This window comes from Acomys minous (assembly GCF_964271855.1).
Source record: "Acomys minous genome assembly, chromosome: 6".
Taxonomy (NCBI): Eukaryota; Metazoa; Chordata; class Mammalia; order Rodentia; family Muridae; genus Acomys; species Acomys minous.
Genome location: NC_140487.1, coordinates 98,810,105 through 98,881,627, shown reverse-complemented (window position 1 = coordinate 98,881,627; position 71,523 = coordinate 98,810,105). Strand labels below are relative to the sequence as shown.

At 47.0% G+C, this 71,523-nt stretch overlaps 1 protein-coding gene across 2 annotated transcripts; it reads right to left on the bottom strand.

The window, feature by feature from the left end:
• Window positions 1-22,150: 22,150 nt before the first annotated feature.
• Window positions 22,151-66,422, bottom strand: TRIT1 (tRNA isopentenyltransferase 1). 2 transcript variants are annotated; one of them, XM_084786842.1, is made up of 11 exons: window positions 66,167-66,419; window positions 39,957-40,097; window positions 34,304-34,402; window positions 33,443-33,588; window positions 30,942-31,084; window positions 28,941-29,052; window positions 28,493-28,605; window positions 28,207-28,284; window positions 25,111-25,220; window positions 24,504-24,621; window positions 22,151-22,973 (listed from the first exon to the last, which is right to left on the bottom strand). In XM_084786842.1, exons 1-11 carry the CDS (start codon window positions 66,338-66,340, stop codon window positions 22,804-22,806), a joined length of 1,404 nt encoding a protein of 467 aa, XP_084642968.1. In that variant the 5' UTR covers window positions 66,341-66,419; the 3' UTR covers window positions 22,151-22,803. The 2 variants fall into 2 exon arrangements, with proteins under 2 accessions (XP_084642968.1, XP_084642969.1); XM_084786843.1 differs by lacking the exons at window positions 28,493-28,605; window positions 28,941-29,052 and having other exon boundaries at window positions 66,167-66,422.
• Between the last annotated feature and the right edge of the window lie 5,101 nt (window positions 66,423-71,523).

The window sequence follows — 71,523 nt, the reverse complement described above, 5'->3', positions numbered from 1 at the left end:
CCTCAGCCCCACCATGTGTTAGCAGCTGGACAGGGACAAGTCACTTAACCGCTGTACTTTATTTCTCTCTTGTTTGTAACTTAGGTTACTTGGACGCTTAGATGGATTTGCCCAGACCTCTCTCAGATTCAAGTCTTGGGGACACGAAGAGCTTGGGCCTCTCTCTGGCTGTGACTGTGACAGTGCTATCAAGGGAGAGAATGTTAAATGTGATGGTTGGTCACACAAAGACAGAGCTTCATAACAAGTCTTCAGGGGTGTCACATGGAGCCCAAGAATAAGGGGACAACCAGGCATTAAAGAGTGAGAACCAGGATTTAAAAAAAAAAGTTTTTCATTTATTTTAAAATATTCATTTCATTAATATTTATATTATTGTGTGTGTATTAGCACTCTGTTGGGGATGTGAAAGTCTGCAGACAAGAGGGAGTCAGTCCTCTCTTTCCACCACATGGGGCCCTGGTGCCAAACAGGTCATCAAGCCTGGTGGCAAGCATCTTTATCCGCTGAACCAAATCACTAACCGAAGAGCCAGGATCTTAACTGGGCGTGGTGGCGCACGCCTTTCATCCCAGCACACGGGAGGCAGAGGCAGGTGGATCTCTGTGAGTTCGAGGCCAGCCTGATCTACAAAGCAAGTCCAGGACAATCAAGGCGACACAGAGAAACCCTGTCTCGAAAAAAACGAAAATCAAAACAAACAAACACAAAGAGCCAGGATCTTAAAAGTCATCGGGCAGCCAGTGGGCTCCTGTATCTCTCTGGTCCTCACTGTCTCCCGCTGGCGCTTCCCTGAAACTGCCACTCTTCTCTCCTCTCTCCTCAGCAGATCCTCTTTGTCTCTGTACAGCCAAACACAGCTCCGAGTACTCAGGTCAGGTGAGTAGGAGGAATGGACTGAGCGTGTCCCCAAAGGTTCACGTGCTTAGAGTTCCGCCCAGGGTAGCAGAGTTGAGGAGAGAGCGGGAGCCAGGTGATTAAGTCATCAGGAGGCCTGCCCTTGGAAGGAAACAAGCCAGGGTAGTTCTTTGGAGGGGAGTGTTACAGACTGGGGCCTCTTGACCCTCTGTCTTCCTGAGATCTCTCCTGAACACTTATCACCTTGGCACTGTCCTCTAACTGAGCCTTCATCAGAAGAAAGCAGAAGCTGCCACCACATTCTCCTCGAGCCTCCAGGAATTTACTGACACAAACCTCTTTTCTTTAGAAGTTATTCAACTTCAGGTATTATGTTATAGTAACAGCAAAGGAGTGACTACAAACTGGCACCTCTGAATCCCAGCAATGGGAGAGGAAACTGTCGGACAGTTTGGGTTATGTGTCAAGAGCCCACCCGCTATGGCTAGAAACTCTAGGAAGGAGCATCAGGCGGGCAGGCATCCTGAAGGAATCTACTCTTGTGGTGATCTGGAATGCTTGTCAAGAGACCCAGCACTTTGACCGGCTTCCTCCAAAGGCTGAGATTTTCATTCATCCCTTCAGGCATAATGCTACCTAAACAGCATCAGATCATACTGCTCAGTTCTGGTTGGTACTGGGGACTTTGTTCCTAGACTGACAGTCTCAAGAACTTGTCTCTGGTGTAACCAGACCTCCGAGATCCCAGCGCTTTTGGGGAGAGTGATTTCAGGAGGGTGAGCATCTCCAGGAAGTGGCTGTGATAACACATTGCCCCGGTAGCCTTTACCTTTGCTGGCTGATTTGGGGACAAAACTGGGCAGCTGACTGAAGAGACTTAGGCCACATGTAGGGAACACAGCTTCGCTGGGGCTCCTGCACAAGGGACAACAGGGCTGCTAGGAGGCCACAGCTGGTTACTCCTGTGTCCTAGCTGTCATCACTCAGCAGTTCTTGTGTGGGGGTGGGGGTGGGGGGAACACACCAGGAGGCAACCTCAAATGTTGACTTCCTCAAGGCTGTCTACCTTGATTTTGACACAGGATCTTTCATTGGCCTAGAATTAGGATAGGCTGATGGGTCAACAAGCTTGAAGGTTTGGCCCATTTTTACTCCACTGCACTAGGATTACAGGTGTGTGGCATGCCTGGATGTGCTGGGAACTGAACCCAGGCCCTCATGTCAGCCCTGGCAAGTAGTTTACTAACACTGCCATCTCCCTAGCCCCTGGGAACATCCTTTGTTTTTTGTTTTTTGGGTTTTGTTTTTGTTTTTGTTTTTTTTGTTTTGTTTTGTTTGTTTGTTTGTTGTTGTTGTTGTTGTTTGGTTTTTCAAGGCAGGGTTTCTCTCTGTAACAGCTCTGCCTGTCCTAGTGCTCACTCTGTAGACCAGGCTGGCCTCGAACTCACAAGAGATCCACCTGCCTCTGCCCCCTAAGTGCTGAGATTAAAGGCATGCGCCACCACCATCCGCCTCATCCTCTTTTTTTCAATGATTTGTTTATTCTTATGTCATGTGCATTGGTATTCTGCCTGCATGTGTGTCTGTATGAAGGTGTCGGACTTCTTGGAACTGGAGTTACAGAAGAGGAAGAGGAATTATATCAGAGCTAAGGCAAACCCTATGTGAGCGGCCATGTGGGTGCTGGGAATTGATCCTGAGTCCTCGGGAGAGGAACTGCTGTTCTTAACCACTGAGCCACCTCTCCAGCCCAGGGACGTCCTCCTAATGTTGATGTTGCCCCTCTCCGTATCTGTTTCCAGCCAGTCTCTTCCAGAACCAACTCCTGTCCCTGTTCCCAGCATGAGCTACCCTGATGCAGCCTCCCTGTGACAAGGAAGAACCAGACACCCCCAGCGGCCTCGTTAGTCTACCAGCTCATGAACTCTGGCCCCTGCCCTCCCTCAGGGACATTACTTTGGGTGCTGAAAGCCTCTTTTCCATATAGCCTTGGCATTCACAACAACAAATCATGTGGATGTCCATATTGAAGCCTAGTGTTGAAAATGTAAATATTTTCTTTCTTTCTTTCTTTCTTTCTTTCTTTCTTTCTTTCTTTCTTTCTTTCTTTCATGTGTGTGTGTGTGTGGTTTTTCAAGACAGGGTTTCTCTGTGTAGCTCTGGCTGTCCTAGAACTTGTTCTGTAGACCAGGCTGGCCTCAAACTCACAGAGATCCACCTGCCTCTGCCTCCCGAGTGCTGGGATTAAAAGTGTGTGCCACCACCACCCAGCTGTTTCTTATATTTCTTGCGGTAAAAATCCTTTGAGGTAGGAGCTGGCAAGATGGCTCAGCAGTTAAGAGCAGTTGTTTGAGACTGAGGTTTGGTTCCCAGCATCCTCATTATGGCTCACAACCATTTGTAACTTCAGTTCCAGGGAATCTGACCCCCTCGTCTTTTTTCCTTTTTTCTTTCTTTCTTTCTTTTTTTTTTTTTTTGGTTTTTGTTTGTTTGTTTGTTTGTTTTTTGTTTTTCGAGACAGGGTCTCTCTGTGTTGCCTTGGCTGTGCTGGACTCACTCTGTAGTCCAAGCTGGCCTCGAACTCACAGAGATCCACCTCTGCCTCCCTAGTGCTGGGATTAAAGGCGTGCGCCACCACGCCCGGCCCTGACCTCCTCTTCTGAACTCTGGGCATCAGGTATGCACACGGTGCACATACATGCAGGCAAAACATTCATGCACATAAAATAAATCTAAAAAAGAAAAGCTACAACACCACCCACCCATCATTTTTTGTTGTTTCTGTGTTGCAGATTGAACCTAGAGTCTTGGGCATGCCAGACAAGCCCTTTCCAGATGAACTAAACTCCCAGCTCCCCAGTATGAACTTGCAACGGCAGCGTGGACGTCTCTGGCTGATTAGGTAGGAGAGGGTTACATATGAGGAAGTATAGAAAAGAAAAAAAAACCCCACAAATATTAGTATTTCAAGGTGTTTTTTTCCTACACACATAGTCAAATGATTGTGAATGCGATGTCCCAGGGCCTCTGGTTAGGGGTGACAGGCTTCCCAGAGTTCAAGAGCTGTGTAGAGCAGGAAATTGCCGATTCACCTGTGTGCAGTGGGAGTGTTCATAAGCAGGTCTGTGCAGAGGAAGCCATGCGTGAGGCGGGTCTGAAAGGGACGGGCAAAAAATTTCCAGGGAAACAGGGGTGTGGAGAAAGCATTCCAGAGGCATCAAGAAGGCTGAAAGAACCCAGAACAAAGTAGGAAACGCTAATTTGTGCCAAGCACTGCTTAAGTATGCTCTCAATGGCGACTTAATTGTCACAGCCTCTGAGGGCTACAGGATGAGAAAGGAAGGTTCAGTGAGGATGCATACGTTACTGGCCCAAGGCCTCTGGAGTGCTGTGAGTCTAGCCTGAGGGGTGTGGCTAGTAGGTACACCAGCCTGAAGCCCAGAAGAGGTTTTAGGATAATGTGAGAGTTTTAGGATAATGTGAGAGGAGTCCCCATAACCGCCCACACCCTGATCCTCAGAACCTGTGAGTGCCTTCTGTGAAAAAAGAGACCTACAGATATGACTAAATTAATGACCCTGAAATGGGGTGACCTTTTAGGTTTTCTGAGTGGGCCAGAGACAATCACAAGGTTCCTTAAGAGTCAGACTGTCAGAAAGAGTGGGAAGGGGAGGGGGAGGGGAAAGGGGAGGGGGAGGGGAGGGGGAGGGGAGGGGAAAGGGAAGAGGAGGAGAGGGGAAGAGGGGAAGGGGAGGGGAGGGGAAAGGGGGGAGGGGGAGGGGGAGGGGAGGGAGGGGGAGGGGAAGAGGGGGAGGGGAAGAGAGGGAGGGGGAGGGGGAGGGGGAGGGGAGGGGAAAGGGAAGAGGAGGAGAGGGGAAGAGGGGAAGGGGAGGGGAGGGGAAAGGGGGGAGGGGGAGGGGGGAGGGGAGGGAGGGGAGGGGAAGAGGGGAAGGGGAGAAGAGGGGGAGGGGGAGGGGAGGGGGAGGGCAGGTGTGTTCCGGCAGAAGCAGAACCGATACAGGTGTAGAATATAGGTGGCCTCCAGGGGCTGGAAAGGATAAGGAAGAGAGTCCACCCTGAGGCCTCTAAAAGGAACAAGCCCCTGAACTCTTGGTCTTAGTCTCGTAACTCATTTGAGGTTTCTAAATACCATAAATATACAACAGAAGTCCATATGTATCGAGCCACCAGGTAGAAAAGTGATGTGGATGGTGAAGCTCCTGTGGCTTTTTTTTTTTTTTTTTTTTTTAGTGGTTTCTCTGTGTAACAGCCCTGGCTGTCCTGGGCTCAATTTGTAGACCAGGCTGGTCTTGAATTCACAGAGATCCACCTGCCTCTGCCTCCCGAGTGCTGGGATTAAAGGCGTGCGCCATCATGCCTGGCTTTAAAAAAAAAAAAATTTTTTTTTTAATGTTAATGCGACACGGTGTCTCACTTATGTACTCTTGGAACTCTTTCTGTAGAACAGGCTGGCCTTAAATTCATAGAGCTCTGCTGACCTCTGCCTTCCAAAGCACAGGAGTTCAAGATGCTACCATACCTGGCTTCTTGTGGCCTTGTAGTTATAAATGGCTGGGGTTTGGCTGATGGGACAGGGAGTGAGACCACTGTAATCAGGACAGGGGCTCCTGGGAGATGGCTCAGCATGTAGAGGTGCCAGGTCAGACACTGGGTTTGATCCCGGGATCCGCACGGTGGTAAGAGAGAACCAACTCCTGCAAGCAGCGTTCCTGCAGATGTGCACACAGGCGAACACACATAAATAAATACATAAACATTACATTGTAACAAGTAAGAACTGGGGAGAGTGAGCTGTGGCTAATCCATGGTCCTCTGGCCAGCCAGGAGAGCCTGGAACCCAGACGAAGTCTCCTTTTTATTGGGTTCTGTGCTACAGAAGCCACAGTTGCTGCAGAGCACTTAAGGCCCTGCCCCGCCCCTCTTACACCTGCCCGCTTGTATCTCCAGCAGTCTCTGACCCGTTAGGACACCCAGAGGCCAGGGTTTAAAGCAGCTGAGCTTTGATGAGCTGCTTTGGGTGAGCTCCATTGGCTGGCTCCTGAGGGTCACCTGGCCCTTGGCTCTACTTCAGGATACTGTTGGTGTTCGAGGCTGTTATACGCCAAACACACCTGTGGACAGCTCTTGGGGGAGGGGCAGGGTGTGGGTGGGGGTGTGGGTGGGGTCGGTAGCAGCAGCTTTCCTCAGCGGAGTACGGCTGGTTGCAGTGTACATTCCAACCCTGAGCACAAGTGCACGGGGTAAAAGCCATTTATCCTTTATAATAAAAAGAGCCTGTCCAGCCTGCCAAACAGGTGGGAGGTGAGGCCTGAAAGCAGAGCGGGCGACTTAGGGAGAACCCTTGGCCTAAGAGAAGGCCCAGGGGGCCCAGGGACAGCTTTGACTGGGTGGGCAAGGCAAGGGAAGGGGACCACTAATATTTTCATTAACCCATGGGGTTACTCAAAAGATGGGTGTTTATTTGGTTATTTGGTGTGTGTGTGTGTGTGTGTGTGTGTGTGTCCACGTGTGCATGGGTATATCCTCAACTGAAGTGCCATGCATGGGAGGTCAGGGGACAGCTCTGAGGACTTAGTTCTTTCCTTCCACCACGTGGGTCCCCGGATACTGAACTCAAGTCATCGAGCTTGGTGACAAAAGTCTTTGCCTGTTAGCCATCTTGTCGGTCCCTGGTTGATTTGTAAGATAGAATCTCACTCTTTAGCCCAGGTCGGCCTAGAACTCACTATGTAACCTAAGCTGGCTGAAAACTCAACTGCAGTTCCCTTGCCTCAGCTCCTAGAGTCGGGGGGGGGGGGGGGGGCAGGGGGGGGGGAGCACCGGTGCAAGCTACCAAGCCTGTCAAAGGACGTCTGACTAAGGAATTTGTATTTTGTCTTCTGTCAAACACAACAAGGAAAGAGAAGCTAGGAAATCTGTGTCAAATCAATGTGTGACACACACCTTCTAGCGCTCGTGAAGAAGAGCCACAAGGGTCAGGAGTTCAAAGTCATCCTCAGCTACAAAGCAAGGTTGAGGTGAGCCTGGGCTACATGGGACACTAAAAAACAAAACAAGGAAACCAAATAAAGGTTAAAAAAATATCCACAAAACACCACCTAGGAGAAAATGTGTAAGTTGTATATGTAAAACAAACAAAAAGCATATATATATTCCAAATAGCTGGGTTACACCTGTAAATGCAAATTTGGATTCTACCTAGAAAGAGTTGAAATATCTATGGCCAATCTGAACATGGTTCATCTGAGAAGTAGGCGGGGTTGGGTCTGGTTAGTACTTGGAACCAAGAAAGAGGAACTGAAGAGTTTCCTCAGCAGTGAAGAACACTCGCAGAGGACCTGGGTTTGATTCTCAGCCCCACTTTTTGGATCACAACCAACTGTAACTCCAGGCCCAGGGGAGCTAGTGCCCTCTTCTGCCCTCCTCAGGCACTGGGTACACATGTGGTAACTCAGACATACATGCATATAAAACACTCATACACGTAAAATAATAAAGTAAATAATGCAAAAATAAAAGGGACTTATGATAAGATAACAAATGTACATTCACCCCGGGAGAACAATGGGCCTGAGCAGTGAAGGAAATATGTAGCCGCGTGTGACGTTGCACGCAGTGATCCCACCAACTCAGGGTGCAGAGGCAGGTGGATTTCTGTGAGTTCCAGGACAGCCATAGCTACACAATGAGGCACAGCCTCAAAGAAAGGAAAGAAGAAAAGAAAGAAAGGAAAGGGAGGAAGGAAGGAAGGAAAAAAGGAGGAGGGAAAGTAAACTCAGTTGCATTTAAGGTCTACTGTTATAGACCTACAAATCTAGAACAAAGGTAAGTCTGCCTTGGCAAGACTGTGGAAAGCAAGGGTAGCATCTCTCTCTCTCTCTCTCTCACACACACACACACACACACACACACACACACACACACACACACACACGAGGGCAACATGGCCACAAAGTACAGGAGCTACAAATGTGCCCACCCAGGAACAAGGTCAGCAACTGTGCATCTAGAACATGTTAGCAGTAAAGTGGGGTGTTTTCTAGAGCTATCTAGGGAACGCTCTGGCAGATGCTAGGCCTCAGGAGCTGCAGAAGCAGGAAGAACTTCAACAGGAAGCTCTTTATCTCACTCTCTCCTTGCTCGGGCTTCGCTCCCACAGCTGTTCCTTCCCCCCCCTTCTCTGTGGACTAGTCCTCTCTGTTTTGCAGGGCACCCGTTCATCCAACAAATATTTATTTTGTGTGTGTGCCCAAACATGGCTGTTCTCGTCTGTGTTCGAGTAGACCCGGCTTGGGCTAAGCTGCAGCCACCTTCCTGGGAGCAGTGGAAGTGGCTGAACCTGTTGGTCTTCCGCTGGTCTAATAAGTTAGGCGTTCGGGGGAGTGGAGTGGGGCACGCTGCTCATTGTTCTAAAGCAGCTCCGTAACTCTAATCCCTTTTTCTGCAGGAAAATCTGTCATCTCTGGGCAAGTCACCGAGTGTGACAAGATAAGGTAGGGACAGGGAGGGAGCCTCAAGGCACACACGCAGCCTTTTCCTTCCTTTCTTTCTTCCCCCCCCCCCACCCCCCAAGACAGGGTCTTTCTGTGTAAGCTTGGCTGTCCTGGACTCACTTTGTAAACCAGGCTGGTCTCGAACTCACAGAGATCCATCTGTCTCTGCCTCCCAGAGTACTGGGATTACAGGCGTGCGCCACCACCGCCCGGCTTTGTTTCTTTCTCTCTTTCCTTCTGTGGCCCAGGTTGGCCTGGAACTCATGGTGCTTCCCCTGCCTCAGCCTCCTAAGTTCTGAGCTTACAGGTGTGAACTATGAGAGACAAATTAATACTAGCCCATCCAATTGAGCTCCAGGCCTTGGTCCCAGCTAGGGTATCCTGCTCAACTCCCCTCCCTTCCTCTTTTTTCCCTCTCTTCCCTTCTCCTCCCCTCCCCTTTCCTCCCTCCTTTTCCCCTTTGTTTTTGTTTCGTTTTTTGGTCTTGTTTTTTCTTTGCTTGTTTGCTTGCTTTTGGAGACCAAGTCTCACTATGTAGTTCTGGCTGGCCTGAAACCTGCTATATGGACCTAGACCAAGCTAGCCCTGGTACTCACAGAGATCCACCTGCCTCTGCTGTCCAAGTACACATGCCACCATGTCTGGCCTCTCATTTATTTCTTGGTTTGTTTTAAATATTTATTAATTTATTATTATGCATACAGTGCTCTGCCTGCATGTACACCTGCAGGCCAGAAGAGGGCATCAGATCACATTGTAGATGGTTGTGAGCCTCCATGTGGTTGCTGAGAGTTGAACTCAGCACCTCTGGAAGAGCAGTCAGTGCGCTTAACCTCTGAGTCATCTCTCCAGCCCTCTTGGTTTGATTTTTTTTTTTTTAAAGGTAGGGTGTCGTGTTCAAAATTTCTGCCCTCCTGCCTGCCCTAGCCTCCCAAGTGCTGGGAATCCAGGAAGTGGCATGACGCCTGGCTTAGAGGCCCCACATCCTTAACCCATGAATTAGATGATATTTTTCCACTAGGCAAACAAACAAACTGAAAAGACTCTTGCACGCCTTGCATTGCAACTAAACTAATACACATTCCTTTCTAAAAACCAACCTGAATCTAGCCAGAAACACAGTTTGCCTCTTACAATCCTCCTGCATCCACACTGTGGTCACTGCTGTCATCTTTCTTTTTTTTTTTTTTAATTTTAATTTTATGTGTGTTGGTATTCTTGCCCGCACGAGTGTCTGTGTGAAGGTTCCGGGTCCTCTGGAAGAGCAGCCAATAATCCCCGATTCTCACCTTTCTATCCTTTGACCACACACCAAGGCCATCCTAGCTTTTCTTAGATTTTTTTTTTTTCAAATCTTAGCCATTTTTCTATGGGGTAGAAGGACATGTGAGTTCATGTTACATACTGACTCTATCTGCTGTGTTCATCCTAGCATTGGCTGCTTCCTCACAGGTGTTTTTTGTTTGTTTGTTTGTTTGTTTTTTAGGCAAGCCCTAATCGCCTCTTACTCCTCTATCTCCAATTAGTCCATTTGGAGGATTGCTGCGTCCAGCGTGTAATTATGTCTCATCTTTTGAACTCTCCTGGAAGTCAGTCAGGTGTCCCCTGCATTAGTTTCCGGCAGCAGACTTTTCCTGATGGTGGTAGCTTCTTAAAACCTTTGGGGGAGGTCGCTCGGTTTCGCAACTTAAAGAGTTCCTATCTGGGCTACACAGAGGGCAGGAGGCGAGCAGCCACCTTGCTTTGCCCTCTCTGGGGGAGCTTCCCAGATTTCAGTCTTGAAGCCAGACAGTGTGGGGAGGAAAAAAGAGATGAGTTGATGAGCCCAGTTCCACCTACAGACGGCATCAAGGAGCAGTGCAGACTTTTACGTCTTTCGTCTTTCACAAAAGGAATAGCTGTCGCCACCAGCTCCCATTTAACCTTGGGAAGTCTCAGAAACAAAGGAAAGTCTTTCTTAGACCCCCAAGCCTTTCTCCTCTTTGGGACTTAAGGACACTGCTGCCACCTTTCTTTTTCTCTCTTCAAGCCACTGAAGTGTGGCTTCTGTTTTCTAACCCTTGGCTGACCCTTTTCTAACTAAGGTCACAATTGATGTCCTTGTCACAAAAATCCGTATTATACCTGGTCCCTCTCCAGCCTCTGCCTTGCAGACTACTCCCCTGAAGCTCTCTGAGATGTTGTGTCTTTGGTCAAGGTCTCTGCGGACGGCTCCTCCCCTCCCTCTGGCCCCTGCTCCGGAGAGCTCATCTTCCATAGCTGCAGATGCAGGCAATCGTGATGACTCACAGACGTATCTCCAGATCGGGATGAGGACTAGCCCCAACCTGAATAGCCAGTCCCTTCCTTCCTTCTTTTTCAAAGACTCTTTTTCTTTTTTTCCTTTCTTTCTTCTGTGCTGGGAATTGAACCCAGGACCTTGCACACGCGAGTCGCTCTGCTAATGAGCCGCATTGCCGGCCTTACCTGAATTACCTACCCTTTAGCCTCTGGTGACCCTCTCGCCAAGCCGTGGTCCACAGAGCTTCAAGTCATCCCTCCCATAAACCCACCTGACAGGTGTCATCAGCTGACAGATGGCCTATAGTGTGCTCTGTGACCAGTTGATGCAGGTCCTATTCTACCTGGCTTGCCCCCACTGTGTCTTAGATGCCATTTCTTAGGGAAAGCCATCCCAGAGTCCTCTGCACAGGTCAGGTAAAGCCACAAGTGGTTCCTGACAGCCTCTCCTTAGCATTTATCACTGACATCCCCGCCCCCCCACCCAATGGCACAGAAAGCTGGAACTCTTTGAAGACAGGAACAGTCTTGTTCGCTGATGGCTAGCACCTACAAGGGTGAACAGCAAGCACTCATTAAGTCTGGTGAAAACACGATGCATTCCTAATTATAAAGCTTTTATCTGTTTATTAGGTTGGATTCCCAGAATTCTCGACTCACCTTCACGCTAGTTCGGTACAAATTAAGATGCGAAAGAAGAAAAATACAACCACTTTTGTTAAAGGTTTATTCAAAAGATCCAGAAAAGTGGTGCCGCACAGTACGAGGAGCGTACACGGACAGACACCCCACAGCAGCAGGCTGGGGCTCCAGCTATTGCTTTGAATCCCCTTGGTTCTGCCGTGGGTGACTGCCCGGCCAGCCTCTCAGGGACTGTTTCTCCACTTGCTGCTGTATGAATCACCTCACCTGAGTCAGTGATTCTCTACCACTGAACTGTATACTCGTTTCTTTTTGCTTGTCTGTTTGTTTTTAAACTTTGAAATAGATTCTCACTAAGTTGCTCCGTTGAAGTCGCGGTTGGCCTTGATCTCTTGCCTTAACCTCCCAATTGGGATTTCAGCCTTGAATCACAAGACCAAGCTACAACAGACATTTTTGATTCTATGAATACCATTCACGTGGAAGTTTCTAGCCCTCAACTCCTTTGGCTTGAGCACTGATGCCCAGGCAGAGGACATGGCTTCAGTAGTCTTTATTATGCCATCTCAACCTTGGACTCCAGCTTCATGCACCATTCCAAGGGTCTTGCAGAGACGGAGGCATCCATGGCAGGCAACATGTACTACCAAAGGCAGCATCCGGGATGCCTGGGCTTCCTACCATGTCAGCATCCGGGATGCCTGGGCTTGCTCAATGTACACTTCCATAGGGAGACCACTCACTCTTAGGTGACAGGCCATCCTGTTCGGTCCAGGTGGGAATAACAACACACACACACACACACACACACACACACACACACACACACACACACCTTTCAGTTTTAACCAGGGATGGACTTGGGACTCAGGACCTCATCTCTGCAGTGGATGCAAAGTGCAGGAGCTTCGTGGCTGTTTATTTGAGCAACACTGGTTTCCATGAAGGGAAAGTGCAGCAGGCGAACAGAGACAGAGCAGGCAGTGTCTGAGTCCTCGGTGGCAGTTGTCTGAAAGCCCAGCTGCATCAGCTGCCCTTGGGGAGTCGGGGGAACTCCGACGCTTGACTCTTCCTTGGATTCCAGGAGTCAATAAATCCTCCTTTATACCTAAATTCGGTGAAATTGGCCTTCAGTCCTTCACAAGTGAAATAACGCCAGCCCTGTTAGGTCACTTAAATGCTGAGTCTGTTTCTTCATTTTTACAAAGGGGTTTTGGGCAAGGGCTTGTGAGATAGGTTGTTCTGTACAAACACGGCTAAAGCTATATGCATTTATAGGAAGGGATTATTTCAGATATCTGATGGTGACAAGGCAGAGCCAGCTTACATGGGGTTTGAATCAGCTTAGGCCCAGTGCTGCTGGTAGAGGACAGGCCACATGCTCGCAGGCAGGAACTCTACAGTGGAGCTGTGCCACTGAGTGTAGCATCCTTCCCCTACTCCCAACCGCACACAACTTCTAGGAATGACTGCAAATCCGTTATATTCATTTGGTTTCCATGGGAACTGCCTCATCATTTTAGAAGCCCATCCTAGGCTGGTGGGCCTTATAGTACTACATCCAAGCTAGCCCAATGAATCTCTTCCGTGGACTTTTATTCTTCCTCTAGCCCCCAAACCCCACCCCCTGCCATATTTCTCAGGTAGCCCAGGCTTTTCTGGAACTTGGAAGCTTCAGGCTTCTGAGTGATAGGATTATAAATGCTGTAACTCACGACACCTGGCTCCTTTCTAAGATTTATTTGTATCAGAGGCCGGAGTGATGGCCCAGAGGTTAAGAGCACTGGCTGCTCTTCCAGAGGACTAGGGTTTCATTTCCAGCACCCACTTGGCAGTTTAACAACCGTCTGTAACTACAGTCCCAGGGGATCCTATGCCTTCTCCTGGTGTTTTCAAATGTGGCGCACATGCATACATGCAGGCAAAACATTCATACACATAAAATAAGTCTCTAAAAAGTCTGGGATGGGGGAGAGTCTTAAAAGTTATCATCTTGTGGCTGCCTGTTGGTGGTGCACACTTTTAATCCCAGCACTCGGGAGGCAGAGGCAGGCACATCACTGTGAGTTCGAAGCCAGCCTGGTCTACAAAGCGAGTCCAGGACAGCCAAGGCTACACAGAGAAGCCCCCCCCGTCTCAAAAAAGCCAAAAATAAAAAATAAAAAAATCATCTCAACCATTTGTAAGGATGATTCAAACCATTAAGCAGGTTGATTTTTGTGCAACCAGCGCCTGGAAAATTTTAGTTCTGCAAAAGCCAAATCCTCTACCATTAAACAATTCCCATTTGCCCCTTCCCTTGGGCCTTGGCAGCCATTAGGGTACTTCCTGTTTCTACACTCTAGACACCATGGGTGAAACTGTCTCCCTTCATCTTTTAGTGGCTACCTTACTTTCTTTAGCAGCACATGATCAAAGCTCACTCCTTATGTACCATGTGCCAATACTTGCCCCATAGGCCTGAGTATCTCACCGTACATATGCTCCTCATTCTTGCTTATCTGTCTTGTGAGCCGGGCGTGATGGTGGCGGCGCACGCCTGAAATCCCAGCACCCAGAAGGCAGAGGCAGAGGCAGGTAGATCGCTGTGAGTTCGAGGCCAGCCTGGTCTACAGAGTGAGAGTCCAGGACCATCAAGGCTACATAGAGAAACTCTGTTTTGAAAAACAAAAATAAAACCAGAAGAGCTAAATCCTACGGCAATTTTTAAAATAATACATATGTGATATTTGTGTGTGGTGTACATATATGAGTGTGTATAGTACATAGGCTCGTTTACCAGAGCTGGGTGTAGGATCTCTTCCTGTATTGCTCTCTACCTTATTCCCTTGAGACAAGGTCTCTCACTCAAACTGGCAGCTTGCTGTCTTGGCTAGGCTGGCTCCCAAATCCCACCTGTCTCTGCCCCTGCTTCCCCACCCCCACCCCCAGCTCTGGGTTATAGGCACAGGGAGCTATCCCATTTTTACGTGGGTACTGAGGGATCTAAACTCAGATCCTTATGCTTATACGGCAAGTCTTTACCCACTGAGCCATCTCCCCAGTCCACAGCTGTTGATAATCTCCAAAAAGAGATTTTTTTTTTTAATGTGGTTGAGTGTCAGCCTGTGAGTGTGTATGCATGCCTGGTGACGATGGAGGCCAGAGCGTGGGTCTCCTGAAGTCAGTTATGGACAGCTGTAAGATGTGGGTGCTGGGGAAGGGACAGCAAGAACAGCAAGCGCTTTAACCATGGAGCCATCTCTCCTGTTTTTAATTTCTTGCACAGTCGCTGGGCCATCTCATAGTCTCACCAATAACGTACAAGCTTCCGTTTCTCTGCCTCCTTGTCGTCACTTGTTATTGTCTTGACACCAGGAACCCTAACAAATAGGTGTGAGGTCTCTCTTGGTACCCAGGACTGTGGAGAGGCACGGCGTAGGTTGGTATTAGCAGGCCTGCTTCTGCCCAGTAGAGAAAGCCTGTTAGCAGGAAGGACGTAAGAGCTGGTGGGCAGAGGGCACCTCCGCGGCCATGGGCTAAATATTAAATAGTACAAGTTGTGTCTAAGGACTAGATGCTTTCCCAGCCTTGAATTTCTTGTGGCAGGGGGGGGCTTGACACAGGTCATGCTCAGTGGGACCCAAGCTGACAGCAAACTTGTGGCACTCCTCCTACCTCAGGATCCTGATCACTGGGATTAAAGGCATAAAGGACACAAGTGGTCTCTGCATGTGATGAGACATTCAGTGGCCTTGGTGATAAACTCGCCTTTGTACTTGAACTTGAATGGGCTTATTTAATTTGTAATCGTGAGTCTTCAATATAGTTTGCATTTTAGGAATTTTTTTTTCTTCTCTTGACCCCTTCTTAGACGTAGACGCGATGCAAGTAACTTGTGCATAAACAACCCCTACAGGACCGTGCTTAGAGAAGTGTCGTGAAGCAGTTCCGAGGCAGCCCGGTCTGGATTCAAATCTTATCTCGACAAATGGTGCCAGATGTTGACTAAATGGGCCAAGCATTTCATAACATATATCAAACCACTGTGTTATGTACCTTAAATATATAGTTTGGTCAATGATACCCCAACGAAACTAGAAAAATGAAAAGACGGGTTTAAAACGAAAAGGACTAAAAACCGAACACCTGGCTGTGCTGGCAGATCCCTATTCTCCTGGCCCTCGGGCAGCCAAAGCAGGATGTCCTAAGTTGACGGCTGGCCTCAGATACCTGCTGGATTCCAGCCTGAACTCTCGGACAAGCGCAGAGAGCCTCCCGCCACAGGTCTGTGCAGACGCCCTGCCCCCCTCCCCCAGGACTCTTTCTAGTACCCAGCTACTATTCGGATGTTGACTCTGCCAGCATTCTCTGCTTGTTCGTGCCTTTGTAAAGTGTTGATAACACAATGCCTGCTCTGTTTAAGGGAACACTATGAAGCGCACATGTGTCTGGCCTACAATGCCTGGCACAGTGAATGCTCAATGAAGGGTAGCCGTGCCTAGTGAGGCATGCCTTGCAGGATCCAGCCTGGATATCTACTGACTGCTCACTACTGTTCCAGGTTGGTCTTAAGATAAGGAGTCACACCCTGGCAGAATTTCCAGTCCGGTGGGAGCAAGACAGAGACACAGGTGGAATGTGTCACACCAGAGCAAGGACACTGAACAGACGGGAGCCGCCCCACCTCACTTCAGAGCCCAGCCTGCCCTCAGCTGTAAGGCCGAGCTAATAATAGCAGTGGCTCCTTGGGGCTGCTGTGAAGACTGAGTTAGACTGTGTAAAGAAACTTAGGGTGGTGCCTGGTGCCAGTGCTGTGTTAAGTCCTCCCTAGTGTGGTGTGTAAGCTGCTAGTGACCGCACAAAGAGGGAAAAACCATGCCAAGAGCCAAGGGAGCTTTTTTTCCTGAAACTTTTTATTTTTGAAGTGTGTGTGTGTGTGTGTGTGTGTGTGTGTGTGTGTGTGTGTGTGTGTGTGTGTATGTGTACACAGGCCCTCAGAAGCCAGGGGTGTGGCATCCCTCTGTAGCTGGAGTTGCATGCAGTTCTGAGCTGCCTGGTGTGGGTGCTGGGAACTGAACCCGCGTCATCTGCAAGAGCAGCCATTGCTCTGAACTGCTGAGCCATCTCCACATCCCAAAGGAGCTTATTCTCTAAGCGGTGGATGTAAGACTTCAGCCTCGTAGTGTGTGCAGGTGCTTACTAGGCAAAGAGTAGGGCCATGGCACTTCAAGTGACGTCAACAGACCTGTTTAAGCAAGCAAGCAATGGCACTGACCACCAAACACGGACAGTAACATGGAGGCCCCAATTTTGCCCTGAGAGTATTCAGTTTGCTAGGTCAAAATCTGCCCTGATCAGTACTGAGCACTGACACTGTACTATAAGTCAACATGCTAGGAGCATTCACAGGCTTCCTCCATAAAGCAGATGGATTTAATTCCTACCTACTATTTGCTGGACCCTGCAGTGACAGGTGAGTCACAAAAGGGTCTCACTTAATTCTTACAATGCCCCTTGGAATGGAGATAATGCCATTTTGTACATGAAGAGGCTACTTAACAATTTTCATAGAGAACAGATTAGGTAGAGTGTGTTCAGCTACAATAACAGTGGGTTTCCTCCCATGAAAAAACAAAACAAAACAAAAAACCCAAACAAACAAACAAACAAATGGTGATAAATGAAACACCAGAGCGCAGTTTCCATGCCCCCCTTGGCGGTTGACTAAGACTCAAGAACTTTACACATCCCTGTAATATTTTTATGCTTTAAGTTCTACCAGCCAGAAATTTTGTCATGCTCAACTTTTTGAGACATTTCAGAGGTCAGCTCTTGAAACACGTAATTTGATGAGAGAGAGAGAGAGAGAGACAGAGAGAGAGAGACAGAGAGAGAGAGAGAGACAGAGAGAGAGAGACAGAGAGAGAAAGAGCGCCAGCAAGTTAACAGAGGTGATTTCACTAAAAAGTTTGAATTTAGTGTTCTATGATACAGATTTTGTGAACTTCCCAAATCCACTCTCCTCCGTTTTTGGCATAGGACCTGGCTCATTTTTCAGCCTCTCTGGTGGGTAGGTATGGCTAGGAGTTAGTTCTAGCCAATGGACAGCAGGGGACCCTCTAGGGTCCCAGCCTTCAGGCCGACAGGAACATCTCCTGCCTCTTCTCTTTTCCTTCCTTTTGCCTGGGACAGGTGATGAGTGGCTTCTAGGACACAGATGAGGACAGTGCTCCCGAGGATGATGAAGCAACACGATACAAGGAACCCGTGTCCCTGGATGACCATCGGGAGCCGAGCCGCCCCACTGACCTGGTCTGCTCTCTTCAGAAAGGCTAACTCAGAACCAAGAGCTGTTACCTGAGAAAGAATGAACACCTTGTTCTTTAAGCCGCGGCACCGCTGAGTGTCTTTGTTACATCAGCCTAGCCTTTTACCTTAGCTAATACAACATGCCTCCTCCTTTGTGAGTATTTAGAATGGCTTTACAAATGACCAGTCAACATTGTAGAAAACTGCCGTGACATCCAAGTAGGTACTAATCAAACAATGAAATTCCTGCCTGTAGCTACCACCCCAAGGCTTCCTCGGCTTGTGCAAAGCCCATTTAATGGTTCAAACAGACCACTTATGTTAAGACTCACTTAGCTTCTATGCAGCTAACTCAATAAACATTTGACTATTTCTCCATGCTGAGGCCACAGTCACTGTATTCACAAAAGCGTATTTGTGTGTGTGTGTGTGTGTGTGTGTGTGTGTGTGTGTGTGTGTGTGTGTTTGCATGCCTGTTGTGTTGGCTTTTAATGTGTTGTGATTTTTTTTTTGGTTTTGTTGTGCTGTGGATCAAACCTGGGCCTAACAAACAATGGGCAGGTAATCCCATCAGCACATGGTACCCTACCCTTGCGTAGTTTGTATGTGCTGTTTTAAGTGGAAAACTCTTCATAGACTGTGGAAGGAGACTGTGTACAAATAATTATTGAGCATTACAAAGGGGTAAACTATGTGCATAGAGCAAATATGAAGTCTTCCTGCTTAGGAAGAGAGAAAATACATATTCTCAAGAGAAAGAAAATATGTATTTTTTAAATTTACACTTTATTAAGCCAGGCAGTGGTGGTACATGCCTTTAATCCCAGTACTTGGGAGGCAGAGAGGCCAGCCTGGTTTATAGAGTTCCAGGATAGCCAGGTTGGGAACACGCACAGACACAGACAGACACACACACACACACACACCCCCTTGTACCCTTGTGCATGCAGGAATATGCAGAGATCAGTTGTTGGATGTCCCTGTACCCTGAGTTGCAGATGGTGGTAAGCAACTATACAGATCCTGGGAACCACACCCAGGTTGTCTAAAAGGCCAGTAAGGGCTTTTAACTGCGGAGCCATCTCTCCACCCTCTCAAAGCCCTTCTTATCCACTCTTACTCACGTAAAACAGCGCAGCACTGAGGCTGGAGATGCGGCTCGGTCGTGGACTGCTTGACTATCCTGCATGGGAGATGTGATGAATCCCCAGCACTACAGGAAGTGGAAATGGGCCACAAGCCTATAATCCCATAATACCAGCAGGTGGGAGGTAGAGAACGGATGGTAGGTCAAGCTATGTTTTGCTACATAGCAAGTTCCAGGACAGCCTGGGCGATAATAGACCTTCCTTATCTTTTTAAAAAAATGTTTATGCCGGGTGTGGTGGCCCACCCCTGTAATCCCAGCCCTCGGGAGGCAGAGGCGGGCGGATCGCTGTGAGTTTGAGGCCAGCCTGGTCTACAAAGTGAGTCCAGGACAGCCAGGGCTACACAGAGAAACCTTGTCTCCAAAAGCCACAAATAAATAAATAAATAAAGTTGCGTTGCTCTTGCAGGGGACCCAAGTTCAGCTCCCAGCACGCACATGAGGTGGCTCTTGACTGCCTGGAACTCCAATTCCAGGGGCTCTGATGACTCTGGCCTCCCAGGAAATCTGCACCAAAGTGGGGATGCACACACACAAAATTGAAAAAGAACTCTTAATTTCTCCCTCTACTACTACTACTACTACAGGGAGGAGGGATGTGACTTTCACTGTGTGCTGGAATGCATCCACAGAGGCTCTCAGACAGCACTGCTGGTAGCAAACGGAATTGACCTGCGCAGAAGGACTCCGCTTGTCCAGGGATTAGCTAAAGCCAGATGGTGCAGGCTGAGCAAACAGCTCACGCTGGCCTCAACAGTCCTTCTCAGCTAGCCACAGAGATCTGCTCCCTGAGTGAAGAGACACCCCAGGTGTCCTTGGCTTTGCCACAACTTGCTCTGCGACTCTGGTACCCACATGCTTTGGTTTCAGCTTCCATTTGTACAAAGGCTGATAATTCTTTCCTGTCTGATGGAGACCAAGGGGCTGAAGATTATTCTCTTTCTCGGCCTGCTTTCACTAGAAAGCTATTCAGAGAGCGGCAGGGCCATGCCTGTCTAGAGTTCTGTCCGCTCCACGTTTTTAAATATTTTTTTTATCGCTGCTGCAGAATTCCTATTATAAGCAATGGGCTCAACTGTACTTCCATGAACTTAACAAGCACTTAATAAAACCATTAGACACTGATGGGTGGGGGAAGGCAGGTAAAAACATTCTCGCATTCCAACGGACATAGAAGCTGAGTTCAGAGAAGTCACCGCTCCATACTTCAGATGTACGGACTAAAGGCTTTTCGAGGCAGAATTAGTAAAACTTGTTTTTCTTGTCTGCTGACATTTTTAAAGCTTTAGAATATATTTAGCAACCTGAGCGAAGCATTTCAGAAAACTAAGGTTCCTCTCTAAATACAGCCCCGGCTCTACACAGCGCTTAACAGCTAGACTGACCCTGCTGGCCTCACCGCCAGCCCAGCCCTGCCTGGCTAGCCACGTTCCTCCTGGGCCTCTCACAGGGCTTAGAGAAGATACAGCACTTAAGTGCGTGACACTGTTTGGCTCACTGCTAAGCACTCACTTCTGATGTGGCCTCCCAGCCTGCTGACTCCTCAAGTAGGCACTGAACTGACTGGGGAACAAGATGGGGTGGCTGCGCCCCGTTAGCTGCTTCTCTGACCGGAGATTAAACTTATTCTGAAGTCAGTCAGTACTTTAACTAAGAGACCAAAAGTCTTTCACCCCAATTTCAGCACAGCATCCAGTGCACAGGTAACCACGAACTCTGAAAGGCTCCTTTGTTTCTATTTTGTGTATGCGAGGGGGAAGGGCATGCGTATGTGGTTGGAGGCCAGAGAGATGACCTTAGGTGTCATCACCTTGTTTTGCGTCGTGTGTGCGTGTGGGTGGACACCTGCGTGTGGAAGCACTCTCCACCTTCTACAAAACAATTACTGTTGTGTAGGTGTGTGTATGGTGGGCGAGTAGCCAGAGGGCAACTTCTGGGAGTCCGTTCTCTTCCCACACACCATGCTTGCGCATGCTATGCTCTTGGGCTAGTGGGTCAGAAAGCTTCTAGATGATTCTCTGTCCTCTGCTCTCATCTCTCAGGAGCTGTGGATTACAGATGCTCACACTGCGCCCATCTTTTTAAATAGGGACTTTTGCCGGCTGAGCCACCTCACCAATTCTCTGCCTTTCTTCTTAAAAACAGTGTCTCTCGCTGAACCTGAAGATTGCGGATCGGCTAAGCTGGCAGACAATGTGCTATAGGGATCTGTCCTTCTCTGCTATTCTCTGTGTCTCCCAGCGCTGGGGATCAGAACTCGGATCCTTGTCCTTCCAAAGCAAGTACTCTACCCATTGAGTCATTAACCTACCTCACGCCCATCTTTTTTGACAGTGCCTCTCTTTGCCTGCAAGCAGCCAGTGGGCCCAGAGAGCCTATTTCTGCCTCCCTAGCAATGACATTAGAGGCATATTGTGGGACTAGGGAGATGGCTCACCACGTGACACTCTTCCAGAGGGTCTGAGTTTGATTCTCAGCACCACACAGCAGTTCACAATCATCTAGAACCCCAGGCAAGCTCGTGGTTCATTACCACCGCCCGCCGTCGTCATCATCAGCATCAGCATCAGCATCAGCATCAGCAGCAGCAGGCTGCCACCATGCCAGGGCTTCTCTGTGGGCTCTGGGGATCTAACTCAGGTCTCATTCCCATGTGTCACATAACTTGTTTGTGGTTTGCTATTGTGTGGGGGTTATTTTGGTTTCAATGTATAGTCCAGGCTGGCTTGGAACACATGATTCTTCTTCTATAGCCTTCCAAGCACTGGGATTCTAAAAATTAAGGCCAGCAGAGAGGCTTCTTCCTTTTTTTTTTTTTTTTTAATTTTTATTTTGTTTTGTTTTTTTTTTTTTTTTTGTGGTATTGTTCTCTGTGTAGTCCTGGCTGGCCTTGAATTCAGAGATCTATCCGCCTCTGGCACCTGACTGCTGTGTGCCACTGTGCCCAGCTCAAGAGGCTCCCTTCCTGGACGGTTCCTTCCTCTCCCTTTACACTGAAATCTGCAGCTTCCATGACCTTCAGTACTGTGTCTACACTGGTTGATTACATAGATATTTCTAAGCTCCCCGAAAGCAGAATGACTCCCACCTCTGTGTCCCTGCTGGCCCACTCCAGGGTCCGTCACATAACAGACTTGCACCAAATGTTATCTGGGGCGTTAGGGCTTCCCACGTGTGAGCTCTCTAATGAAATGATGAAAAGAGTTTGGAAACAGTAGCAAAAACTGCCCAGCACTGAGACTGTGTAATGCTGACTTAAATTCGGAAGGCATCCCACAGATAACAAGCATCCAATCAAAGACCTTGGGGGATTGTTGAGGAACATGAGACTTCATACACAGCTACTTCACTGATGAACGCAGTTTGAGAAAAAAAAAACTATCAAACTGACAATGCAGCATGCTGTGTATAAATAGACTGCTTTTATAAATCTTTTTATTTACATTTCAAAAGAATATATAGATTCCTTCCCTAGAAGGATAGCACCGACAGCCATTATGCACAGAGGCAGCTCAGCAGACTCAGATTCTTTCCTTAGTCTTCAAGACCCAGGTCACAACCCCCTCAGCCTGACCCCTCTTCCGTGGCTTCTCAGAGCTAGCATAGCTTGCTTAATCATCTCTCTGGGCTGCTCCTTCCTGCCATTTTCAAGTCCAGAACTCCTGTCTGTGCCTTACAATACTTTAGTCATCTGCAAAAGCATCTGGAAATGAGATATTTTTAGCCAGCATCAGGGACAAGAACTCTCTTTTAAAGGACGTACTGAATCTTGGTATTCACCACTAAAAAAGATCCTCAAGTAGAAAATGTGCAATCTGTGCCTCTTTCTAAAATAAAACCTTTAAGGTTCAAAGAAAAAAAAAATCCCACCCTGAACTGCATCATTACCAGACACAACAGGCACACAGGGAGCTGAAAGGCCTGCTGTTTCCACTGCAGACCACACCACAGAATGAAAGAAGATGGCAGGGCCTCCTGCCCAGCGTCCCTCAGTGCAGGCGTGGGAGGCCAACACTCTCCTCCTCCTGGACTTGCTCTCCACATCTCTGCAGAGGCCACTGGGCACGCCTCTCAGACACTGGCCTTCCGCTCTTGCTCTTGCTGCCCTGGGGGTTCCTCCTTTCCAAGCTCTGGGTCACAGTCTAGGGAACTGCTTTGGCTTCCTAGGGCACTGACAGCATCTGAGTCCAACTTTCTTCTTTTCTTCAGTTGGTGTAAGTGAGATTTGGATTTTATATGTGCTGAAGAGACAAAGACCAAATAAACAAAAGAAGTCAGAGTTTTTGTTTTTTTTGTTTGTTTTTTTTGTTTTTTTAGAATTAAACAAAATAATCCAACAAAAAACATTTAAATATAACTATATAATCTTTTTCTTTAACAAATGTTAACATACATTTATCGTTATTTAAGACAGGGTCTTACTATGTAGCCCAGACTGACCTCAGACGTAGGCTCCTCCTGCCTTCGCTCCCAAGCGCATGACTCCTGGGCTATACACACACTGGCTGAGGCTCTGCTGGGCAGGCCTGCTACATGAGCCCACCCATCCCCTCACTCTCACCCACTGACTATTTCATAAAGACAGTTTTTACTATTATGCTTTTTTTTTTTTTTTACAAAGAAACCTCCTCTGAAAATACCTAACGAGAAGGATGACCAGGCTAATTTTTGAATTTATTTATTTACTTATTTGTGCACGCACGTGGGGTGGGAGACTTGTGAAACTGGAATTGGTTCTCTCTTTACCAGGGCGGTTTTGGGTATTAAACTCAGGTCATCAGGCTTAGCAGCAAGCTCCTTTACCCACTGAGCCTGGGCTAAATTCTTTTATACACATTCAAAGCATCAAAAATTAAAAAGGTTTGAAAATGTGAGTGTGGAAGAGTTCAGAAGCTGAGAAACTTTATGCAGAAAGAAGAGCCAGTTCTACTCTGGGCTCTGGGCTGCTCTCCACAGCAGCAGGGGACGGACCGAGGACTCGACAGATGGCACTATAGAACACTCACACAGCCAAGCTCACAAAGGCTCACAAATGTTGCTTCTCTAAGGCTCTCCCCAAAGGACAGTCGACAAATCGAACCACTAAGTTTCCTTTACAAAGCAATCAGACGCCCTCTTTCTCCTCCCCTTTCATGATTATACACCACCAACAATCAAGGCTTCTTCTGCCGGTTGGGCACACAGCCGTCCCCAGTCTCTGACAATGGGGTTCATTTTGCCAGAGATGCCAGTTAATAGACATAATCACTGTATGGGTGGATATGGAGAGAAATTGTCTACTCTGAGAATCCAAGCAAAGCCGTTCTCTGAGCAGGCTGCCTGCGGCTGGGACAGGCTAGCTCAGGCTAGCTCTCACAGCATTTCTTCCCATCTTTCATCACAGTTTCAGCCACTCACCAGTTCAACAAGTTGCCTTGGGAGGGCTGAAAACACCCCTTGGCCTCTGAGAACCCTGGGTGTGCGTGCTCCCTCCCACCTGAGCTTGTTTCCAACTAGCTTGCAGGAGCCTTTCTTTCTGTCTGACCCACGACTGAGTTCTAAAGAGGACGGCAGAGAAACTCCTGTTGCAGCTGCAGCTGGGGGTGGGGGGGTGCGATTGCCTTCTCCATGTCAGGGTAGGGAGCAACTCCTCAGTCTAGGAAAGGTTCTCAGGATCTGCCCTGTTACGAAGCTGACTGCAGCATCAACTATTAAAGGCTAAGTTTTAGGAAGTATGACCCCCACCCACCCAAACAGATTTCCCAGAACCGCTCACTCCGCCCCGACTCTACCTGCCCATTCCCGGTCCCCAATGATGATCCGGTCACAAAGGTCGCACATGTGGTAACTTCGCTTGTTCTCAGTTTCGCTGTGTGGCATGTTCATTGGAGTGGCTGTGGGCTTGTGGCCCTAAGAAAGCAAAGAGGAGGGGTACTCAGGTCAAAGAGACTGGGGGACAAGCCTCCTATATTAAGGGGAGTCGGATTTCCCCAAGATTCCTTCTTCATCCATAGAGAGCCGGTGGGCTGTTAACAGACTTTAGAAAAGAACCTTTCTAAATGTGAAGGTAAAAAAAACAAAACAAAACTCCAGAAACTTGTAGGCAGCCAGCCCTGCCTGCTTTATTCCATTGAAAGAGATTTGGCTCCTCAAAACAGCAGCAAAAGCTTCAGTAAAAGAAAGTAGTCTGCGCCAGGCCTGATGGCGCATGCCTGTAATCCCAGCACTCGGGAGGCAGAGGCAGGCAGGTCTCTGTGAGTTTGAGGCCAGCCTGGTCTACAAAGCGAGTCCAGGACAGCCAAGGCTATACAGAGAGACCCTGTCTTGGGGGGGGGGGGATAAAAAAAAAAAGAAAGATAGTAGTCTGCAAAGCTGAGGCCATGCCTCCTTAACACTCACCTGGATGAAACTTTGTATGATATTGAGAGCAGGTTCCAGAACTGATTCATCCCACTTGGAAACATCAGAGACTTCTAAGCCATACACTGGGGGGACACTGGGACCAGGTCCTAATGATGACAAAGGAAAGCTGTGAATGTATTCTGCTTCCACGATTCTTAAAACCCTCACAGGGACACAAGAGGGACATTCCGGCCATGCTATTCGTCCTACTGTAAATATAAGCCACAGTCCCAAGCCCCAGAAGCTTGACTTAGTGTGCAGCCAATATGCCTGACCATGCGAACAGGGACTCGGGTGTAGAACTCTGATCATAAGGAAATCAAAACAGAGTAATGGCTCTGGTGACCACTGTGGGGCTATTCTAATATAAAGACAGCACTTTATAGGCGGAATTAAGCTAAGAGTATTGAGTGAGTGACTGCTCTACATTTTTTAAACGATTATTTATTATGTATACAATGTTTTGCCTTTGTGTCTACCTGAATGCCAGAAGAGGGCATCAGAGCTCATTATAGATGGTTGTGAGCCATCATGTCGTTGCTGGGACTTGAACTCAGCCTCTCTAGGAAGAACAGTGTCTTGACCTCTAAGCCATCTCTCCAGCCACCTGCTCTAAATTTTATGTCATCTGAGAGTATAGGTTTCTGTGGGAAGACAGTTCACACTCCTTGACAGCACCCGGATAGCCACAGACATTAACCACTGTACTGCTGAGCTCAAGAACTAGCCTGGGGCTGACCTAGTCGAATCTCACCCTGCCCTCCATGCATTTCTTTTTAGGGGGAGGGTTGTCAGGCACTCATGTGGCTCAGGCTATCCTCAAACTCACTATGCATCTGGTTGGTCTTGGACCCCTGACCCGCCAGCCTCTCTACCTTCCAAGTGATGGGTTACAGCCAGACAGTACAATGCCAGCTCTTGAACACCTTCTTTTTTTTTTTTTAATTAATAATTTATTTAATTTTTATTTTAGCGTGAGGGTGTCAGAGCCATTGAAACTGGAATTACAGACAGTTGTAAGCTGCCATGTGGTGGCTGGGAATTGAACCCGGGTCCTTTGGAAGAACAGAAAGTGCTCTTAACCACTGAGCCATCTCTCCAGCCCCCTGAACACCTTCTTTTGAGAGCCATATCTAAAGGATGGTTGAAGCAACACTCTCTGGGAAGTACTTCTGAATGGCCATGAGTCTAGAGGGAAGAGGAACAGACATCACGCAGCTGGGCCAAGTACTTTAGCTTCAGTTGCCTCTGCATTCCACAGGCGCGCTAGACCGCCTTCCACAGCTAGCTGAAGTCGGTTACCTGAGGCAGGAAGCACTGTCCCGTGGACAAGAGACATCAAAGGCAGCGGGATGCCAACGGCTGGCAGGTGCTGGCCTTTTGAATGTGCCAACCACAAATAAGATTCTTCATACGCCAGACTGGCCTACACCTGCCGCCACATGGAAAGGTGAGACTAGGAGAGTGCAAGCGGCACCCACAGCACACCTGGCCTTAGTTAAGCTCTGCACCTGTTTCTAGGCCGCTCTACATTTTCCTTTCTCCTCTGAGTCCTTTGTTGGGCTTCTGTGCCCTGTCTAAGCACCTTTCAACAAGTTCTCGGCTCCCAGCTGCTATTTTTGGCTTGGGTCCAAGGCCAAGCTGGGGTGGGGAAGTCCCTCTGGCTCTCTGCCAGGCCATATCCCAGCAGACCAGCCCTGGCCAATCAAATGTGGCTCCTGACTTGGAGGGCAGCTGTGCCTTTCACTCTGGCACCAGGATTGTGCTTGAACAGAACGAGGTGCCATTACCCGCTCCTGCCTCAGGGACAGGGGTCACAGCGGCTTTACCACAAGAGGAAGTTCTCCATCATCACAGAAGCCTTTGTTTTAGACTTCCTGTCAGACTTGGGCAGTGAAGGTGCACTTGCACTCTGTGGTTCTGAACGCCAAGCTCAGCTGAGACTAAGATGGGACGCTTCTACTTATCAAGGCAGGCAAAGGGTGAGTCAAAGGAAGGGCCACCGTAGACCCAGGTGTACATGGTCAAAGGTAGCAGAGGGCAGGGGCAGGGCTTCTGCGGGCCTGATCTATAACTGAAAGCAGAAGTCTACTGGCAAAAAGTAAATTGGAAATGATTCAAAAGTGTATTTTAAGAGTATCCACAAGATAAAGCCAGAGTTTCACTACACTTAAATTAATCTCCTTTTAGCTCATAAGCACACAACTGGGGACCTGATGGCCAGCACGAATGGAATGCTGGCTAGCCCACGTATGGCTAAAGGAAACACGAGACCACACTTAAAGAGTCTGGCCTGTATTTGGGCTCTTTTGCCTACTAGCTGGAGGAGAGGGGAAGGCGACTTACTCAATTTTCACTAGGTCTTCATGTTTTTAGCTATAAAAACAATTACCCTTTCACCATGAAGCCCAATGCAACTATATAGCACCAAATTTAGTGCCAAAATCCCTCTTCCTTAAAAAGTTCTGTCTAAGCCGGGCAGTGGTGGCGCACACCTGTAACCCCAGCACTTGGGAGGCAAAGGCAGGTGGATCCCTGTGAGTTCGAGGCCAGCCTGGTCTACAGAGTGAGTTTCAGGACAGCCAGGGCTGATACATGGAGAAACCCTGTCTTGAACGCCACCGCACCCCCACCCCACCCTACACAAAAAATGTTCTGCCTAATTAAAGTTTCAGTTGAAGCAATTCAAGTTTCATATACCTGACCACAAAGATAACCAAGGAGAAACATCTTGATTTGCCCTTTTCATTAAAGATCAGCAGACTCAGAAGCCATTTTAAGTAGGAAAACTCCCTGCAGATTTATGCCTGCTCTTCAGGTACAGAACTGAAGTTGGAATCAGATCTGAACACCCAGCCTGCTCACGGGCTGCTAGTTTGCTGTTACCTCCTGCTTGTAGCCACCACCATCTGCTTAAGGAAGAAGGAAAACCCTTCAATGGAAACTCACACGTTTTTCTTTTATTTTTTCCCCCAAGACAACACTAGAAAATGAATAATCATCTATGCAAAAGACCCACCTTGGGTCCAAATTCTTAGGACAGATCAATATTCTGTCAAAAAGGATCCAGAAGATGAGAAGGGTGGGACTTACTGCTCAAAAAGCGATTTTTAACCCATCGGTTCTGTTTCCGGGCATATCTCTTAGTTACTTGTTTCAGGGCCTCAACACCTGGAACATACAGCAGACACAGGGTATCTCGGTGAGCACGTCCGTCTGTCAGGAGTCAGCCCCTCCCGGCCCAAGAGCAAAAGACCCCAGCACACGGTTGGACTTCACAGATAACAACAATCTTGGTTCTTAGCTGGGACTCTTCTAGCCTCAGCTCAGACTATCACCCAAGGACATCCAAGGCTAGGTGAGACGGAGGAGTTCACACCTTTCTTTAGAAGCTGGTTACTAGTCTCTGGTGTGCATTTTCCCTCAGTGATCAGGTACTCGTGAAATTCCTTGAAGCCAATTGACTGGAAGATACCATGTTGATAGTCCTGGCTGGGAACAGGAGAGCGTCAGCAGTGAGCCACAGCCTCTGAGAGCCAGCAGGGGCCTTGGAGGCTACCTCATTGATGAGCACAGTGAGCCCCTGAGCAGTTACTGACTGAAATTCTCCCCTTCCCCGCCCCACCAGCCCCAGGTTACTTCTTTAAAAAGTAATTCCTGGGACTGTCTGAAAGAAAAGCACATTTCCACTCCTTGGGTATAATAAACCTCCTTCAGCAAGCCTTGCCAAGGCCAAGGCCAAAGACTAGTAAGTAGATCCAAAGCCAGTATTATGCAACCATGGGCAAGTGATGGAGGGGAAGTCAGAACAGCAGCCAAATCCTCACCTATTTTCTGAAAGGTTCTTAAGATTATAGCGTCTGTGAAAATCTCTCAGTTCTTCCAAGAGTCCCGCAGCAAGCATGTCATCCACTCTCTTATCCAAGCGCTCATCTAGAACTTGAGTCAAAACAGCCCGTGAATAAGCAGCATGTGACAGGTACCTTCTATAGACTCGCACAGTGAACTGAGCAGGCTGCCACGAAGAAGGGATTTTAATCCAGCCATTCAGATATAAAAATTCATAGTGTACTTATTTGTGCTTTGGACTGTGCAAGTGCAAAGCAAAACAGAGTGCCTTTCTGTTATCAGAGCAGCACACGGCTGGGAGGGAGGGCAAGGGCTTCACTGTGTCGACCACATGTCCTCTGCTTTTCAAAGTGGCTGAGGGCCTCTGGTTGACTTGACTTTTTCTTGGTTTTTTTTTGTTGTTGTTGTTTTTGTTTGCTTGGTTGGTTGGTTTTGTGTGTGTGTTTTGTTTTTGTTTTGTTTTGTTTGTTTGTTTGTTTGACAAGGTCTCATTTTGTAGACCAGGCTGGCCTCAAACTCAGCAATTGCCTCTCCCTCCAAGTGCTGGGATTAAAGGTGTGTGCCACCACATCCAGTGGTTGACTTCTCCTGACCTATGTCATTTTTTTTTTTTAAACTCTAACTTCATGTTGTTTTCATTTCGGAATCCCCAGGTGACATTCTGGTGCATCTTGAACTCCCCAGACAAAGTATAAGCTCATCACCCAGGTCCAGCACCCAGACATAAGCTGCCATGAGTCAACACTGTTAGTTTATACTGAACTGTGTGGTGTTATGGTTTGACTGTTAAACATTTCATTATGGAAACGTTACATTTTTCCATAAACTTATGACTGAGAATGATTTGAGGACAAATTGTCCTTACAATTATGAGTGTCTGCTCTGTCTCCTTATTGTTGCTGCTGCTCAGCCTCTATTGACCACAGCTCTTTTTCTTACCTTGCTAAGACATCTTTACTGGGAACGGGTCAGTAACCAGGGAGGCTTTACTGTTTGTATGAAGCTCACTGCGAGCACTCTGTGTGTCATTTATTTATTTTGCAGTGCTGGGAATTGAACACAGAGTCTTGTATCCATCAGACAAGTGTTCTACTACTGAGCCAATACCCTCAACCCCACAGCTTTGTGCAATACTGGTTTATTGAATCCTTAATGGATGCTATGAGATATGTACTATTATTATCATTTCTATTTTATTGAAAGTTGGAATACATAAAGGTAAACTAATTGGTCTTAAGAACTCCCAGAGCTATGAGACAATGGAGCAAGTGTGTGAAGTGAAACAATGCCTTTCAGCCTGGCGACTCACCGCTGTATCGCAGTGCCTGTCCACACTGCCATTTTGTCTTCCTAACCCCCAGAGTATGCTCCCCATGTTTCTCTGCAGCCCCTCAGCACTCTGAGGAGCTCTCTCTAGGCCGGCACTGGACACCCTGGTGCAGTCCTGTCCATCATCCCACCGCCCGGGAGATCTGCAAGGGCAGAGACTCTCCTATTCTTCCCGAAAGCACAGCAAATACACACAACATGCGGCTCTTTATTGGATGCTCACTGTTTGCTGGGTGAGACGGTTCCCAGCACAGGGCATCGTGATACTTCAGGTTGGCCAGCCAATCATCACACCCACTTCTCAGGCCTGATCAGTGACCCAGCCTGCAGCCAGCCATGAGGTCAGACCTCCAGCCACAGGAAACTTCCTTCACTCTCACCTTCCAACCTTCTCCAAACAGCAGCCTCTGTTCATCCTGTGCGCCTCATCCTACCTACTCTGATATCTGAGAACCAGCATTCTCCTTCCTCTCTTTCCAGAAATACCTAAGGGAACAGCATGGAGCCCAAGGCAAAACATGGTGACGGACACAATGAACTTACTAGCTTACTCTAGTGTTCACTGTCAGCCACCAGTGCTTCGAAGCACTTGACACAGAAACCTAGTATTCCATATTTTACCTCAGATGACCTCTAGACCAAAGCATTACCTGCCTGGTCAGCATGAAGCCAAAGGATGCACGGGTTAGGGAACTTGAGAGGGCCTCCGAGCGGACCCCCGCCATCCTCTGCATGTTGACGGTGAAGGAATTCACTGTGAGAGATTCCTGTTTCTTCAAACACTTGCAAGCTCCTAAATTGTTTAAAAAAGGAGGTGAGGTGGGGAACCCATTAGGAAACATTCATTCTCAGGGAATAAAGAGAAAGACTATCTCACAGGAAGCCTCATTTTTCAACCTCATACATACATTTCTAATCCAAGAAATTCTAGCTTTACTCTAACCTCAAAGCTATTCAGAAAGGCACCTCAACTCTGCACTAGAAATAACACTATTCTTTCAAAAACACATTCTAGAATTAGTTAAACGGGTTCAGAAATAACAGGTTTCTTCTGTACAAACAGAAGGAGACTCACTTTCAAGTGAGCAGTACGAGCTTGTTTGGGACACTTTGTACAAGCCGACAAGTCTGGTCTCGCTGGAGTGCCTTTCCCACAGTACCAAAGCATGCCGCACATCCAGCTCCTCCACTCTTTTTAAATATGTCTAAAATTAATCAAGAACGCTCCTGGCTAATCCGGTACACTCTTCTGGAACAAAGACTATCAGAGACGGAGCCCACACACTCATTCCTGAGCCGTGGTCCACGTCTGTGCGCAGCCTGTGATATTACAGCACCAGGTAACTGAGCTCCCAAGCCACTCTCTCCCGCTGCGGCTTATCAGCTGGAAAGTGATCTTCCCCCTCCTGACCCACTTCTGTTTCCTGAAACTCTAACACCAGAGTGAGACCCCTTGTCGTTCAATATCCATGGCCACTCAGAGAACATCTATGAGGAAAAAAGAAAAAACAAAAAACCTAGCAGTACCTCACTTACCTATGGAAAGAATACAGATTCTGCCTAAGAGAGGTGATAAATGGTCCCCCTCTCCCCTACAGGAGTGACACTAGAGCTCTCGCTTGGAACCTAGTGGCCCTCAAGCAGCATAAAGAGATGTTGTAAGAAATAAAGATCTAGGCAGGGCATGGTGGCGCACACCTTTAATCCCAGCACTTGGGAGGCAGAGGCAGGCGGATCTCTGAGTTTGAGGCCAGCCTGGTCTACAGAGTGAATCTGAGATAGCCAAGGCTACACAGAGAGACCCTGTCTCGAAACCCCCCCCCCCAAAGAAAAGAAATAAAGATCTGAGGCAGGCTGTAGGGGCACAGGCCTTTAATCCCAGCACTCAGGAGGCAGAGGCAGGCAGATCTCTCAGTCTGAGACCAGCCTGGTCTACACAGCAAGTCCAGGAGAGCTAGGGCTACACAGAGAAAATCTGTCTTGAAAAACAAAACAAGGAAAGAAAGAAAGATCTGATTAGGAAAGGAGAGAAAACTAAAGACAGGCTCCAAAGTACAGCACACAGACTATATAAATTGACGATCACTGGAATGTCCCTGAGTTTTTAGGGGAAAATATGGAAAGGTCTGGATTGAGAAAAGCCATGTGGCGTCAGGCATGGTGACAGATGCCAGATTCCAAGCACTGTTGATACAGGCACAGGAAGACTGGGAGTTCAAAGTCACCCTGAGCCAAGCCAGATCCCATCTCAACAACAGAAAAACAAAACAAAGTATGCCTACTGAGCACAGATAGCATGTCCCTAGTATGTTCAATGAGGAAAGAAACAGTTATAATAGAACGTGACCCTCCAAGGATACCTCTGTGTGGAAAAATACCTTTCTCCTTTAAGATAAAATTTCATTGGAACAGGGCACAATGGGGTGGAGGTATTTTTAAATGGCTCTTCGATGGCAGAATAATGGAAAAGTATTAAGAAACACTGGTATTAAAAAAAAAATCTTTAGAACGGAATGCTTTATAAGCCCCCAACACCAAAGTTACCATAACAAGTGATAAATGTAGCTACCACATAGTAAACTCTTCCTCAGATGGTCTCCTGTGCCCAAGCTGGAGCCACTCCCAACACTGCAGAAAGTTTCAACTCCAAAACACTCTAAGAAAGCACGTGAGGCATCCATTCACCACCTCGCTCCCCTACAACAAAGTTCCCATGTGCAAAGGTAAACTGACCTATTGAGGCAGCTTATAAACCCCACCTCCCACTGGGAAAGCTACTAGGGCACAACCCAGCATTGCACAACCAATTACGAAACTCAAGTCACAATGTAAACGGATTGCATGCCAGAAAGATTTTATATGAAAACTGTTATACAAGCAAAGATCAAATAGAAAATGAAGCAAGATTACATAGGCCCCGGAGGGAAAACAATATGGTACTATGCCTTTAAAATGTAACAACAAAGTAGGGCACAACTGTTTACTGAGGGACCTGCACTGTACAGTAACTAGGGGCCTCCAATCACACTGAACTAGAACAACAAATAAATCTCCACTATTACCAAGCCCCTCTGTCACCCCGGTTAGGCAAACACTTTACCGCCTCCTGGCTCTAAAGGAACTCCGAGGCAATGGGCTCAGGCTTCCTTACCTGGCCAGTTTGCGTTTGTCATGCGGGTGGAGCTTGGCAGCCATTTCTGGGTCCACCTGGCTTAGCCGTTTATGGAGTTCATGACCATCTTCCTTTTCGAGCTCTACTTTCCGGTCAACTGCTTTCCCAGTGCCCTTATCCTGGGGCTAGCATATGAAGGGTTAGAATAAATTTAATCCAATGAGTCAATAAACATTGATATTATGAGTGGGCTGGGCATCTGGCTAAGCCTTGGAAAAAAGAACGGAGATGAATCTGAAGATCATACCATACAGTGAGGGACAGATCATAAACCAAAAATTCCAATACGCAGTGGTAAGTATGTAAGGCCACACACAATAACAAAGAGGACGGGTGGCTTACCTCGTAGGGAAGTACTTGGCTACCTGCTTGTTTATTTTCACTGGGCTACCACATCTATTTTAACATATCCAGGAATGCAGTCCACCCTCCCCAAGGATGACCAAAGAGTGAACCAGAGCTGGCGGCACAATGCCATTTGCAAAGTCTTGCCCTGCACAGCAGCACCTCCACAATAAAGGTCAGTGCTGGACATCGCTGACATATATACTGTGCTGACAGCCAGGGAATGCTGAGTCAGACAGACATACTGCTAACGTACAAGGATGCTAATTAATCCAAGAGCCTTTTTCCCACACACAACCCCTATACCCTTAGGCCAGCTTGGAGGAGTACACTTCACGTATGGAGGTGGCATTTGTTCAGAATATTAAGTAGGAAAATTATAGCTGCTGACTATAAGAAACAGGTTAGAGTCAACCTTCCTCCCACTAAAATTATTTGGCATGAAAAAAAATGAGGACTCATTTCTTTAGTGAGTTACTAGTGAGCTAGGCTTACCTTGGTATTCACAAGAACTTTCCAGAGCAGGGACTCAATGTAATAATTTGTTCCTCCCACAACAATGGGAATTTTGTCTCGAGCAAAAATATCTTCAATGTAAACATTAAGAAAGTTATTTAATATCAATAAAAGAATCCTGACTCATGTGGGAAGAAGAGAAAGAAGGCACAAAGGCCAGCAGCACGTGGACGCATACCTCGGGCTCCACCCTCCTCTGCTTATGTGCACATGAATACACAGGTGCACGTGCTCATACTAACAAGTATACACATCATACACATACACATATCAAAAAAGGAAACAAGGAAGGAAGGAAGGAAGAAGGAAGGAAAGCAGAGGGGCTGGAGAGATGGCTGGGTTCAAGGCCCATCACCCACATGTGGCTCTCAATCATCTGCAAATCCAGCCCAGGGGAAACAATGTCGTCGTCTTCTTCTTCTTCTTCTTCTTCTTCTTCTTCTTCTTCTTCTTCTTCTTCTTCTTCTTCTTCTTCTTCTCCTCCTCCTCCTCCTCCTCCTCCTCCTCCTCCTCCTCCTCCTCCTCCTCCTCCTCCTTGTTGGTTTTGTTTTTGGTTTTTTTTTGTGACACAGAGTTTCTTTGTGTAACCTTGGCTGTCCTAGACTCCCTTTGTAGACCAGGCTAGCCTTGAACTCACAGAGATCCACCTGCCTCTGTCTCCTGGATTGCTGGTATTACAGGTGTGTGTCACCACACCCAGCCCAAGGTCTTCTTCTGCCCTCCCCAGGCATCAGTCACATTTGTGGTGCTCAGATTTAATGCAACCAAAATAGTCACATAATACAAGACATAGAATAAAATGGTTAATAAAAAAAATTCAATCACATTTATTTGGAGTGCCTTCAATGCTCCCTGTAACTTCATAGAATCATTTTCAATTAGACCTGGTGGGACTTCCATAAACCAGACACACAGGTTATGGGTTAGGAGAGTGATCGCCTCGCATGAGGGAACTCTTGGTTTAATCCCAGCACCATATAAATTGGACTTGGTGGCACATCTCTGTAATCCCAGCACTCAGGAAGAGGAAGCAGGAAGATCAGAAGTTCTAGGCCAGCCTGGGATATTTGAGTCCCTGCCTCAAAAAAACAAACAAACTGAAACAAACCAAAACCAAAAAAACCAAGAGGGGACTAAAGAGATAGCGCAATGGTTAATAGTACTTGCTGTTCTTGCAGAAGACCCAAGTTTGGATCCTAACACCCACGTGACAGCTCACAACCACCTGTAACTCCAGCTCTAAGGGATCCGATGCCCTTGCCTGACCTTTACTAGAACCAAGGCATGCACTTAGTGCACAGACATACATGTAGGCAAGATGCTTACACACATAAAATAAGTCTTTAAATTTAAAAACAGAAACAAGAAAAACAACTAGACAGAAATGCACAATGGTAACTAGTTCTCGAAATGTCTAGGTGTTTCTGCTTCCAAGGAGGCTCACCAAGGTGAAACCGGTGTGTGTGACCTGTCTTTCTAAGTTAAAGCACGGTTCTGAGTCAGTCTGTCATCACTGAGTAGCAGTGCATACATAGTTCAGCCACGCGAGACCTCACCAGACTTCAATGTTCAGGGCATGTTACTAAACCTATCTGAGCTTCAGTTTTCTCACCTGCAAAATCCCCGAGTGTTTAGAAACATTAACTGTTTCTGTGTGTATAAAGCCTCTGCTGTAATGCCTGAAAGCCAGTGAGCACTCAATTTACTGCAGCAAGTATTGTTCTTTTATTTCTGCTTCTTGGGATACTCTTTAGAATCTCTGTTGAGCAGGTAATTACTTGCTTTGACTAGGGCTCTGCTTGTTTAAAAAAAAAAGATGACTTTCAATATGGAGAAAATCATCTAATTATTTCTCCTTCCTGTGAGGCAGCCTGCAGTGCAGAACGAGATCAGGGGCTCAACCAGAACCCTGCTGACTGGTAGAGCAGGAAGAAAGATGCTACCAACAGAGGACCACAGAGAGGGCTGGCACTGGGCATAACAACCTCAGCACCCGAGACGCAGGGTCCGGAGAATTCCGTAAGTTTGTGGCCAGCCTGGGCTACATAGTAAGTACAGGACTAGCCAGAGCTACACAGACTTTATCTCAAAAAACAGACAAGGGCTAGCAGGATGGCTCAGTAGGTAATGGTGCTTGCTACCAAGCCAGCTGACCTAATTATGGGCTAACCTTGACCTCTCCATTCTCCTGCACTGGACTCTCAGTGCTGGGATTCTGAGATACTTTCAGTTTGACACTGTGATTTTTATGCTCTTAATCAAACTTTAAATCTAGCTTAGAGCTGATCTGATGAAGTTGTCCCCTGCTGTTTCTGTGCTTGGAAACATCAGGTCCTTACCACTTTGCGTCAGTTCTTTAGGGACAATCTGACCATCTAAGAGCAAACCTCATCTTTGGTGATAGGGGTCAATCTGACCCAACAGCTCTGCAAAGCAGGCAGACCTGAAATTATAATCTGCATTTTAATTTGCCATTTGATAGGCAAATCCCTTTCTCACTGTCTGGGTTTGCATGCCATGACTAGTAAGGAGGCGAGCCTGTCCATGCTTATCACCAGTTGTGCTCGCTCCTATGTGAACTGCACTCCAGGCCCTGTAAGTATTTTCATATTCACAAGAGAGTCCTTCATGCATTAAGAACATTAGTCAATTGTGCCCTATGTTATAATTATTTCCCCCAAGTTCACATATGTTCTGTTTGTTATGCTAGCTTCCAACTGCTGTGCAGCCAATGGCCTTCCCTCCCACTCCGAGGGGCTGGGGTCACGGGTGTGCACTAGCACATCAATCTTAGTTTTGCCTTTTAACTTTTATAGTAACAACAGCAGCAAAACAGATATTTATCTTGTAGTTCCCAACATCTATATTGTTTATAAAATTTTTCCATGTTGATTAATGCATGTGACTACAATTTATTCATTCTTACTGTTACAAAGAACCATGAGTAAAGCAAATTTTGTACACTCTTTGAGGAAAATCATTTTGGGTGTTCATCCCGTTAAAGTGCTAAAGGTTGACCATGCCGAAGACAAAACTTCTGAGCTTCTGAGCACATGCCTATGTGTTCCAGTTTGACAACCATTTTATTTTATTTTATTTTATAGACAGCTTTCTAGTGCAGGCTTGTCTTTGAACTTGTGACCCTCTTGCATCTACTTCCCAAGTGCCAGGATCACAGGAGCACCAGCCTAGTGTATACAGTGCTGGGAGTCACAGCGGGGCTTTGTGCCTGCTAGGCAAGCACTCCACCTGCACCTGCAGTCCTGATGTAGTCCTGTCCTTTCTTTTTTGTTTTTGCTTTGCCCTGAGTGTCCTGGAACTTGCTATGTAGACCAGGCTGACTTCGAACTCAGAGCCCCGCCTGCCTCTGCCTCCCCAGGTGCTAACATTAAAGGTGTGCGCCAGCACCCAGGGCTTCCACTCATTACCATTCTGAAATGCATAAGGTAAATATATACATTCATTTCAATCTACACTGAGTTTCCTATTCTGTTACAATGGTTTTCTGCTTTGTGTGTGTGGTGTGCGTGTAGTGTGGTATGTGGTGTATGTGTGGTGTATGTGGTGTGTGTAGTGTATGTGTGGTGTATATGTGTGTGGTATGTGTAGTGTATGTGTGGTGTATGTGTAGTGGGGGGGGTAGGGGGGTGTGTTGTGTACTTTTGAGAATCAGTTTTCTCCTTTTCTACTGTGGGATCTGGCGATCAAACTTGGGCCATCAGATTTACATGGCAAGTGCTGTTACCCACTGAGCCATCTCACTGGCCTCTGTGTTACAAAATCACTAGGACTTTATAACTGTTACTGCAACTGTGGCCTTTACTTAATGGCTCAGGACTTTTCCCCCCAGTTATTAGGAACTGAACCTAGGACCTCACTCATTCATACTAGTCAAGTGCTCTGGTATCAAGCAACATCCCCAATAGTTAAAACTTTTCAGTGTTTGTTTTAATAGCTGGCAGTTCAGATATTAAAGATATTCTAAACTTAAAATATAAAGTAGGCTCCTTATATTATTCATTTTTTTGTTGAAACTGTCTTTTATAGTTTTGAGATAGTCTCACCATGTGTAGTACTCTTTCTTTTAAACTCTACTTTATTTGGGGTGTTTAGGCCTCAACCTCCCTTCCAGCCTCCCAACCCTACGTAGGAGAGAGGAGGCCCCTTAATTTCTCCTGGCTGTTTAGGGTCAACTGGGTTCTTTTGGGCTTTACCCACCTTTGTCAACAGCAGACACAGCCAGCCATCTCCTCCAAGCACCTGTGGCCCAAAGCGTTTCTCTCCATCTGTCTGCTCCAAACTGTGACATTGTCCATCTCTGGTCTCTTCAAACTGCTACACGCCACCCGCCAACACTGCACGCCACACCATGCTCTCTCTTAGCTTTCATTTGTATATTCAGAGCCCTTAGACCACGCCTCTCTGTGTGCTGCACTAGGAAGGCCATTATCAGCTGGCAAAAGACAAGCCCCGGACGAGACAATTAACAGCTGCGAACAAACTAAAGCTCAAACTAAAATTCAACACTTGGGATTAAAACAAAAACATATGTATATAACACAACTAAGTATACAAAGAAATCAAAGCTTCCATGGCAACCATGTGTCCCAGACTGGCACCGGATGCACCATCTCCTGCCCCAGCGCCTCCTAGAGATAAAATTATAGGTCCCCTTTCTCAAAAACGTCTTAATCTTATCCAGAACCATTTTTTCCAATCTCCTCCTACTCAACAATCCCCCTGAAGTTTTCAGTGGCTTCATTATCATGGTAAATTGACAGCACCACATCCCCGCTTTACAGTGCAGAGAACTGCAGCTCAACAGTGTGGGCAGTGTTTTACCTAGTAAAAACAATATGATCAAAAGGAGGTAATTTCTTAATCAGAACATAGATTTCCTATTTCTAAATCAGTGTCCCTGTCACAAAATGTTTTTTCCAAATGTCCTTAGGAATCATGTATAGGCTGGTGAAATGGTCCAATGGGTAAAAGCAGTTGCCCAGCAAGCCTGATGACCTGGGTTCAATCCCTAGGGGACCACATAAAAAAGCCAGATGTGGAAGGCTGAAGAGATGGCCCAGCGGTTAAGAGCACTGGCTTTTCTTCCAGAGGACCCAGGTTCAATTCCCAGAACCCACATGGGAGCTCACAACTGTCTATAACTTCAGTTCTAAGGAATCCGAAACACTCATACAGACATTCATGCAGGAAAAATATCAATCCACATAAAATAAAAATAAAAATTAAATAAATAAAAAGCTGAATGTGGTGCACACATCTATAATCCCAGCATCCCTACTTCGAAATGAGAGCCCGAGTCATCTGGAAGATCACTGTAGGTCTGCTACCTGGGGATACACAGGACAGCAGAAATGACAAGAAACACCTTGCCTCACCAGGTAAAAGGACAGAACTGATTCCTCAAAGTTTAACTCTGACTTCCTCATGTAGACATGCCACATGTATGCACACACACACAATAAGAATTTATAAACTTTAAAAGAACCACGCAGACCTCTTGTTCTAATGCAGATGCTAACTCAGTAGACCTGGGGTGGAGCCCAAGAGGCAGCGTTTCTAACGAGTTCTGAGGGAAGCTGTCCAATCCTAGGCACTGTTTCCTTAAGGATATCAGGGCAGTCGCTCTGTTCCTGAAGTCCACCACGGTGTAGCTGGTCACTAGTGGATCCACAAAACTGATCATGTGGTGCTGGCACATCTTCTGCTCTTGGGCGGAGACCTTGTTGGTGATGATGTCCAGCCCTTCATAGACCTATAAGGAAGAAAATGGATGTGAGAAAGTCATCAGCCTCCACAAAAACACTCTTGATGAGCAGAAGTGACAGTATATTTCTCCTTCCAGCCAAATACTTGGCTGACCGACCCCAAGCAACAGATCTGGCCTGTGCCTGGGAGCAGATCCCTTAGCAACAAAAGCTAAGTCATAGAAAGAAGGAAACAGAGCCTTCGCTGGCTTGCTTGTCACACTGTAGCTGTTAGCCTGACTTAAAGGTTATGGAGGTGTGTAAATCCGCGCCAGGGAGAAGGAATCCATAGGAGTCAAAGACCTCTCCAGGCTCAGCGAGAGCATTAAAACCAGCTTCTTCACTTATTTGACTATCAGTCTCCAGAAGGGAACAGTTTGTGTCGGTTATAACACTACTCCAAGAAGTGCAGTAGTTCTTGGATTTAAGGAGCTCTAATAGGTTTTTAGGATTCGTATCAGATTGGTTCAATTTTATGAAGTGGTCGATCTATGAAGACGCACAGAAAGCATACGTGTCCTCACCACTGCCTTGCACTACTAGTGACCTCATTATCTGTCCAATGGCTGCCCAGGTCAGCACTTACAGCCTACTTACAGGCAATATCCAGCCTGAAAGCTCTTGATCTGCCAACTCAACTAAAAAGTTCAAGTGCTCTCTGTCTGAACGCAAGGTCTCAGATGGAGTCCAGATCTGAAAATACTAGTTTGGGAACAAGAATAAATGTTTGGGATGAAATGTTCTCTCTGCAATCATTGATTCTGCAAGGAGCACCAAGCCAACAAACAGCAAGTTCTACGGAGCTCCAACGACGTGTAAAGTGTTTTTATCTCGCTGGACGTGGTGGCACATGCCTTTAATCCCAGCACCTGGGAGGCAGATGCAGGTGGATCTTTGAGTTCGAGGCCAATCTGGTCTACAAAGGGAGTCCAGGACAGCCAAGATAACATCGAGAAACCCAGTCTTAAAAAAAACTAAAATAATAAAAAGATGGCAAGTTAAAAGAGGCAAACACAGCCAGGTGTGATGGTGCATTCTGGAGGCAGAGACAGCATAGGCAGACTTGTGAGTTCCAGGTCAGCCTGTTCTACAGGGCAAATTCAAGGACAACTTTGTTTTTCAAGACAAGGGAAGAAAAAGCAAACATGTAAGTGTGATTCCAACAGAAGATAGTCCCAGAAGTAGGCCCATGTTATCACAAACAGAAAGGCTTACCATGCGGTGTTTAGTATATACAAATTCAAGGAATATCAGGAGATATAAAATATTGACAATTGAGCTTGTATTTATAGTTATAAATTATAAGTCATTTAAAAAGTAAACAAAAAAGTAAAAAAAAATATACAATTACTAATGTATATCATCCTCTTTAAGTGATTTGTTACTCTTTGTCTCCTATAGCACCCAATTAATTGGGACAGGACATAAAGATATGGGTGAGCTGAGCACGGTGGCATTCACTTGCAATCCTAGCCCTTGGAGAGGCTGAGGCTGAGCTCAAGGACCGCAAGTTCAAGGCCAGCCTGCACTATGTGGAGAGCTCCTGTCTGAAAGAAAAAACAAAAACAAAAAATGCATGAAATAAGCACACATCAGACAGCTTCTTACGTGAATTTCACAGGACCATATCATCACACTGTACAGTGTTCCACATCTGGTCCCTGCTGGTTGTGTGACCAATGAGAAGGAAAAGGCACACTGTAAGAACGGGGAGGGCAGACCTGCGACACTGGCCACGCTCCAAACTAAAGCTAGATGGCAAACATGGGAAGTTAACCTACTATTTCTGATCTCCACCTCCCTCCCCCCTTTCTTTCCTCTCTTGTGTGGTGCGAGTATGTGTGCGTGTGTGTGTGTGTGTGTGTGTGTTTCTGTGTGTGTGTGTGTGTGTCTGTGTGTGTGTGTGCGTGTGTGTGTAGAGGTGGAAAACAGGATAGCTCCATGGGAATGGCACTTGCCACCACGCCTGATAACAACCTGAATCTGATCCCTGGAACCAGTTTTCCGTCTCCCACTAGTTGTCCTCTGACCTCCACATGAAAGCCATCGCCTGTGCACCAACCCCCATACTACATATGTTTATACATATTTATATAAATATAGAAATCTTAAATAGGGTTGGGAATGTAGTATTTGCATAACATGCACAAGTCCTGGTTTGATCACAAGAACACAGTGGCAGGAGTGAAGGAGGGAGGTGTGGTGGCAGATGGATCAGCAGTTCTAGGCCAGCTTTGGCCGTATTAAACTTTATCTCACAATTAGTCAAATTTTGAGACAAGAGTCTCACTATGTAACCCTGGCTGGCCTGCAACTTGCTCTGTAGACCAGGCTGGGCTTAAACTCACAGAGATCACCTGCTCCTGCCTTCCAAGTGCTGGGATTTCTGGTCTATGCCACCATGGCCAGCTTACTGTTTGTTTATTTAGGGTCTCAGGTAAGGCTGGCAGTGTGACTGAGGGGCAGGGCATTTGCCCAGCAAGTGAGAGGTAACCTAGTTTGGATTATTAGCACCCCAAGAAAGAAAAACAAGATTAAAAAGTACAGAAAATAAATGCTGACAAGGATGTAAAGAAACCAAAAGTTTTGGTGCACTTGTGTTTAGAAGCTTAAAGCAGTGCATACATCCCACAACAGCATATCCGCTCTCAGGCCCTGGGCTGGCTCTGGAGTCCCAGCTGACATCACCATGGCCTCTAAGCTGACCTTACAGCCCCTCCCTCTGCTGGTGCAGCTACTGTTGGTTGCAAACAGAGCCTACTGAGGTCCAGCATTATCCAGTGTGCGCAGGGGGAGAACAAAGAAGTGCCTCAGAGGGACGCATGCCCAGAGCCTATCCTCCTAGTGCATCACGGGATCTTCCCCCGGACAACCACCAGGTCAATCAGCTCACTAACACCTGTGCTACTACTGACGCACCCAGCATATAACCCGTCACCGATATGCCGCCGACTCTCCACCGCTCCAGAGTCTCCTCCCACTTCTCAGCCAAGGCCTTCTGCACAGCACTGGTCCCTCTCAGGCTCTGGGCAGGCCTTCCGTGGAGGTGACTCAGGGAGGCCTTGATGCATTTCTCTCTGAAGTGCTGCCTTCTCAGCAGTCAGGAGGCTGGGATCAACTGGGCCTTTTCTCCACTCAGCACTGCCAGCACCCCTGCAGACTGAAGACAGCCCCAAGAGTAAACCCAGAGAGCACTCTTTCCTTACCGCGAGGCCCCAAAGGCTTTCACATGCATCGCCCAGTCTCTCAGCTCGGCCACAGTCTAGACCTGGCCAGAAAGAACATTTCTGTGAGTGTCCCTCACAGCCTGTACAGCAGCAGCCCCAAATTCCTAGGCAGTGACAGTGATAGCAGCTAGGAGCTTGTCAGCACCAAACACAAGATCAGACAGCTGCTGGACAGCCTGTCTCACACACCTGCCTTTCCCTTCTTAGTGCCGTCTATGTGCCAAGTGGAAGAAAATACTGACAACAAAAGATGGTGCCTTTTCAGTTAAAAATCTCTGTGGGAAGAGTTCTCGTGATGAGTATAAGAGCTATCTGAGGTCAGACACGTAATGCACAGCTGTAGTCCTAGCACTTAAGAAGTGGAAGGAAAAAGCCCATAAGTTTAGGTCAGCCCTGGCTACACAGCAGGACCCTCCCTCAAAGCACAAAAACGAACCAGGTGTGGTGGGATATGCCTTTAAACCCAGCAGTGGTAGGCAGATCTCTGTGAATTCAAGGCCAGCCAAGATCACATTAGGAAACTCTGTCTCAAAAATTAAATAAGGCGGAAGAGAAGAAGAAACAACAAAACGACAAAAGGGTTCCATGGCCCTCTGAGCTGACCCTGAAAGCCGGGATAGGGCAGCAGCAGCTCCGCTATGTCTGACCTTATGCTCCCCACACAGAAGCTGAATGGCCACCACACGTATGCACCAGGCTCCCAGCCCACTGCCTCCAAGGCCACCATGCAGCTGAGGAGGCTGTGGTCTAGCTTACTTTCCTTGGTATCCCTGTATGGAAGTGAGGAGCAGGCAGGTCACTCTGTGACTCACGGAGAGGTCAGAGTCCTCTGACTTCACTTATGACCTCATCCTGTGTAGGCTGACAGACAACCTACAGCCAACACTAGACCATGTGGGAGCCGGCCAAGACAGGTGCAGGGGCAGCTGCGGCCTGCGACATTCTGTGGCCTGCCAATGGCTGATCTCTGAGGTCTAACAGTCCTTCCTCTCTCTGCTCTGGGGACTAGCAACACAAGTTCCCTGTGTTCATGGAGCTAAAGTTCAATTCAGGGCTTAAGACGTACAGGGGGTGAGGTGAGGGCAAGCCCTACTTTCAGTTACAACTCTGCTGCCATCTCTCTAGATTCATGTACAGACATCTCATGCTTTAAATGTCCTCTGTCTCCCACTAAATAGCTCCTTCAGGGTCTAAAGAAAGTACCTGTTGCTATGAGCCTCCTCTCTGCGCCTGTTATACTTGCTAAACCACATTTTTGTAGCTTTGATTAAAGTTCATCAGCCTCTACAAATAAAACCTGATAGACAGATAGACCATTGAAAAACAAAAAAAACAAAACAAAACAAAAAAATGGTAGAGCCAGGAGCTGGAGAGATGGCTCAGTAGTTAAGAGCATTTGCTGTACTGGGCACAGTGGTGCACACCTTTAATCTCAGCACTCAGGAGGCAGGTGGATCGCTGTGAGCTCAAGGCCAGCCTGGTCTACAAACGCGAGTCCAGGACAGCCAGGGCTGTTATACAGAGAAACCCTGTCTCTAGAAACATTAAAAAAATAAAAAGAAAGAAAGAAAGAAAGAAAAGAAAAGAAAAGAAAAGAAAGAGCACTTGCTGCTTGCTGCTCTTACAGAGGACAGGTACAGGGCAGCTCACAACCAACTTTGGCTCTAGCTCCAGGGGATCCAATGCCTTCTTCTGACTTCCTTGGGCACCAGGCACACACATGTTGCACAGTCATATATGTGGACAAAACGGACATGTTACAAAAAAAGCTTTTAAAAATTTAATGGTAGAGCTACATGAATAATGTGGAAATTCCTCAAAAAATAAAAAATAGAAGTTCTATAGAACACAGAAAATCTCCTTTTGGTATAAACCCAAAATAATGAAAGCAGGGTATTGGACATATATTTATATAACCATATTCATAACAGCCAAAAAGTGAGAATAACACCAGATGCCCATCAGCAGGCGAACGGCAGCACATGAGTATACATCCCTGTGATGGCCTAGTGCTCAGAGAGAGAAACTGTGATTCATGTTAAAGCAAAGACAAACCTTGAAGACCTGACTGATGAGGGAGACGCAGCAGCTCCAAAAGGGCACAAACTTCTGAGAGCCAAGAACATGATTCCACCTACACGAGGCACCTGGCAGCAGACAAAGCCATAAAGACAAAAAGCAGGCTTTCTGCTTATTGGACAGACTTTCAGTTTTTGAAAGCCAGGAATATCCTAGAAACAAAAGGTAGCGGTAGTCACAGGAAAACGTAAATGTACGTAGTGCCACTAAGCTGGCAGAAGCAACCACTGAGTGACAGCAAAACGGCTTGGCAGGTACAGGCACTTGCCACCATGCCTGACACCCGAGTTTGATCCCCAGAATTCACATGGTGGAAGTAGAAAACTAAATGCTGCAAGTTGTTCTCCAACCTCCACATGCATGCCTTAGCATGTGTAACCATACATACACGTACCCACAAAGTACATAAATAAATGTAAAAGAAAAAAATTTTTAATGGGCCTTGAGTTGGGTGTGGTGGCACACACCTTTAATCCCAGCATTCAAGAGGTGGAGCCAGGTAGATATCTGTGAGTTTGAGACCAGTTAGAAATACAAAGTAAGGCTGTCTCAAAAATAATAATAATAATAATAAAGTGGCCTTTAAAATAATATGGCAAGTTTATATATTGTCGTGTGTGTTTGTGTGTGTGTGTGTGTGTGTGTGTGTGTTTCTGGAGATTAAACCCAGGGTGAAGCACACATGAAACACGTACTCTCTCACTGAACCATGTATATTTTATCTGAATTTTTTACTTTTTATTTTTATTGTTTGAGACAGGATCTCATATAGCTCAGGCTAGATTCAAACTCACTTGTAGCTGAGGCTAACCTTGAACTACTAATCCTCCTGCCTCTACCTCCCAAGTGCTAGGGTTATAGATGTGTGTCACACACCAGCTTAAAAAAGGAAAACACTGATGACAGCTTTTGGGCAGTGTGAAACAGGGAAGGAATATTAGCAATGAGATAAAGTGTTGAGAATTATTCAGAGCTGATACTGTTCCATTTCTTGTCACACATTTTTTTTCTTTTTCTGGTTTTTTTTTTTTTCTTCTCTTGGTTTTTTGAGACAGGGTTTCTCTGTGTAGCCTTGGCTGTCCTGGACTTGCTTTGTAGTCCAGGTTGGCCTCGAACTCACAGCGATCCGCCTGCCTTTGCCTCCTGAGTGCTGGGATTAAAGGCGTGCGCCACCAAGCCCGGCTGCATGGGCACATTTTATGGGTATACATTTTTTGTCCATTAAAATCAGCTGCACAGCTAAACAGTGAAACAGAGGCTGGACAGATAGCTCAGTGCTTAAGAGCACACGTCGGCTTTACAAAAGACCTGAGTTCAGTTCCCAGCACTCACATCAGGCTGCTCAACAGTGCCTGTAATTCCACCTCCTGGGGTAACCTGACACCCTTGTCTGGCCTCCGACACATACTTGCAGGCAAAACAGCCTACATGTAAAAATAAATAAATAGACATCAAAGCCACAAGAGTAAGCTACTACTGATTTGCATTATAGATAACTGTTCAAGCACACCTACAGGGAGCTGAAGGCACAGCTCAGAGGGGAGCGAGTGCTTGTCTAGCACATCCTAGGTTCAATCCTCAGTACCAAGGAGTGAGGAAAATAGAAACAAAAATAAAGTAATAACAAAACCTAAAAACAAATTATTTTGTAAAAAAGCTATTTTTAGCCCAAGTTTAGGTGTCATCATATCTCAAATGCCTCAGTCATGCTTAGAATTTTTTATTTATGTACTATTTATGCCTAGGGCATTCTTTTTTTTTTTTTTTTTGGTTTTTTTGTTTTGTTTTGTTTTTGTTTTTGGAGACGGGGTTTCTCTGTGTAGCCTTGGCTGTCCTGGACTCGCTTTGTAGACCAGGCTGGCCTCGAACTCACAGCGATCCACCTGCCTCTGCCTCCCGAGTGCTGGGATTAAAGGCGTGCGCCACCACGCCCGGCTGCCTAGGGCATTCTTTAACCCGGTCGGCTTAGACTTGGGCTGACTGCCTTGCGTATGCCCTCATACACTGCTCCAGTTAGTTTCAGTACGCTTCTACTTTATACAACCGTCAGTCTGGATGCTGGAAGAGCTAAAGTCTTCCAAAGACAGCAAAGACTCTGCTCCATTTCCCTGCTCCCACGGGAGCCTGTGATGGGAGCACGGGGAGCAAGGGGAGCACGGGGAGGTGACTGTGAGGAGATGGGTTGGTAGCGTGCTGGCCTAGCATGGATGAGGTCAGAACTACTTAAACCTTTGGTGGGTGGGTAGGAGCTTTTGAGGGATGTCTCATTTGCGTAAGGAGGAATTCCAGGTGTGGCTGGATGTGACCTTATAAAAAGACAGAAAGTTTAATGTGGCTGCATGACCTCCTTGGGAGGCAGGGGGGGGGGCGGGTACCCAGGGCTAGGACATGCAGACCTGGGGTGGGGTCAAGGGAAGCAGCCCTACTGATGCTAATCTCAGGATGAGATTTCCAGGGTTTGGACATGCCTTGGCCCCATTCTCCAGGCAGGCTTCCCGCAGCCCCGCAGCCCTGGCTGGCCTGGGACACTCTATGTAGACCAGGCTGGTCTCAAACATAGAGAGCCATCTGGCTCTGCCTCATAAATGCTGGGATTAATGCTATGTACCAATACACCCAACTCATGCTAACTTTAAAAGTTACCTCAACAGTCAACAGGCTAGTAAGATGGCTCAGTGGGAAAAACTTCTTTGCCACCAAGCTTCAGGGCATGGGGTGGGGTGGGGGACAGGGGACTATGCATATAAAGACGGAAGGAAGAAAGTTTCTTTTAAAGAATAATTGATACTAGAAATCTTTGTTTTGTTTTATTTGTTTATTTAGGCTTTTCAAGACAGGGTTTCTCTTTGTGTAGCCTTGGCTGTCCTGGAACTCACTCTGTACACCAGACCGGCTGTGAGTGCACTGAGGTCCACCTGCCTCTGCCTCCCACATGCTAGGATTAAAGGAGTGTGTCAACACTGCGCAGCTTGTTCTGCTTTAAAGACGGGGTCTCACTGTGTAGCCTTCACTGGCTGGTGTTCCCTCTGTGGACCAGGCCACCCTTCGTTTTGTGGCTATGCTCTTGCATGGGCATCTCCAATACTGGGGTTACAGGGTTAGGCCAACAGGTCAACAAGTTCACTAAGCAGATGCTCAACAGTAAAGGGCTGATCTCTTGGCTAACTTTACTTTCTTAAAAGGTTTTTTTTTTTAAATTTACAATTTCTCTCAGAAAGAATGAATGTGCTACGGAATCATGGCAATTAGGCCTTTTAGCTCTACTTAGCAAAAACTTACCTGAAGAGTTTGCTCAGCAGTTAAAGGCAAGCACTGTGGCTCCAGCAGGGCCTTGATTTAGTTCCCAGCATCCGTTAAGTGGCTCACAAGCGCTTGTAAGCCTAGTTCTAGGGGATCGAACACCCTCTTCAGGCCTTCATGGGCACCTGAGCTCACAGTGTGCGCTTTCGTGCGCATACACATAATTAAATCTTTTTTTTTAATGTGGCTGCAGACATGATGAATAATTTGTGTGCAGATGAAGCCGGCCAGGCCAGGCCTAGTGGCCATTTCTGACCTTTTCAGTGCTAACTGAGCAGCTGCATTCCTTGGAAGTACATGTCTGAGTTAGGGAAGGCAGTTGTGTATACAGTATAAAGGTGCAGACTGTCAGCTTTAAATTTTGGCTACTGGCCAGGCACCATGGTGCACTCCTTTAATCTCCACACTGGGAGGCAGAAGTAGGCGGATCACTGAGTCCAAAGCCAGCCTGGTCTACAGAAAGCTCCAGGACAGCCAGGACTACACATAGAAACCCTGTCTCAAAAAACCAAAACAAACAAACAAAAAAAAAACAAAACAAAAAAATCCCAACAAACAAACAAACTACAAAAATAAAATTTGGCTGCTTATGCAGTTGGAACCTTCACTTGGCGGCTAAGTATCTAATTTTTATTTTGCCCCAAGTTTCCTCATCTGAAAGCGAGGATAATGAACACATCTGCATTCTTCATTGAGTATTCTGATAATTAGTTAATATATGTAAAATGTTTAGAACAGTGCCAACAGACTGTAAGTACTACATTAATTGCATGACATTATATTTAATATATTTAATTACTGGTGATTAAACATGATTTTCCTTGGCTCTTGGAGGTGAGGTCCCTGGCAAGTGTTTGGAAGAAAAGAACCCCAATGTCCCAAAGCTAACCATGGAACTGGCCGAAAGTGTTGGGGTCAGAGGAGAGCTGCAGGGGTTGGTTCTCTCCTCCTACCACCTGGCTTCTGGGGATCAAACTCAGGTCCTCAGGCAGCAACTCAACGGCCTCAGGAAGGCGGCCATTCCAAACGGATTCCCGTGTCCTCCTTCCTTCTGACGGTCAGACTACTGAAAGGCTGGTCCCCAGGGAACTGGAACTTCCCCGGGAACCTCATGCTGGGAGAAGGAAAGGGATGAACTTTAGAGTCAGAAGCTGAGGATCTTGGTTGATCCCTGGTCCCATCAGATGAGGAACTACAGAAGACGTTTCTGTCACAACAACCTGCAGGGGGGACTGGAGCTGAGACCCTGACGAGATAGCAACACCACACCTTGACCAGGACACTGACCTCTTACACGCTGCTTAAACCTAAACCTCATGTCAAGACCTCAAAGACGGATGGGGTGGGGTGGGGGTGTCACTGGACCCCTTCTTTATCTGCTCCTTTCCCCAATGTAGCCACACTGAGTAAACCTGCTTTCCATGGCTTGCTGTGCTTGTCTGGCTTATTAAAGCTGGGTGCCAGGCATGGTGGCCCACACCTTTAGACAGACTGCTCTCAGGAGCTAGAGGCAGGCAGATCTGAGTCTGAGGCCAACCTGATTTACATAGAATGTTCTAGGCTACACAGACTCTATCTCAAAAATAAACAAAAGATAGGTAGCTAAACCCTGTTTAGCTGTTAGGGCTGCCACAACCCAGGCTCTATCTGACCCTAAGAGTTCCAATATCAAAAGGGACTTGAGACACCGAGACAATGTGTGACCCTTAGAGCCTAAACTATTTACTAATGTCTCTTCTTAAAATAGTGACAGCTGCTGTTCTAGATCAGCACATTTCCCGTTCTAACATACCCAAAGAAGAAGCTGGCCCCCCAAAAGCTATGATTTATCCGAAGCTGTACCTACATATAGTAGCTGGGCTGAGCGTGAAACCCAGCTTTCCAGGTAAGCCAGCCCATCCACAGGGTGAAAGGAAGAGACCACAGCGGAACAACAAACTGTAAACTAAAGATGCTGGCCTTTGAAGTTTGCTGGTCAACGGTTTTGCTAATTGCTGTAACCTAGAAGCAGTGCATTTGACACTCCCCCAGTACCGCCCTCCTCCCCCCTCCCCCCCACCCCCTCCCCGTGCCCCCTAATGTACAGCAAAGGTTGAGAAGCACACTCAAGGGCTGGGCAGGGCTGTAAGTGTAAACAAGGAGAGAGGAGGGCTAGGGAATGGCTCTGTGAGTAAAGCACATAAACAACAGGATCAGAGTTTGGCTCTCCAGAACTCACAAGTGTGCAGCAAAGACGGATCCCGGGGGCGCTGGAGTAGGCAGAACTGGCAAGCCTGCAGCTCAGCCGAGGACCCTGCCTCAGTAAGAGGAGAGGAACGAAGAGTCCCAGCATCAGCTCCGAGCCTCCCAACACCCCACACATGTGAACACACACATACTACAAACACATACATGCAAAGAAAAGAAAAATGAAAGAAACAGGCAAAGAGGGCAGAGAAGAGGGGAAGGGAAAAGAGTTGATAAAGTGGTCCTCATGGTCACCTGTGACAGTCTACAAGAATGTGCAGAGACAGCCGGGAGTGGTGGTGGTGGCGGAGCACGCCTGTAATTCCAGCACTCAGGAGGCAGGGGCAGGCGGATCCGTGTGAGCTCGAGGTCAGCCTGGTCTACAAAGAGAGTCCAGGGCAGTCAGGGCTACACAGAGAAACCCTGTCTTGAAAAGACAAAACAAAGGAGTGTGCAGAAAACCCTGTGCTGGTTTGATGGGAATGGCCCCATAGGCTATATATTTGGATGCTTGGTCATTAGGGAGCGGTGCTAGCTGACAGGGATGAGGAGGTGTGGCCTTGTTGGAGGAAGTATACTACTAGGGGTGAGCTCTGGAGTTTCAGGTGTCCAAGCCAAGTCTCGTGTGTGTGTGTGTGTGTGTGTGTGTGTGTGTGTGTGTGTGTGTGTGTGTGTCTGTCTGTCTGTCTGTCTGTCTGTCTGTCTGTCTGTCTGTCTCAGCTTCTTCAGCACCATGTATGCCTGTGTGCCACCATGCTAATAATGAACCAAACCTCTGAACTGTAAACCAGACCCAATTAAATGCTTTCCTCTTATGAGTTGCCATGGTTATGGTGTCTCTTCACAGCAATAGAACACTGACAAAGAAAAACCCAAGGGAAAGAAAGGAAGGAAAATAGGTAGGGGAGCCCCAGGCTTTTTTTTTTTTTAAAGCTTGCTATGTAGTACAGACTGGTCCAAATTCAAGTGGATCCTCCTATGGAAGCCTCTCAAATGCTGGGATTACAGATGTGAGTCCTATAAACTCCACCACTCCAGAGGAGTATAAATGTCAGCTGTGAATTATTAAGTTACAATATGCAAATTATAAATTTGTATGACAAAAAAAGGTAGGGCCAACTGTTTAACTAAAAAACTAATACTCAAGCCAATACCAAGCAGGTGTACTGGCACATATCAAAAGCCCTGTTCTGGGGAAGGGCAGGTGGGAGGGTAAGGAGTTCAAGACTTGGTTACAGTTAAGCTTGAGGCTCTGCCTGAGCTGCATGAGACTATCTCAACACACACACACACACACACACACACATACACACACACATACACACACACACACACAACACCAAACATAATACCCAGAACATTCTCACAAATCAATAAACATACAAATGAGAAGCATTATACATAAGTGAGCACAGCAAATGAGGGAAAATTCATCAGGGGAGGCAGAGACAAGATAGGAGGAAGAGGAGAAGGAAGAGGAGGAAGAGGAGGAAGAGGAAGAGGAGGAGGAGGAGGAGGAGGAGGAGGAGGAGGAGGAGGAGGAGGATCTCTGTGAATTCTAGGTCAGCCTTGTCTATAGAGCAAGATCCAGGACAGCCAGAGCTGTTATAGGCGGGGGCGGTGACACACACACATACAACTAGTCTCAAACAAACAAAAGAACAGGAAAACACAAAAGGCCAATGGACTCTTGAAAAGGCAACTGACCCCACTAGAAAAAGGAAGAGTGGGGAGGCAGGCAGCACAAGATAGGCAAAAACACAGGAGCATCAGAAGGGAGGGGAAAGGGGACACACAACTCTGCTATGTTTCAGCTTTGTATCAAAATGTAATACATACAACTCAACAACAAAAAGACAAACAACCCAATTTAAAAATAAGCAGCCAAGCGGGGCATGGTGGTGCACGCCTTTAGTTCCAGCACTCAGGAAGCAGAGTTTCAAGGTCAGCCTGGTCTACAAAGAATCTTGCATGGTGGGGCTGTTACACAGTGAAACCCTGTCTCAAAAAAAACTAAAAAAGCAGCCAAAAGCTGCCCGGAGAGGTTGAGGCCTCTTAGGTCTGCACTAGCAAGACTGAGACAGGAAGATTCCTACACCTCTGAGACTAGCCTGGGTTACACAGTTAGCTCAAAGATGGCAGAGGCTACATATATAAAGAAAGGCCAAACAAATAAAGTGGGGTGGGGTGGTATAGCTCCTGTCTGGCATGTAGGAGACCATGGACTCTCCCCTACACTGCAGGGAAGAGTAAGACACTTTTTGTTGTTTAGGGAAAGGGCTGGGGCTTGTAGCTCAGTGCTAGAACACTCGCCTAGCACGCATAGCACTATCCCTATCACTAGGGAAACCAACAACAAAACTATCAATAGTCATTAGAGAACTATACATCAAAACTTAAGTTAGAGTCCATTTTCAAAAGCACTAGAATCACCCTGTAAACTGAACACAACATAAAGTACATTTGGATCACAAAGATGGCTTGATGGGAAAGGTGCTGGCTGCAAACCTGACAACCAGAGCACAATCTTTATGATGGAAAGATAAAATGACTCCCACAAGTTGTCCTTAGACCACACAGACAGACAGACAGACAGACAGACAGACAGACACAGACACACACACAGACACACACACACACACACACACACACACACACACATTTAAGTACTGTATTATACGCAAACTTAAACATAGCTCACTTAGAATGCTTGACTTCCTGCACAGGCTGAATTTGACCCTCAGCACCTCAGATGGGTGTGGTAGAGCACTACACAGCCTGTTCCAGGCCAATCTGGAGTCCACGAGATCCTGTCTCAACACTGCAAAGCAGGGGCCGGGCAGCTGGCTCAGCAGGTAACAGTGTTTGCCCCACAGCCTGACAACTTATTTTGATCCTCTCAGAGCTGGAAGCCCAGTGCACTTAATCCCAGCACTGCTGCTGGGAGATGCGAAGTGGAGAAAGTGGTTTGATTTTAGACCAGTGTGTGTAATGTGTGTGCATGAGCGTGGGCACACGTGTGTGGAGGTCAGAGGAAACAATACATCCAGCTTGTCCTCGAATCTTAGATCGCCATGGTATTTTGAGAACTAGGAAAGTGTCCCGGGCACGAGCCCAGTTCCTGACGTGTAGATGTGGGTTTTACCCATCGCTGTCTCCTTCTAGTTCAGGATACAGTTTAGGATGCCACATTGCATCTAATCATCACGGGTCCTTGGCCTCCTAGAGGAGGGACAGTTTTCAGTTTTTATCTTCATGTCCTTGATTCTCTTGAAGGGTACTTGGTCAGTTCTTTTCTTGAATGTCTCTCAGTCTAATTTTTGGTTTCCCAGAATCCAGCTGGTGATACCTTCCTCACTGCATTCATTACATCAAGAATAACTGCTGGGTGGTGGTGGTGCACGCCTTTAATCCCAGCACTCGGGAGGCAGAGGCAGGAGGATGTCTGTGAATTCCAGGCCAGCCTGGTCTACAGAGTGAGTCCAGGACAGCCAAGGCTACACAGAGAAACCCTGTCTCAAAAAACAAACGAACAAAATCAACCTGAGTCATTATTGGTGGCAGAGCTCAGGCTGTTTTGTTAAGGTTGTGCTTGTCTTGTTATTACCTTTCCACACTACTTTGCCTTTCCATTTTAATAAGATGACAGCACCTGGTCAAACTCCTTAGAAATAAATTGTCAAAACTGCCCCTTACTGAATGGGAGAGGAATTACAGCCTTACATCCCAGAGGGATGATGACAGCAGGACGGCTTGCAGAACAGTGCTAAAAACAGGACAGTGGTCTTAGGAATGGTGACATGTGCCCGAGACCCCAGCACTCGGAGGGCTGAAGTAGGACTGTAAAGTTGAGGCTCCACTGGGTGACAGAGCGAGACTCTGTCTTTAAAAAAAAAACAAAAAAAAAACAAACAGCAGGTAAGGGTGGTTGCCATAGAGCCTGACGGTCAGAACTTGCATGTTGGAAGGAGAGAACCAACTCCCACAAGCTGCCGACAGACGCCCCCCATATGTGAGCTGTGGCATGTTCGTAAACACCCCCACACACAAAATAAATACAAAATGAAATTCCAGAAGGAAAGCTCTTTCCACAGCTCTGGTCAAGACGATGCCACAGAAAGGCTAGAAGCCTGAGAGGTCGGCTGGATGTGGCTTTGGTCCCTGCTCATCTAGGGAAGATGGAGATGTGGACCAGTTTCTATAGGAGAAGGGTAACACTGATGGGAAAATCCCAAATCTCGGGAATAGTGTTCTCACTGAAGGCTTGAAGAATGAAATCATGGTTGTTTGTGAGGAACAATTCTAAAAGGCACTGAAATACCCTCCTAAGAAATGCTTAAAAAGAGTCTCCGCATCTGACACGGAGCCCGTGACCTTTATTTCCTTTATTTCCGGGGCAGCCAGGATGCAGCTGGGTGAGAACCTGAGGATCATTTGCCCTTTGTTCTTTAATAAAATAAAATGCAAGTGTGCTACAGAGAGACACCTAAAAACCGACCTCACTTAACAGTGAACCAAAACCATTGTACTCTGAAATAATTCTAGGGGGAAAAAGGTCTAATTCATTCAGCCATGCAGGTGAGTGCTGCAGAAGCCAAGCTGGCTCCCTCCCTGACCCTCTCGCTCTCCACTCAGATGCTAGAGCGACTCTCACTTCCCTGCTGAAACCCAAACCTCATGAGTGGCTTTTAAGGGCCTCAACAATTTGTTCCTAGGGTCTGTGTTTTTAGTTTCACCTCCTACGGCTGTCCCTCAAGAATCCTCTGTGCCAGACGGTCGCCAGCCACTCCTGAAAGCATTAAAGGACGCGCATTTTTAAGGAGAGCGCAGACAATGCAATGGCCTTCATTATGGTATTTTCTTAAAAAAAAAAAAAAACTCTTTTGTTTATTTATTCTATGTTTTAAGAGTTTTGCATGCATGTATGTATATGCACATGTGTGCGGGCACAGGAAGAAGTCAGAAGAGGACATCTCTGACACTTAACTGTCACTGAAGCATCAGGGCAGCACCTCAGCTCGCCAATCTGACTCTCAAGCCTTGTCTGTGGCTTCCCACTCAGCTAGTCATCACTTCTCCTTTCTAGCATCGAGTGGTCTCCCTGTAGCAGCAAAGAGTAACCATATACGTAGAACCTACACAAAATAAAACTATATTTAACATGAAAGTAAACCAAGTGAGCTAGAAACCATCACACACACACACACACACACACACACACACACACACACACACACGAGTCAAAAACATCTGAAATGCCTTTCTTGGCCTCTTGTCATGTTTAGTCGTTTAAAGACCGTGTCTGCCAGCTGTGATAAAGAGCCTCTGGATAGCCCCGTCTCTCTCCTGGTTATCATGTCTTTGTGTCTTTTATCTGAGTCCTATGAAGCCACGATGAGGCAGCATCCCATCTCTCCTTTCATACCCTTCTTCCCCTGTGCCTCCCAGACCTCCCTTGAGCACTATCAGACAGACAGCCCTTTAGTACAAAACACTGTTCCTAAATTACGTCCCAAAGCAGACAAAAAGAACACAGAGTTCCACATCTATTAGCTGACACAGAGCCTGCTGACTAGTCAAGCTGCCAGAAGCCGTTCGCGTCTCTCCTGTAGCTTTGAGAAAACACAGAGGGAGCTGCGCTCCTATGTCTGATATTGCTTCTCCCCAGGACTTGAAGAATTAAGGCGTCAGAGATATTTCCTTTCTACAAACCCAAACAGAACACTTTATCTCCTCTTAGCACGCCCCCGGCAGTTGGTTTTTCAGGGAGGCAGCGTACAAGTTCAGCTACCGCCTTCAGGTTTCGCAGTCACTGAGGGGGCGGGGTGGGGATGAGGTGCACTCTGCCTCGGATTTGCATGCCAAGATGACAACCCAGACTGAAAGGAAGACCTTCAGTATCATCTTCCTACACTGGATCAGACTCTGCAAATGGGTCTGAAGAGCCAGCTCCAATTTCCAGGTGTGCAGATGTCTTGCGGTACGATCTCTAGGCAGCTCTTTAATCTTTCTGTACCTCAGTTTTTCCATCCTGGAAAGCGGGGATTGTGTTACTGGACACCCCTTGAATTCTGACCCCCCCCCTGCTGAATGAGAATATTTATGTTGCTCTACACTGAGAAACAACCAGGGTTTCGGAAAATCAGATTATCAATACGAAGGGCCACTTCGGTCATAGCCTCACAGACATGCCTAAGAGAGCCCAAAAGGAATTCCTAAGACAGCAAGCCCTCGAAGAGTTGCCCTGATACCCCACTCCACCAATCACTGACTGAGTCAGAAAGAAGCGGACCTTCAGATGCTGGATGCTCAAGCCATTGCTTATCAGGCTCTCAAGACACAATCACCACTTCAGACCTGTAAGCCTCAACTATGTTGTTATTTCACTCAGTGCTTAAACTTCTCCCCCCACCCCTGCCCCACTCTCCCTTCCTTTTTTCTCTTTTTCTTTTTTCCAGGCTGGCCTCATACTCATGGGAATCCTCCTGCTTCAGCTCAAGTGCAAAGATTACAAGAATGAACCATACCATCAAAACACTTACTTATTCAATGCTGATTTTAAAAAGCACTCCCTAGAAAAGTTCGTGCCTTGTCAAAGGTTGCCATGGACGACCCTGTCATTCATGTTAGGGCTAGTTAGGGTTTCTACTGCGGTGATAAAACACAATGACCAAGCCAGGTGTGGTGGCACATACCTTTAATCCCAGCACTCGAGAGGTAGAGACAGGAGGATCTTGGTGAGTTCAAGGATAGCCTGATCTACAAAGCCAGGGCTATTACACAGAGAAACCTTGTCTCGAAAAACCAAAACCAAACCAACCAAACAACAAAAACAAAAAACCCACCATGACCAAAAGCAACTTGGAGAGAACATGATTTACTTCCTCTTGTAAGTTTGTCATACGCCATCATGGAAGGAAGTCAAAATAGGACCCTGGAGGCAGAAGCTGAGGCGGAGGCCATGGAGGGGTGCTGCTCACTAGCTTGTTCGCCATGGCTTGTTTAATCTGCTTTCTTATACCACCTAAGACCACCAGCCCTCAGACGGCACTGCCCACAGTGGGCGGGGCCCTCCCTCATCAATATGGTCCTCAGGCCAATATGCACCTCAGGCCAATATGGTGGGGGTAGTTTTTAAACTCGGGTTCACTCATCCCAAATGACTCTAGCTTATGTCAAGTTGGAAAAAACAACCAAACAACCAAAAACCCCAAAACATTACCTAGGATAGACCCTACGTTTAAGTTAGGACAAAGGTTAACAGAAGAAGCACAACACGGAGGCGACTGAGGACAAAGAACTGAGGCTCCGGCTCAGAACAGACAGAGCTCCTGCCTCTGTGCGCAGGCCAAGCTCAATCCTTAGCACCACCAAGAGAAGGAAAGGAGGGACAGAGAGGGAGGGGGGGGGGGAGAGAAGAAAGTCTAGCCAGATTTAGCAGCAGAGTGGTCTTAGCACTTCAGATGCCCCGCTAAAAGTTAAAGGAAGAAAGAGTCAGGGACTGAAGGCAGTCTGGGTTATGAGACCCTGTAGAAGGAGAGGGGAAGGGAGGGAGGTTGACCTAAGACGTGTTTTACACTGCCTGGGGAAATGGCTCCGTGACTACCAGTGCTTGCTATGCAATCATGAGGGCCTGAGTCCATAACCCATGCACCCGGCCGGCCAGCGGAGCAGTACACATCTATGACCCAGCACTGGGTGGGATGGAGGCAGGTAGACTCAGCATAGCAAAACCCAGCAAGCCCAGGTTCAGTGAAAACTGTCTCAAAAAATAAAGGGGGTCAGAGGGGTGGCTCAGAGATTAAAAGCATCTGGTACTCTTGCAGAGAACCTGGGTTTGGTTCCCATCACCCATACGATGGCTCTCAACTGCCTCCAACTCCAGTTCTGGGGGATCCAGTGCCCTCTTCTGGCCTCTACAAGTACTGCAAGTATACAGTGCACTTACATATATGCAGGCAAAACACATTTTAAAAAAAACAATCAATCAATCAATCAATCATGCTGGGCAGTGGGTGTCCATGCCTTTAATCCCAGCACTCCAGAGGCAGAGGCAAACATACCTCTGTGAGTTCAAGGCCAGTGTGGCCTACAGAGTGAATTCCAGGACAGTCAAGGCTACACAAAGAAACCCTGTCTTGAAACAAACAAAAACCAAAAAACAAATAAAATAATAATTAATAATTAAGGGGAGAGTACATGTTTTTAATCCCAGTTTTAATCAAGAGGCAGAGACAGGAGGATCTCTGTGAGCTTGAGGCCAGCCTGGTCTACAAAGTAAGTTCCTGACCAGTCAAAGCTACATAAAAATACTGCCTTTAAAAAAAGAAAGATGCCTGACAGCAATCTGTGTGTGTGTGTGCCCCCCACACACAGTGTTTATGTGGAATACAATTTTACAATTTTGTTGAGTTATTGGCATGTTTCTGAATATAAACATACAAGAAGCATGCCTAAATGGAATATTAAATTGCAAAAATAATAGTCATAGGGACTATAGTCTAACTACTTGGGAGGCTGAGGTGGAAGACTGCTTCAGCCCATGAATTTGAAACCAGCCTGGATAATATAGCCAGACCCCCTCCCTCAAAATATAAACGAATAAAAATAAATTAAAACTCAATTTGGAAACTAGAAAAGCCTTTATTTTTTTTCTTCCCCCCACCCCCTGAAAAGCCTTTCTAACTGCCAGTCTCCACTCACCTCTCTTTCATCTGTGGCTGTTAACAAGGAACTTTCCAGCACTGTCTGGGCTCCCCACAAGACTGTTTGTCTCAATAAACGCTCATCTTGAGCACCAACTTGACGCTAAATTCCATTTCTTAGCTATACCAAGTTTTAGCCTCTAACAACACAGCTCCACCTGACATGTATCGCCATGATCCACACTATGAACCTCTTTTTAGGTCATTTTTTAAAAACTATGTTATGGGGGAGGGGAGTTCACAGAGCTGCAGAGAATGTGTATGGAGGTCAGGGACAGCTGTTAGAAGTCAGCTCTCCCCTACCACAGCGCTGGGGCCAAGGCTCAAACTCAGGCCCTCAGGCTTAGGATCGAGCACTGTTGTGCCTGAAGCACCTCAAGGGCCCCATTGTTTTGTTTTCTGAGACAGACTCTCACGTGGCCCTGGCCTCAAACTCACTATACAGCTGGAAATGGCTTGAATTTCTGGTCCTTCTGCCTCTACTTCCCAAGTGGTGGTGTTACGGCTGTATGCTGCCTAACCAGGCTTTATATTATCAATCTTAAGATGTATTTTAGATCCTGACCAAAATGTAGCATATTCCTGTGAGGGATGAGTGGCATACAGGTTAAGAAACACTCTCTGGGACTAAATCCTACAAATCTTGCCTCATCTAAAGAGGAAAATCACTAGACCTGCAAAGTCGAGCCCTATGCTCGGTAACAGATGGACAGATCTTGAGCATATTTCCTGAACTGTTAAGTAATGTCTACTTTATGTTACTTACTGTGAAGATCTGAAAAGGGGGTGAAGGGACTCTGGAGATGGCATATCACTTAAGAGCGCGGGAAGATGGGAGTTCAGTTCTCAGCGCCCACGTGCAGCTCACAGGGACTAACCCTCCAGCTGGACAATCTGAAGGCCTCCCTGTTTCCACGGGCACCCCACACAGGAAATAGTCGCATACACAGTTATTACATATAAATTTCATTTTATTTTATTTTATTTTTGAGACAGGGTTTCTCTGTGCAGCCTTGGCTGTCCTGGACTCACCTTGTAGACCCATTTGCCTCTGCCTCCCTGAGTGCTGGGATTACAGGTGTGCATCATCATCGAGCCTGGCTTTAAAAAAAATTTTTTTTAAAGGTATAAAGCTTAGGAGCTGGAGAGATGGCTTAGTGGCTAAGAGTACTTGTTGCTCTTCCAGAGGACTTGGCCTTGATTGCCAGCACCCACATGGTGGTTCATAATCATCTGTTACTCCAGCTGTAGAGGATCTGATGCCCTCTTCTGTCCTCCACATGCACCAGGCATGCAAGTAGTGCACAAACATGTATGAAGGCTAGTCCCAGCATTCAGGATCAAGAGACAGGCAGACCTACATGCGTTTGAGGCCAGCCTGATCTTACAAAGTGAGTTCTAGGACAGCAAGGGCTACAGAGAAATAAACCCTGTTTCAAAAAAAACAAAAAACAAAACAAAACAAAAAAATCCAAAATGTATATGTGCGTATATGTGTGTGTATTCAAAACACCCATACACATTAAAATCATAATCATTTTAATCTCTTTTTTAAGGATGTATTTATTACCTATACAGTGTTCTGCCTGCATGTACACCTACACAAGAGAAGAGGGAACCAGATTCCATTATAGATGGTTATGAGCCACCATGTAGTTGTTGGAATTGAACTCAAGACCTCTGGAAGAACAGATGGTGCTCTTAAACGCTGAACCATCTCTCCAGGCCCCAATTTTAATTTCTTAAAAAGAGTATAAAGCTAGCCGGGCATGGCAGTGCATGCCTGTAATCCCAGCACTCTGGGAGGCAGAGGCAGGTGCATCACTGTGAGTTCGAGGCCAGCCTGGTCTACAAAGCGAGTCCAGGACAGCCAAGGCTACACAGAGATACTCAGTCTTGGAAAAACAACAACAAAGAGTATAAAGTTGCTGGGTGGTGGTGGTGGTAGTGGTGGTGGTGCACGCCTTTAATCCCAGTGCTCAGGAGGCAGAGGCAAGCAGATCTTTGAGTTTGAGGCCAGCCTGGTCTACAAAGAGAATTCCAGGGCAGCCAGGGAAACTCTGTCTTGAAAAACAAACAAACAGACATTTCTAGTCACAAATGTACAATTCTGAATGTGCATGTTATGCACCGGAGAATCAGAAGAGGCCATACTGGAGTGCAGGGCTCTGAGAGAACTATCAAAAAAGGACTTATAGCCTCCCCATCCCCCCACACCACATCCCAGAAAACACCGAGGCTGCAAAACCCAACAGCTCCCACCTGCCCCTCCTCTATACAATACCAAATGGAGCCTGCTGGAGCCAGAGGGTTCTGAGAACTTCACCTTTCAGCTAGGCAGCTGTGCCAGCCAATTCTCTCCATAAATTAACGCAGTTCTAAGCTTGGTCAGAGACACTTCTTTTTGCAGTGGTTAACAGTCAATGCAGGGACGCATGAGTAACTGGTCCCTGCATCAGCATCAACGCCCACAAGGCTCAGGAAACATAGAGAGGTGTGGAGGTGGGGGGTAAGACAGACAATTAAGAAGAGCTGAAGGATAGAGCTGAAGAGAGCTGCTCTTTCAGAAGATCCAGGTTCGATTCCCAGCACCTCCATGTGGCTTCACAACCATCTGGAACTCCAGTCCCAAGGGATCAGTCTTCTGGCTTCCACAGACACTGCACGCATGTGGAGTGAGGATATATATGCAGGCAAAACACTCATACACATAAGAGACAAGAAAGAGAGAGAGGAAAAGAAAAGAACTGGAGGGTGGGAAAGAATGCTGTGATGCTGTCTTCTGAACATGACATGGCTGCTGCACTCATGGACTCGCACACAGTACCTGAGATCGCCTACAGGAGATCAGTGCAGTCAAGGTTCCACTGCGGATGGAGGAGACACTCAGAGGTGATATTGCAACTGACGGCTGCTGGGGGAGGGGAGTAACCTGGTGAGTTGCCCACGCTCAGGGTCGCAGTGCTAATCGGATTCCGTGAATTGTTTTACAGAAAGAGATAGGTGCAGGGAGGGGATGGGAACTTGGGAGGCCAGTGTTGGAAGGCCCAAATTCTGTCTCAAAAACAAACAAACTGGTAAACAGCACCCAAGCATCGACACCCAAGGTTATCCTCTGGCCTCCGTACATGTGTGCAGGAGTACACAGGCACCTGCGCACACACAAGAGACACGCTATTTGGGGCTAGGAGTGTGGCTATTTGGTTGCATAGCCCTACCATAAATGGTAGCATGCCTTAGGTTTGACTCTTAGCACAAGAAAGGAGGAAGAAGAAAAAGGATCACTTTAGTGAAATATCTTGTGAAATATGAAAGCTTTACCACATTGTCAGCATCAGTCAAGGCAGGGTGGCCCTGATGTTCTACTCTGCAATGACGAAGAACTCTAACTTACCCTTAAAGACACAGTATGAGTAGATAACTGTTCCTGAGAATACAGCAGCCACTACAGAGAGCACTCAAGCCCCGTTACCAGAATCCATTCAGTTACTTAAAAATTAATGTAAGTTAAAATGATTAGCCAGGCATGGTGACTAGTGCCTGGACTTCCAGCACTCCAGAGGCTGAGGCAGGAGGATTGCTGCGTATCTAAAGCCTGTCTGGGCTACAGAGTAAGAGCCTATCTCAGAAACTAACAAAACACAAGCCACCTGTAATCCCAGCACTCAGGGAAGCAGAGGCAGACAGATGTCTGGGAGGTTTGCCTGGTCTACAAAGTGAGTCCAGGATGGCTAAGGCTATACAGAGAGACCCTGTCTCAAAAAAAAAAAAAACCAATAATAATTAATTAACAAAGAAACCAAAGAAGCCGGGGTGGTGGTGGTGGCGGTGGCGCACGCCTTTAATCCCAGAACTCGGGAGGCAGAGGCAGGTGGATCACTTTGAGTTCGAGGCCAGCCTGGTCTATAAAGTGAGTACAGGACAGCCAAGACTACAAAGAGAAACACTGTCTGGGAAAAACAAACAGCAAAAGAATAAGGAAGAAGAAGAAGAGGAGGAGGAAGAGGAGGAGGAGAAAAAATAAAGGCAGGTGAGAAAGGTCTGGGCAAGAAAACAGAACCACTTGTTCTTACATAAGAGCAGGAGGATGAACCCAGGAGTGCTGGAACATGCTCATGGCTACAGCACTCCTGGACACCCACTAACAGACTTCCACTTCCCTTTGGATTCCCTGCGAGATCCTCCTGGCTGGGAGCTTGGTCATTCATTCTCCCAGGTCTCCAACTCTGAATCTTGCACCACACTTGGCTCATCATTCTCTCTGCCTCAACCAGACCATCCCCACTAACGTTTCACCAGCCCAGCCGAGTTACAGAAAACACAAGGACCGGAATGGTCCTTAGACACGGTTAGTGCAGCTCCACCTTACCAAAGCCCTGGGCAAGCGGGTCTCCAAGGTCTCAGGGGGAACAGCTATAATTACATCACACTTGAACTTCAGCATATGCTCCTCCGAACCATAATGCGCACTGCTCTTACCCTGTACTGATCTCCTGACCCAAAGGAACCTGTGGGTAACCTGACTGCCCTACATACACTCTTCCACCGTTCTGTCTTCTTTTGTGCCCCTTCCTACGACATGCCTTTCCATCGTTCTTATTTTTTCAAACCTTCGCTGTATATTATTTTGTTTGTTTTTTTTTTTTTTTGAGACCAGGTCTCACGATGTAGTCCTGGCAGGCCTGGAACTTCCTATATATAGCAGGCTGACGTCCAGGCTAGGACAGTCCTCCTGCCTCAGCTAGTCAAAGGCAAAGATTACACTGTACGCCACCTTGCCCAACTTTGTAAAAATGTGTATTTACTTACTTAATTTTTTTTAATATGCATGTGTATGAGCGCGTGTGTATGTACAGACACGCATGTAAAGGCCAGAGAGGTCAATGCCAGCTGTCTCCTCAATTGCTCCCTACCTTATGTGCTGAGACAGGGTTTCTCACCGAACCCAGCACTCACCGGTTGCCGAAACTCTGCCAGCGAGCTCTGGGAGCCCTCCAGTCTTAACATCCCCTTGTGCTAAGGTGTGGTATCATGCCTGGCTTCCCCGTATGGGTCCTCGGGATCTGAACTCAGGTCTGTCCTCACATTTGCACAAGAGACACTTGGCTGACTGAGGTCTCCCCGGCCTAGGCCCTCCTTTAGAGACTTACGGCCTTCGCTGATTCCTTCCTTCTCAAGAATTCTATAGCATTTAACAATTTATCATGAAATCTAGCACTTGCAGTCTCTTCTTCTGATGCCACCCACCTGCAAGCGCTCTATATGTAGTGCTGTTCGCGTATTAGCTCTGCGTTTTATCATGTTTAGCTAGACTAACACTCCCCAATATAAGGAGTATGGTCTTTTCCGCCATATTTTTCAGTTACCATATTTTTTAACACTTGCCATAAGTGCTTCACAGTATACTCCATTTATTGATCACAATGTTGTTATCGATATTCTTCCACTTTTACGAAAGAAACAAAGACATCTTTGTTCAAGTTAGCTTAAAGTTGGGGAGAATCTCATTCTCCCAAAGCTGGCACAAAGCAGGCTACAAACAAATATGTGTTGCATTATCCCGCCTTTTAGCATATGCTGATGGTCTTATGACGGACAAATAAATCAGTGAGGGCAGAAACCACGTGAGGAGCCTTCTGAGGTGGAGTGGGAGGAAGAACTACCCTTTTTGGTTAGTGCCCATCGGTTTAGGTTCGGTGGCTGGCTGTGTATGTTCCACAGCTCTGAGCATGCCTAACAGCTGTTTGAATCCTTCTCACATTCACCCAAAACGCCACCTACTCCCTAAGAGAGCACAAATGCTCCCAGCTGAGATGAATACTACATCCCTTCCGTACATCCCATCTCAAAGAGGACAGAAGGATAAAAAAACATTTTTTTAATTAAAAAAAACAAAAAACAAACCTCAGCTTCAGCCAATATTTACCACCATGTCTGATCTTCCTTAGAGCGGGCCACCCTGCTCTCCTTAGTAATCACTTCTGCCTTGTGATATTGTGAGGCAAATGACATTGCCTCCACTTTACGAATACAATGTTCAAATAAAGGGCACGGGTGATCTGAAGTCACGAGGCCAATGGCTGCCTCTGACCACAATCGGATCTTCTGACTGTTCTTAAGTGTCCAGGAAGACACTCACGAGTGGCATCTGATTTACCTTGGTTTCACCGGGTTAGAATTAAAATTATGGCAAAAGTTCCGGAATAATTTTCATTTATTGATATTCACTGGATACACGTCAACCTTACACGCTCAAATACCTCTCCTCCACCTATTTGCAATGTACCACGCACAACGTCGCTTCAGAAACCAAACTATTGGTAACATCAACGAAACAGTAATGGCCTGAGAAGTTACTCAGGTGATCACAAGACAACAGTCAGCACTGTCTGCCATTGGATGGGTGCCTAGCAGGTGTGGGTTCCTTTCATCTGCATCCCCACAAGCCTCGGGGTTCACCCACTACAGCCACGCGACAGTCCAGAGGCCCGCACGCGACCTCCAGGGTTCCCAAGCCCAGGGACAAGCCGGCTGTCATACCTGCATGGAGTCGGCGCTGACGATCTCGCCGCCGAGCCGCTGGCCTAGCTGCAGAGCCAAGGTGGACTTCCCAGTGCCAGTGGCCCCGAGAATCACTACAAGTGGCAGCCTTCGCTGCAGGCCCCGGAATCCAGAGCTCACAGGAACTGCTCTTGCAGCCGCCGCCGCCGCCATCTTGAAGGCATGTGCGCATGCGCCGAAGCAGCTGTCCCCATGGCAACAGTCAGTGCGCCGGCGCGCATCGCTGGCTCTAGAGGGAGGGAGGGTGCAAAAGAGGAGGAAACTGCAGGACAAAGGTACCAAGCTTGGGAAGCTCATGACGTAACCGCCCTCGACTAGCTGAGATCAGCCCAAGGACTTGCTTTTTCTCAAAAGAGAGATGGCAGCCGGTCTAAAATATTTCTGTCTACATCGCATCAAGGCACCTGACTCGTTTTCTTCATCGCATTAATTCCAGGATAAAACTGCATAACTGGTCTCGGGTTGATTGGCTGAGTTCTACCACAGGCTTTTAGTTTCACAAAAACAAGGGGTAGGTTCTGACTAGGTCATTGCTTTATCTCCCGTGCCTAGCTCAGACACCCAACAATGATTAAATGGGCTGAAAAACGACTTGCCTACTTATTGTTGGATCTAATAAGCTCAGAGAGTGGCATTCTTCAAAATCATCTCTGTCCTGTTCTCAGGCAAGGACATAGCTGTAATGTTTTCATTCCACAGCTGTTCAGACACAATCAGAAAACAGGATAGAACTTTCCATCAGCAGAGCCAAAGTGGTCAAGAGATAGGCTAAGAGCAAAAGGACAAGCAAATGAACAACAACCCAAAGATTAGATGTTGGGGGGAGGGAGAACAGAAAGGATAAAGCAGGGAGGGGGAAAAAAAAAGACTTAAATCAGATACAAACGAGGAAAAGGAAAATCAGAACCAAAGATGACTAAAGTCCAAAAGAACCCACACACTACTTTAAGAAATGGCTTTAGCGCTCGGGCGTGGTTGTGCATGCCTTTAATCTCAGCACTCCAGAGGCAGAGGCAGAGGCAGACAGATCACTGTGAATTTGAGGCCAGCCTGGTCTACCAAGTGAGTCCAGGGCAGCCAAGGCTACACAGAGAAACCCTGTCTCGAAAAACCAAAATAAATAAATGAATAAATAAAATAAAAAAGCTTTAGGCATCCTGTAAAATGGCTCAGCAGGTAAAGGTGCCTATGTCAGATATGATAAGCTGACTTCAATCCCCGGTATCCACATGGTGGAAGGAGAGAACTGATGCTGATCTACACACACACACACACACACACACACACATACACACACACACACACACACACACAGAGGCATGCACACAGAATTTCAAAACTACAAAAGAATACCTGTGGAACAAAATATACCTGGATTCAAATTCCAGCTCTCAGATTTATCAGCTGTGTGACTCTTCCATTAACATCACTTCTCTTCTCTTTGATGAAGATTGAGGCCAGGGGCCCCTGGATACTAAATACGCACTCTAGCACTGAGCACTCCCCCCAGACCCTGACTTCACCTCCTAACTTTAACGATTTTATCTTTCAGTTTCTCTGAGGATTGTCATAAGGTAAAACCGAAATAGTGTCTGGAGAGTGCTCGCTACAAATGCCCTGGCAGATAGCAACCACCATTTGTCAAACAGTTTGTGTTATTATAATTGTGCAGTCCCATCTGCCTCCCTAAATAAGAGCAAAAGCCTAAGGGCAGAGAAATTTTTCAATAATGTGTGAAGTTCCTTAAACACCCTTTCTGCTAACCTCTATCTACTCAGGCCGTTTAAGGGGGTCTGAGGTTGCCAGTTAGTGGTACAGCATTTGCTTAGTATGCACGAGGCTCTGGGTTGTCAGCACTTGGTAGGGGAGCAGGGTGGCAGGGGGGAGTGGAGGGGCGCGTGGCATAACCACTTTTTCTCTGACACTGCCTCCCAGTTAAAACCAGGACTCCTCATGTCAAAGCAGTGTCCCCACCCCTCAGAAAAATCCAGAGTATATGACTGGCCTGCCTGGAATGACTGCCGGTCACTTGAATCTCCTTAGGCAAAATGGCCACTCTCACAGACCTAGGCTAAATCTTGTAGCTACGGATATTGTTTGGGAGAACTCTCATTCCCAGTCCTGGGTCCCTAGGACCTCCTTTACTCCATCCAGGCGTTTTTGATGAAAAGCCTTGTTCTCTCTAATTCGTGGTACCCGCCTGGGGCTGAGTTTAAAATGGAGATGTGTGGCCACATATTGGCAGACACTCTCACATGATGGTTGTTAACTGTAGAGCCTTTGCCTAGAGACTTTCAGAGGGTATGGTTACCATGACAACCACCAGAAAGATGGCAGGCGGGAGGAATGATGCACAGAAAAAGAAAGGGAAGGCTGATTTCATGATGACAGTCTGACGACGACAGACTATACCCACTCACAGATGGGCTAGCGCTGTCCAAGTCATGACCAGGGGACTGTTACTAGAGAAAGAGAGAAACAGGAGGGTGGAATTTATCACCAAGAGACCAGAAGAGGAAGAGGCTTGTTACCAAGGTAACCGGAGAGAAAGGAATGAGAAAAAAAAAATAGGGCTTCACCACAGCAGCAGAAAATTGCTTCTAGCCAAGCAACACAGGGCTGTTGCTATAGTAACAAGCAGACCAGGGATCCTGTAGACCATGGGGAGAATTATCACTGAAATGCTGAGCAGCGAAGACTCCTAAATCAGAATGGAGCCTGTGGTCCAAAACAAATGGGAAGCGAGGAAAAACACAGCGCCGTTTCCATTTGTTGCATTTCTACTGGTCCTACCTAAAGAAAATGAGGGTATCTAAAACAACAACAACAACAACAACAAAAAACCCTAACTCTGGTTTATACTGAAAAACAGTTCCTGAAAGATATCCTGCAATTCGAAATTCTAATCAGAGGCATTGTGGTCCGAGAGCGAAAACTAGGAAATGGAAGCCTATGCCCGGGAGTTGATAAGTACTTCTGAAACAACAACAGCATAAAGCCTTCTAACGGGAAGTCTTGCAGGGTAATAAGGAAATAGAATAAAGCACAGCGGAGTCTGGAGAGCGGTTTGTACTCACGCCCAGGTGTTGAGCGTGACCCGACTCTTCCACAAGGCCACACGGGAAGAGACTCACTGTATTCGGAAAAGAGGCTCAAGAGAAAAGACTATGTATGTCACTTAAAGTGTAGGTACATACCCCGGACAGAAGACGGCTGCAGAAGCCCAGCCCTGACACACTTCAAGCATCACGCTCAGACTCTTGCAAACAAAGAAATCCTGCAGGGTTTTTTGTTTGTTCTTCTGTTTGCTTGTGGGGTGCTGGAGAAAAACCCAGAGGGCTCCTGTTTTCTAGGAAGGCACTACCACCCAACTAAACCCTCTGCCAAGAAATTGTATTTTTGTTTGTATGTTTCTGACAGATTCTCCCTATTGGGCCCAGGATGACCCTGAACTCACCACCCTCCCACCTCTGCTTCCCAAGCCCTGTTTGTTTTTTTTTTTATTTTTTGGTTTTTCGAGACAGGGTTTCTCTGTGTAGCCTTGGCTGTCCTGCACTCACTTTGTAGACCAGGCTGGCTTCGAACTCACAGCGATCTGCCTGCCTCTGCCTCCCGAGTGCTGGGATTAAAGGCGTGCGCCACCACACCCGGCCCAAACCCTGTTATTAGAAGCATGAGCACCATGGGAGGTTGTCAGAAATCTTCGTTTTGATTTGGTGGTGACACATGCCTGTAAGCCCAGCACTCGGAAGTCTGAGACAGGAGGATTGGCACCAGTTTGAAGCCAGCCTGGACTGCGTAACAACTACCAAACCAGCCAGCTCCACATGGCAAGATGTGGTCTGAGCCCCCATCCCTATCTTTCCCCTAAAAAATGAAATCTTAGTTTTAGTACTTTGCGGCAGGGGAGTAGGGTGGGGGGGCTTCAAACAGGCTTTCTCTGTGTAGCCTTGACTGTCCTGGACAGCTTTGTAGGTCACCCTAGCCTTGAGCTCACAACGATCCACCTGCCTCTGCCTCCTTGAGTGCTGGGATTAAAGACATGTGCCACCATGCCCAGCTGATGAAATCTTGGTTTTAAAGGCAAAAATGCCAAGATAGGTTGAAATCAGAAGAGTGCATTAAAAGTATAAGAATTGGATTCTAAGACCACCTAGGTTACTTGGAGAATAAAGATTCCTTCCCTACCCTTCCGAAATCCTAAGGACAGCCACTAATTTTTACAGTGTGCGTGTTTCCCTGGGAGAAAGTGTCTGAGTAGGCTGGATCTCTCTGCACCTTTCTCACCTTCTTTAAAAAAACAAAGAATAAGCCGGGTGATGGTGGCGCGTGCCTGTAATCCCAGCACTCAGGAGGTGGAAGCAGGTGGATCTCTGTGAGTTCGAGGTCAGCCTCGTCTACAAAGTGAGTCCAGGACAGGCAAGGCTACACAGAGAAACTCTGTCTCGAAAACCAACCAACCAAAGACTAGTACACAGGGTGGAATGGGCATGGGGAGATGGCAGAAAGAAGAGAAATGGGTATAGGGAGGAAGGGAGGAATCTAGGTGATAATTGTGTGAGTGCTCACTGTATCACCTCCAGTTCCCTTACAGTTTAGGGGTGTGTGTGTGTGTGTGTGTGTGTGTGTGTGTGTGTATGTATGTATGTATATATGTATGTATGTATGTGCAGGTGTACATGAATGTGTGTTGAGACCAGAGATTGAGATCAGGTGTCTTCCTTAATTATTCTCTAATTTACTTATTTACTTATGTATCTATTTGTTTATTTTGGTTTTTCAAGACAACTCTCCCCCCCCTCCACCCTGCCTCCTTGTCACTCTCCTCTTTCTACTACCCAGTCTCATTCTCTTGGATGACATTCTGGGCCTTAGGTAGCGTTACATCATTGTGAGTTTCAAATGTGTTTCTTCCGTTGAAATCCTTGTCCATTATTTTGTGTTGTGTTTTATTTTATTTTTTTTCACCGTGTGCGCACCCATGAGTGCGTGCACTATGCTGCGTGTGTCAAGGCAGAGGACAGCTTGCAGGAAGAGCTGGTTCTCTCCTCCCACAATGTGGGTCCAAGGGATTGAACTCAGTCATCAGGTCTGGCAGCAAGCGTCTTTACCAGCTGAGCCACCTCACCATTGAAATCTCTTCTTGGGATTTTAGTTTATCTTCTGAGGCTTGGTCTTGCTATGTAGCCCTGGCTGGGTATACATTGCTTAGGACAGAGTTCTCTCTCTCTCTCTCTCTCTCTCTTCCTCCCTCCCTCCCTCTGTGTGTGTGTGTGTGTGTGTGTGTGTGTGTGTGTGTGTATGTGCGTGTGTGTCTACTTGCTTAGGACAGAGCT

Bases quoted from the DNA above. Each gene is read 5' to 3' on its own strand.
- TRIT1 (XM_084786842.1), bottom strand. From the start codon at position 66,340: ATGGCGGCGGCGGCGGCTGCAAGAGCAGTTCCTGTGAGCTCTGGATTC. The intron at 31,085-33,442 runs GTAAGGAAGCCT...TAAACAATTTAG, and splicing joins GACAAACGCAAACTGGCCAG to GAGCTTGCAAGTGTTTGAAG. The intron at 28,285-28,492 runs GTGTGAACTCCT...TGTATGTTCCAG, and splicing joins TAACCAGCTTCTAAAGAAAG to GTGTTGAGGCCCTGAAACAA.